The sequence below is a fragment of the Canis lupus genome, chromosome 18, assembly GCF_003254725.2.
Source record: "Canis lupus dingo isolate Sandy chromosome 18, ASM325472v2, whole genome shotgun sequence".
In the NCBI taxonomy this organism is placed as follows: domain Eukaryota; kingdom Metazoa; phylum Chordata; class Mammalia; order Carnivora; family Canidae; genus Canis; species Canis lupus.
The window spans coordinates 39248630-39302569 of NC_064260.1; the positions used below are offsets into that span (position 1 = coordinate 39248630).

Below are 53940 nucleotides of genomic sequence, written 5' to 3' on the forward strand. Positions count from 1 at the left end.
TGGTACCTGTGGTGGCCAGGAATGTGAGCCTTTCAAAGCTCCAGGTACAGTGAGTATAATTGTGCACAGGTCTTAGCTGCTGAGCTTTGAAACACATTTCCCCATTTGTATCAAGGCCATGCTGCTCAGAGATGCTGCTACCTAATGACTGAGCACAGCAAGGATAGCAATGCAGGACTATCCCTCTGAGGCACTGGCTTGATGGCTAATTTTGGCTCAAGTACCTACCTTGCTGAGCTTACCATAAACTGGACAATGGTCTAGGATGCTTTTGCCCATCTTCCTTCCCTCTCTTCTTCACGTGTACCTATGCTTGCCTATGGTGTAGTGGCATTTGTTGTTCTTCTGGCTGCCTCTCTCTTTTCTCTTACACAGACACAACTGTTTCCCCTAACGAAATCCTTGAAGTTCTAAGTCCACCTTAGTGTCTTCCTTTTGTAGAACTCTGACCTCTGTGGCACCTCTTACAATTACATGAAATGGCCCACTCGAATTTAATTTCCCTACACATCACAATATTCTCAGTATGTTTGGAGTGTATGTGCACAAGGGTAGAATGTCTTAAAGGAGCACCCTCAATGCTCTGATTATTTGGAAACAGGGACTGTACTCTGGCCATGTAGGCCTCCTCATGCATTGATCCAAGAGGTCTCTCACTGGGCATGGTGATTGATCTCAATCACCTGGGAAAAATTAGTGGTCCAGGTTGAGATCAAGAATTGTTTGGAACCCATGGGATTGAGCACCACATTTCATAGTATCCTCTTGGCCTCCTCTTTGAGATGAAAAGTACTGCAACCAAATAAAAACAAGGTAATGAAAGATCAGACCTTGTAATAAGAAATTATGGACAGCTTATCAAGCAATTCTGATCCAACTGAAGTGTTGAGAAAGAGTGAATTATCCAGAGTAAGACAAGAAGCAAGATAGGGAGTGGACTTAAAAAGTGTTTAATTTGGTAAAACTTGTATATCTAACTAATGCAACTGAGAAACTACTTTTTTTATAAATTTAATTTTTGTTGGTGTTCAATTTGCCAACATATATAATAACACCCAGTGTTCATCCCATCAAGTGCCCACCTCAGTGCCCATCACCCAGTCACTCCCACCCCCCGCCCATCTCCCTTTACATCACCCCTAGTTTGTTTCCCAGAGTTAGGAGTCTCTCATGTTCTGTCTCCCTTTCTGATATTTCCCATTCATTTTTCTCCTTTCCCCTTTATTCCCTTTCACTATTTTTTATATTCCTCAGATGAATGAGACCATATAATGTCCGCATCACTTGCCATCAGGGAAATACAAAAAAAAACCACAATGAAAAAAAAAAACCACAATGAGATACCACCTCACACCAGTGAGAATGGGGAAAATTAGCAAGGCAGGAAACAACAAATATTACAGAGGATGTGGAGAAAGGGGAACCCTCTTGCACTGTTGGTGGGAATGTGAACTGGTGCAGCCACTCTGGAAAACTGTGTGGAGGTTCCTCAAAGAGTTAAAAATAGACCTGCCCTATGACCCAGCAATTGCACTGCTGGGGATTTACCCCAAAGATACAGATGCAGTGAAATGCCAGAACACCTGCACCCCGGTGTTTCTAGCAGCAATGTCCACAATAGCCAAACTGTGGAAGAAGCCTCGGTGTCCATCGAAAGATGAATGGATAAAGAAGATGTGGATATGTATACAGTGGAATATTCCTCAGCCATTAGAAACGACAAATACCCACCATTTGCTTCGACGTGGATGGAACTGGAGGGTATTATGCTGAGTGAAGTAAGTCAATCGGAGAAGGACAAACATTATATGGTCTCATTCATTTGGGGAATATAAATAATAGCGAAAGGGAATAGAAGGGAAGGGAGAAGAAATGGGTAGGAAATATCAGAAAGGGAGACAGAACATAAAGACTCAACTCTGGGAAACGAACTAGGGGTGGTGGAAGGGGAGGAGGGCGGGGGGTGGGGGTGAATGGGCTACGGGCACTGAGGGGGACACTTGACAGGATGAGCACTGGGTGTTATTCTGTATGTTGGCAAATTGAACACCAATAAAAAATAAATTTATTATTTAAAAAAAATAAACCTATTCTAAAACATTAGAACCACGTGTTACTGCAGGCGGCTAGAGAGCCACAGGAGGGCGTCCCAGGGCAGGGGCTTGGGGTGGGCCCCTCCAGGACTGCAGGCTCACCCCGAGGCTCTGTCTCTGGCTGTCCCTTCCAGGAAAGCCTCAGGCCCCACCTCTCCCTCTTACTGAGGTCTCCATCTCTCTACTGCTTCACACCCCCCCCCCCCCCCCCACAGAGCATGGTCCAGGGGCCCGGGCCCCCACCCCGACTCCGCAGCTGGCGGGCTGTACAGACTGCTTTCCAAACCAGCTGTTTTGTGACCATTTGTGCTTAGAGGTCGTGCCAGGCCGTGGCAAAAACACTGTGTACCGTATTTATTCATTCTGTTATTTGAAAAAAATCAAGACTCAGATTCCCCCCTCCTTGCCCTGCCTCCTGCGTAGTGCAGCATGAGACTCTGTCCTGTGATCCGTCTGTCCGTCTGACTTCCTGTGATGTTGTGACCTGTTCTTTGTCCTTCTTGGCTAATAAAAGAATACAACAGCATAAATAATAATAATAATAATAATAATAATAATAATAATAATAATTTGGAAAGTAGGACTTGATTGCTTCTCTAAAAAAATTAAGATAATAGCTCTTGATTAGTACTTTGAACATCTTAATAGTAGTAAAAGTAATGATTTGTGATATTAGGGTATAATTTTACCAGTTTTGCCTTTTGTAATGATGTTTCCCTATGCAATGATTGGTTTTCTAGTTTCATTACCAACATTAAATATCTGATTAGATCTGTTGACACTACTTACAAAGGATATATTTTATATGAATTTTACTCTTATTATTTAGAAAAAGTTTTTAGAAAATGAGAATCTGAATTAGCATGAATAGCTCTCCAGTTTAGAGCACTGTATGAATCAAACATCTAGGAGTTACACTGTTGTGCTCTGTCTCTACTGGGGTATATGTGTTAAGACTCATACTGATTACATACCTTGGATTTGCTTTACACTTTAATATGTATTATTGCTGATGGTGATTAGTCTTTCTTGCTCTGTGTGGAGCTCCTACTGTTTGGGGGACTACTTGCTTTACTTTCACTTTCTTGTGGTGTTTGTTAGTTTACAACTTATTTTTCCACTAGAACAAGAACATATTCATGTTGTATCAACGCAAATGATATCTTCATTGTCGTACCTTTAAAAACCAAAATTAAATGTACGTTACCATATTTTTAATTTATCACGTGTGTATAACATATAAGAATTTTTCTCTGTTGAGTAATGGGAAGTCATAGACTTTTATTTCTCAAATTGTTTTAGCTCACTGTAGTTATCATTCTTTATCATCATAATATTGCTTTGATGCTCAGAATGTCACCATTTGGATGTGGAAGACCTTGCAAGTTCACTCTTGTAAAATAAAAAAGGAACTCTGGTACTTACACTGTGATATACAAAAATCATATCTATAGAAACGCGACAGATTTTTCCTTGAGGGACATATGTGAGAAATATAGATTGGAGAGATGATGCTTGGTGAGTCTAATTGTACCAAATTATTTCATGGGTTCCTCTGGGTGTTCATGCTAATGTTTCTGGGGGCAAAAGGTAGATAAAAATGCTTAAGAAATCCTGGTGAGGCAATAGAAAGGGATAATTTCAACCAATTAACTTTCATAGGAAAATATTTAAAATTAACTCAGCATATTTGTTCCTATTTTCAGGACATAACCGGATAGATCCTATTCTGTGTATATCAATCAGTCATAAATATTCTCACGATAAACTGAGGTGTTCTGTTATATTTTGAATGTAAAGGAGAACTTAAAATTTTTCATTTAGTTTTAGTCTAGAATAACATGAAATTCAATAAAAATTCTTAAATTTTGCATTTAAATTCTATCTCCTAAACTGCTCTGATTTTGTCTTATTTCTCTTAAATTGTCATGGATCAAGGGTGCAAAGTCTTTAACTTGCATTGTAAGAATTCTTAATCATGATGGAACACAATGGCAGCTCTTCTTGAAATATAGTAAGTAACCTGATCAAAAATTGTCATTGCATCTCCTGAGAAGGAGAGAATCTTGATTTATTTAATGAGTTTATTCAGAGCCTCTTTCACATCCTTATTCCTCAGGCTATAGATCATAGGATTCAGCATGGGGAACACCACAGTATAAAATGTGGAAACTATTTTGTCTGTGTCCAAAGAATAGCTAGATCGGGGACGAGAGTAGATGTAGAGAATGGAGCCATAGTACAAGGTGACAGAGACCAGGTGTGAGGAACACGTAGAGAAGGCTTTGAGGCGGCCCTGGGTGGAGCGGATCCTCAAGATGGCGCCAATGATGAACAGGTAGGAGGCTAGGATGAGCACTGTAGGGGTGATGACATTGGAGGCCAGAAGGAAGTACAGTATAGCCTGGTAGCCATCTTTTCTGCCACAAGCCAACTTCACCAGGGGCAGCAAATCACAAAAAAAGTCATCAATAACATTGCCACTACAGAAGTCTAAGGCAAAAGTTCTTTTGGTGATGATAGAAGAGTTAATAAAAGCACCAAGATATGAGGATGCTACCAAAAATGCACACAGCTTTATAGACATGGCCTGAGCATAGCGCAGTGGCTTTGAGATGGCCATATAGCGGTCATAAGCCATGGCAGCCAACAGGTAACACTCAGTATATGCCAGCCCTGCAGAGAAGAAGAACTGACATACACAGCCAGCAAAGGAGATGCTTTTGTCTTCAGAGATGCAGGTCATGAGGATTTTCGGAGTGTAGACAGAGGAATACCAGAGATCCAGAAAAGATAGATTCCCAATGAAAAAATACATGGGTGTGTGCAGCCGGGAGTCATTACAGATCAAAACTATGAGGGTGGCATTTGCTACCACAGTCAGAGAGTACACGCCAAGGAATACCACAAACAGGACCAGCTGCATCACTGGGTCTGTCGTGAAGCCCACCAGGATGAACTCAGTCACTGTATGATTGCCTCTCTCCATGGCTTAAAGAGATCTCACCTAGAAGTGAAAGAGTGAAGAGTTTAATTGCCTGAGCCAATACTACAGAACATTCTCTGTGTTAGGCCTGTGACATGTGGTCAAGACCATGGATGTCAGGGCAAGGGAGATCAGAGCAGGAATTTTGCTTAAGTAGGGCAGATGAAAGGAGCTTTCTGAGTGTCAACATATTCATTTCAATGAAATGCATTTAAAACAGGAAAGCTTTAATGTTATTGGGGTTTATCAATATTTTATGAAAAAATATATTTTAAAGATTTATTTATTCATGAGAGACCAGAAAGGCAGAGACATAAGCTGAGGGTTAAGCAGGCTCCCTGCAAGAAGCCTGATCAGAGACTCCACAGGACTCCGCCATCACCCCCTGAGTCAAAGGCAGATGCTCAACTGCTGAGACATCCAAGCATCCCATGAAACTATTTATTGAGTGCCAGGTATCCTCTAGGCTTTGGGATACAGCAGTGAGGACAGAGGGCTGACCCCCTTTCTATGGAGACTTTATTTAGAAGGTGTACTACATAATAAACAAATACATGTAGAAATATTTTCAGTTAATGTCAGAGATATTAAGAAAATGAAACTGGATGACTGTGTGAAAATGTACTAGGGGAAAGGCTAATTAAACTTAGACACTGAGAAAGACTCCTGGGGCTCAGTGCTTGAGCATCTTTCTTCAGCTCAGGTCGCAAGGGTTCTGGGACTGTGTCCTTCATCAGGCTTCCTGCGAGTATCCTGCTTCTCCCTCTGCCTGTGTCTCTGTCTCTCTCTCCCTGTGTCTCTCATGAATAAATAAACAAAATCTTAAAAAAAAAGTTGACAGGACTGTGTTCCTTTCTGGAGGCTCTAGGGAGGATTCATTTCCTTGCCTCTTCCAGCTTCTACAGGTTGCCCACATTCTTTGGTTCATGGTCCGTCTTCTCCATCTTCAAAGTCAGCATCATTGTATCTCTATGGCGACACCTTTTTTTGACTCTTAAGTCTTTTGTATCTCTTTTCACTTTTAAGGACTCTTGTCATTATATTCTGCATAGGTGGTAATCCAAGACAATCCATTTTTTAAATTAATTAATTTATAATAAGCCGTAAGTGTTCATTTATCCCTAAGATGTGGATCATAAAAGGATTTTATTGCATGTTCTACTGACTGAGCCATCCAGGACAATCTATTTTAAAGTCAGGTAATTGGCAACTTTAACTTCCATTTCCTTTGTATTCTAACATATTCATGGATTTCAGGGGTTAGAACTTAGGCATTTTTGGTAAACATTATCCTACCTACCCAAACCATAAGTGTAAGGATTTATTTCAGGGTTCTCCATTCTATTCCACTGATCATTATGTCCATCTTTATGCTAATACCTCAATGTCTGAATTACTGTCCCTTGGAGTAAGGTTTGAAATTGCTTTTGGCTCTTCTCTTTAAAATAATTCTCTTCCTTTAGCCTCCCCATATTTTAGTAAGTCTTCCAAAGTTGCCCCTCTTTGTTCAACCTTGCAAAAGAACATTTAGGTTTTTGTCACATTTTGGGGTCTTCATTTCCTTGTGAAGGTTTTATCCCATGTAACATTTATGTTACATACATTTGTGTGCTTTTCTCCTGTCAATCTGTCTCCTGCCAATTTAATTCTCAAGCCAAGCTCCAAACCCTAAGGTAAAATTGTATGTCTCCAATACAGTTTCACTCCACAATCACCAAACAACCTCTCCCCTCACTTATTGTGAAGAAGCCTCTAGCACATATATCAAATTCTCAGGGAGAGAAATAAACTGAGAATCAGAGAAACTTCAGAGTGGAGACCAAAAAATTAATCCATCTGGTTATGTCAAGTAACAAAATATGTGATGTCATTGTAAATCTTTTGGGTCTAAAGCCTGGGACTTAATATTATTCTTCAGGTTATAGCTGGTCATATACAATCTTTAAAAAGACACTTATCCCAACTGGATATTGTTTAGTCCTCAATTTTATCACATTCAAAATTTCCACTTTATAACAAACATTTAAGATACTTCCTTTATCAAGCTGAAATGGTTTTATGGTGAATACAACCTACTTACAAACATGTTTGTATATATATGTAAAACATCTAATTCTAATTGCAAAGATGATAAAAAAAAGAAAAGTAGCTCATAATGTAACTGTTCCATGGTAATAATTACAGGATGTATTCTAAAATAACATGAATTTTCATATGTAAATCCTGCAACATTTGGTCAAATGATTATACATATATGTAGAGTCATCACAAATGTATTAGTGATTCCAATATCAGGAGTGGCATTTCCATCGGTGATAGGATTTTTCCGACAAGGTGAATAATTCTTCATAAAGTTGCAAAAAAAAATAAATGAGTCTCTTCCTTCCATTTTGAATTCCTACGTGAGTTGATTTATAGTAAAATCTTGCAAAATGTAGTGTTTATTTGTAAAGCAGAGTAGACTCCAAACTCACACAACTACAAAGATCTTTTTCAATGCACAAATGTCCATTAAGACACTGGCTGTGCAGGGTGGGGCATTTTTTTCTTTGGATGAGAGTATCCCCCAGGTGTAAAACCTTTTCATCCTTGTGTATTGCTTATGAAATGGGCCCTTGATCCATGTGGCAGGCAAAAATTCAAGGACACATTTAAAAATGTTCCTTGAAGGATGTTATCAGTCTGTGAATAAACTCCACTCCACAGCTTTGTATTTTACTTTGGACTTATGATAAGGTTCTTCTGGGAATTATGGGAAGAAATAGAAAAATACCTGAAGAATATCTTTGAGTGGAAACTTCTACTTTTCATGGGCCTACAGGGTCACTGGGGCCAAGGGGAGATAGGAGCCCACTAGGATGTAAATTCCACGAGAGCAGGAAGTTTTGTCTGTTTCATTCATTATTATATGCTTAGTGCCTAGAATAATATCTGGCATATAGTAGACACATGATAAATATTGAATGACTATATGAATGAAGCAATGAGCATCCCTATTTGGAAAAGAAACAAAGCAATAGAATCGATTTTCTGGGTGGCTTCTAATATTGTCATTTTACTCTTAAACAAACAGCACAATCCCGCTTGCATTTTCTGTCACTAGTAATCCTTGCCTTGACTTTGCACACAGAAATAGGAAGAAGCCTATTAGAAATAGGAAGAAGCTCATCCAATAAAAAGGAATCTGCCTATGCAAAAGGCTTACCCAATATTTCTTAGCCTATATGGAGTCTGTGAAGATTCTTTTTTTCACGTCAACAACAGATTTTTCCATCCTCAGATGTTGTGATGCATTGGGAGCATGACTCTAAAATCAGAGCTGACTGCTCCTAACCAGAGATACCTAGGATATCATGGAAAAAGCATTTGACTTTCAGGAGATTAGCAAGGATTCAGGTTGGCCATCACTAGTCAACAGCGTAACGCCTTAATTTCTTCATGTGTCAGGCAGGGATAACGTATCTCTGTAGGCTTTTGTAAAGAAGATAACTCGAGTAAGGAGTGGGCATAGTGGCCTGGCACATTGTAAACACTCAGGTGCTTCTCACATTCTGTGCCTGTAAGAGTCATGTGGCCACGCTCCAGAATTTCTAGTTTAGCAGGCTGTGAATAGGGCCTAGGAACCTATTTTCAGTAAAGCAGCCCAAGGGCTTGTATACAGATTATCCATAGATCAAGTCTGACAAATGCTGAAAGAAGTATCATTCATATTCTTTTTTTTTTTCTTTTAAGTAGACTTCATCCCCAGTGTGAGGCCTAACATGGGGCTTGAACTCCCAGCTTTGAGATCAAGACCTGAGCGGAGATCCAGTTGGGTGTTTAACTGACTAAGCCACAAGGGCGCCCCTCAGTTATATTATTCTTATTCTTTATCACAGAAGTCTGCCTGCCATTACAATGTTGTAAAGCCTGGAGGAGTTAAAGAGGAGTTGCCTAAGGTTTTACCTTTAACGAGATGAGCTATGAACAGATCTACTTTGAATGCTATGCAGGCACAGAAACAAGTAGGGCATATGTTTCCTTGGATAGAGAGTGGCTTAAAGAATTGACTTCTGTTTGTTTAATCTGGCTGGGGTAGTCTGGCCCTGTTTGCTACCCAGGGACCATATGATATGATACTCTCTTACGGTGTATCAAACTGAAAGGGATTTTAGCTTTTTGGGATGTCTTTGGCCTTTAATAATCTCTGGTAATCTCAGTTACTTCATCCTGTTGCCCAGATGCTCTCTAGATTTTAAGAACGTTGTTTTTGTTGTAAATGGTTCCTGTATTGCTTGATTGTCTGTGTACCTAGTTGTTTTTTTCTCCCTTGTCTTTTTTTGTGATATTAACTGCCTTTTTTGGAATCTAAGAGTAAGATGTGCTCTTTCTCCTTGTGAACTTGACAGTTTCAGAAATTGTAGTAGGAGGGTGGTGAAGATATTTCAAAAGAAGTCCTTTGTTTAGCACTTAAGATATCATAGCATGTACATGACCTTCATCCTGGTTGTGAGGAACAAGTAAAAATTTCCATTTACCTCTAATATCTGGATCAGAAAACTTACCTAAAGTTCTCAGCAATGCCATCACCTGAACAGAATTCAAATCTGCTTCCATCACATATCTTTATAGCAGCTTCTGGATCCCCAGAGTGGTAGATTCCTGCAACCCCTCGGGATTTCATAAGCTTAGGAAATGCCTAACCAGACAATTAAAGAAAATTGTATGTATTGTTTAATAATGGAGAGTTTTTTTGAGACTCTGATTTCCTGGTGATAATATAGTCATTCATAATTTGTATTCTCTTTTCCCTTGACTTGTGTAGAAGCTAAGCTAAGCATTTATGTGCAAGTATATAAATATATATTCTTATATATCTCCGTATTAAAGTACTTCTGTTCAACAACACTGATACTTGTGTTAAATGTCGAATACCTTTCTTTGGCCTTCAAAATCCATTCTTCATCTTTTGAACCTCCTCTGTGCTCCATGATACTCAGCTGTATTAACTACATGAGTGGGCTCCATTGGCCTCTGTGTCCTTAATGGGTTTAGCCAGTAGTTGTCATTGGTGGGAAGAGATGGAGGTCTGAGTGGTTTTCTCCATTTTCCTTTCTTGCAAAGTTGACTGGCTTCATCCTTGGACCTAGGTCATAGCTCCTTCCAGATGACCCATTTCAAAGCTCTCCTCCATTTCTCATGACCTCTATGTCTTCATTCACCTTCAAAAATAGATAGAGCTCTCAGAAACTATTTGTTCTAGAGTTACTACACTATTCCTTAGGACTCCTCTATACCACACACAATTCTTTGTAATAACCCTTTTTTAAACCCCCTCAAATTAATCAGTTTAATTGGCTATCTGATCGTTATCAGAAACCAATCCTAGATGTATTGCCAGGAGATGATCCAGATGGGATTGGATTCTTCATATATTTTAAGGTTAAATATATAAATCCGTCATGGTGGGAAATAGAACAATGATAATGTATTGCATCCAGTAACATCAAACTTACTTAAACGATCACCAGTGGCTTCATGGAATGAAGGACAGGTAGACAGCAAGACATTGTTTTTTGTGGCACAGAGGCATGCCATAAATATCATGTGGTGATTTGGTTTCTGCATCAGTTTATTTTTTTAAAGATTTTATTTATTTATTATGAGACAGAGAGAGAGAAAGAGAGAGAGAGAGGCAGAGACACAGGCAGAAGGAGGAGCAAGTGCCATGCAGGGGCCTGAGGTGGGATTGGATCCTGAGTCTCCAGGATCACGCCATGGGCTGAAGGTGGCCCCAAACCACTGAGCCACCAAGGCTGCCCTTCTGGTGCATTTTACACCTGGACTATTGACTTAAACAACCAGGCAGCTAGAAAGCCATATGGAAGTGAGTAACTCTCAGAGACAAGATGGAAGGAATTGCCCAGTAGACCATAGGTGGGTAGTAACCAAGTGTTTTGTTCAGGAACTAGTTGTAATATCTCATGGATTAAGTGCTTTTTTTAAAAGAAAAAATTATTTGTTTATTTGTGTGTGTGTGTGTGAGAGAGAGAGAGAGAAAGAGAGAGAGGGAGAGAGGGAGGCAGAGATGCAGGCAGATGGAGATCCAGACGCCATGTAGGGAGCCCGACGTGGGACTTGATCCGGGTTCCCAGGATCAGGCCCTGGGCTAAAGGCAGTGCTAAACTGCTGAGCCACCCAGGCTGCCTGGATTAGGTACTTCTTAAGGAGTGACGTCACTGGGAAACCAACCAAAGTGATATTTTTCTTCTAAAGAAAAGAATTTCATTTTTACTTGGATAAATGAGCTCAGGATGTTCTAGTAGGTAAGTACTACATTTTATTTAATTTTCTGACCTAAGCCTGTTTATAGCCATTTTTCAATGACCTCTATGTCTTTATGCACCTTCAAAAATAGAGAAAGTTAGAGCTTTCAGAAGTATTTGTTCTAGAGTTACTACACTTACGGTGTAGTACACTAAACTTTATTACACGTAAACTTATGGTGAGGCAAGGTCCCTTTGAAGAGGGATCCTGAAACTTAGCCTGGATATACATTGTACATCTTCCCTGAAGCCTTTTTGGGGATGGCTGGCTACCCTTCATGAGGGTAATCCCATTAGGCAAGCAGAAGTGCCCAGATCTTCTGTGGTTATTAGTCACTGTCCTGAACTGACTCTAATTTACAGAGATGGAAAACACTAGAGGTATATATTGCCAATGAGGGTAATGGAAACAATGTAAAAGATAACTTTGGCCTGAGTGCATCTTTCAATAGGTCTAATGGGACCAGGATATAGTGGTTCATTATTTACCCAGACCCAGAAATAATATTGTTATAGGTATATAGAAAGATATACAAAGTGAAATGGAATCCTCAGTTTAGTTCCATCTGTGACGCTTGAAATTAGAGTTATTAGTTTCAAAGTTCAAGGTTCAAGTAGATGTTAAAATTGCTCTGCTCAGACAGTAAAACAAAACAAAAAACAAAACCTCAACCTGAGAGGAAGGGTGAAGATTAGTGTTTCTATCAAAGATGTGGAAGATATGAGGGTGTGGATCCCAATTTATCACCTTTAACTCCTTTCTTTGGGGGTAAAGTGACTGAGGATCTGCAAGGTTGCAGATCACAAGAGAACACATTTTACAGATATATTAAAGAAAGGATTCAGGAATAATAACTTCTATCTTGAGGAATAAAATTGAGTGGGTCAGTTTGTGTTGGAAACAGTATTGTATCCTCAAAATCCATGCTGTTCAACAGACATACACTGGTATGAAGCAGTTGTACATTTTGAGGAACAAACAAAGTGTTTTAAGGTCACTGTGGAGGAGGCTGAGGGACGAGTATATTTTATCGTATGTGCAGAGTCATATACTTTGTTTAGAAGATATCCTAAATCATTTGTGTTCACCCATATGTGCCCGATTCTTTCCACACATGCATATACTGGGAGGTTGTCACTAATCAGGTAGTTGAAGTGACATGCTCTGTGAATGTCAGTCGGTCTCTTTCTCCACACACACAGCCTCTTTCTCCTGTTTATGCTCAACATGCCCTTGTACAAACGGCTATTGCAGCTGGAATGGGCTCAACATCATGGTTTTCTTCACCAAGCCTAATTTCACTTCTTCCACTGTTAGGTATCCCAAATGCCAACAACAGAGGTCACAACTGTGCCCCTGATATGCCATCATTTTCTGGGAGGATTGGTGAACCCCTTGGCTAGCAGGGTGATTAGATTGCACAACTTCTTACTAATTCAAGATTACAGAGCTAATGACTTTCTTTCCACAATAATCACATTTTAGGAGATTTATTTGAGTTACATTTCCCACTTTCCTACCAGTTGTTTTCCTGCTGGCACCTGCAGATGTAGACTTACATAATGTCTTTTTTTGCGAACGTGGTATCCCATCAAACATTGTCTCTACTGAGAAATACATTAGATAGCAAAGAGTAGTACAAATCTCTTCCAATCCACAGAAATAATTGGTTTTACTTTTTGTCTTATCATTCAGAACTGATTATCCTGGTCAGATCGGGGAACGGTATCTGAAAGCTCAGTCGTGCTTGTTGAGATATCCCCTAAGTATGCTGCATGCTTTAATTGGCAGCCAATCTATGGCTCCGTATTCCCTTATGAAGAAAGTACATGTCTATGAACTGAGAGGATAAGGCTGGCATGGTACCTGTGGTGGCCAGGAATGTGAGCCCTTCAAAGCTCCAGGTACAGCGAGTATAATTGTGCACAAGTCTTAGCTGCTGAGCTTTGAAACACATTTCCACATTTGTATCAATGTCATGCTGCCCAGAGACTGCTGCTACCTAGTGACTGAACTCAGCAAGGATAGCAATGCAGGACTATCCCTCTGAGGCACTGGCTTGATGGATAATTTTGGCTCAAGTACCTACCTTGCTGAGCTTACCATAAACTGGACAATGGTCTAGGATGCTTTTGCCCATCTTCCTCCCCTCTCTTCTTCACGTGTGCCTATGCTTGCCTATGGTGTAGTGGCATTTGTTGTTCTTCTGGCTGCCTCTCTCTTTTCTCTTACACAGACACAACTGTTTCCCATAACGAAATCCTTGCAGTTTTAGGTCCACCTTAGTGTCTTCCTCTTGTAGGACTCTCACTACTGTGGCCTCTTTTACTATTACATGAAATGGTCCATTCAAATTTATTTTCCCTACCCATAACCATATCCTCAGTATGTTTGGAGTCTATGTGCACAAGGGTAGAATGTCCTAAAGGACACCCTCCATGCTCTGATTATTTGGAATCAGGGACTGTACTCTAGCCATGTAGGCCTCCTCATGCATTGATCTAAGAGGTGTCTCTCCACTGGGCAGGGTGATTGATCTCAATCACCTGGGAAAAATTAGTTAATGGTCCAGATTGAGATCAAGAAGAATTGTTTGGGTCCAAGTCCCTGCTCCGCTGTGTCGGGTATACTTGGACCCAAGCTCGAGCTTGTAAATAAACCCTTGTGTGTTTGCATCGGTGTCAACTCCTTGGTGGTTTCCCGGATTCGTGATCTTGGGCACAACATTTGGGGGCTCGTCCGGGATCCAAGAAACCCCCAGGACCCCATCCGGAGGGTTTCACGAGTGGTGAGTGCACTCAACTTTTTCCACCTTTTGTGCGCATATTTTCTGAGAGCTCTAAACTGTACTTTTACCTGTAGGAATTCCAATCTGTAATTGGGTTGACATTGGCTTAGGTGGACGTGCTGGTGGGCCGTTGACCCGGGGTCTTGAGGAGATGTCCCTTGCCCTCACCTGGAGGACGGGGTCCTCATCTGTAAGGGGGAATGGAGGTCCTCATCTGTAGAAGGACAGGAGTCCTCGTCTGTAAGGAGGACGGGGGTCCTCATCTGTAAGGAGGACCAGCTGCCAGCCCTTCGGGTTACTTTCTGTTTTGTCTCTGCGGTCACAATGGAACGTTGGTCTGTGTTACTATGTCCTTGTTAACTGTTTGTGCATTTGTCTGTGTTGTTGGGTCCTTGTTAATCATCTTTACTGTCTGTGTCTTGGTGTAGATTGGGGACATAATGGGGGAGACAGAAACCACTCCCCTGTCTCTTATGCTCTCCTACTTCTTGGATGTTAGGGAAAGAGCTTGTATTCTGAGCATAGACATACGGAGAGAGAGAGATTCCAAATTTATTGCATATCAGAATGGCCAACCTTTGATGTGGGATGGCCCCGAGAAGGAACTTTTCACCTACCTATTATCTTACAGGTTAAGGCCGTGATCTTCAGGGACAAACTGGACAACCACTCTGACCAGGTGCCCTACATCCTGATCTGGCAGGATATGATCAAGAATCCCCCTCCTTGGCTAAAACCATTTTTACCCCCCAAAGCAGGACCCACCGAGATTCTAGCCCTGCGGAAAGCTGAGGAGACAGACTCTATGTTCCAAGCGCCCCTATATCGGGTCTTCCAGGATTCCTCCCCAGAGGACCTGATTCTCCTGCCGCCCTACTGGGCACCCCCTCCCCCTTCCGCCCCTCCATTGGAGGCACCGGGGGCTGCAGAAGGGGTGCCACCCCTCCCTGATGAGGGACTCCCTGTGCGCGGTCCAGTAGCGGGGACACGCGGTCGACCCACCGGTCTGCCCCACCTCTGAATGCAGGCCGGCTGACTCCACTGCCCTTCCTCTCCACGCCATGGGGCCCCCTGACGAGACTGGCAAAGAGCTAATGTTATATTGGCCATTCTCCACCAGTGATTTATATAATTGGAAAACCCAAAATGCAAAGTTCTCTGATAATCCGAGAGATCTAATCGGGCTTTTAGATACTGTTCTCTTTACCCACCAGCCTACTTGGGATGACTGCCAACAGCTCTTGCAGGTTCTCTTCACCACCAAGGAGAGAGAACGGATTCAGGTGGAAGCCCGGAAGTCTGTCCTGGGAGAGGACAGACAGCCAACTCAAAACCCAGACCTCATAAATGCTGCCTTCCCTTTATCCCGCCCCACCTGGGACTACAACTCTGCTGAAGGTAAGGAGAGGCTTCGGGTCCACCGCCAGACTCTAATGGCAGGTCTCAAGGCTGCCGAGCGCAAGCCTACCAATCTGGCCAAGGTCTATGATGTGAGACAGGGTAAGGATGAGAGTCCAGCAGCCTTCTTAGAGAGAATCTTAGAGGCTTTTAGGCAGTACACCCCTATGAACCCAGAAGCCCCGGAAACAAAAGCCACAGTTTTCATGGCTTTTGTTAACCAGGCCAAGCCAGACATTAAAAAGAAATTGCAAAGAGTAGAGAGACTGGGAGAGAAGAGTTTGCAGGACTTAGTGATAGTGGCAGAACAAGTCTATAATAATAGAGAAAGTCTGGAAGAACAATAAACCAAACTAAGTGACCGGCAGACCTGAAACCTGGCCAAGATCCTGCTGGCCACAACCATGAATGACCCACAGGAAAGATGGAAGCACCTCAAGAAGCTGGCTTCAGGGACAGGTAAGGAGGATGGCCCTAGTCCCCATCGGGAGAGCCCTAAGCTGAACAAAAACCAATGCGCTTATTGCAAAGAAGAGGGCCACTGGGTAAAAAGCTGCCCTAACAAAAGATCTAAGGCCCCTGCCAAGATCTTGGAAATGGAGGACCTGGATGATTAGGGGAGTTGGGGTTTGGCACCCCTCCCCAAGCCCAGGGTAACAATTAGAGTGGAGGGGCAACCTGTTGAATTCCTAGTGGACACTGGAGCACAACATTCGGTTTTATTACAACCCCAAGGGAAATTGGCAAGCAAGACTTTATGCAAGGGGCCACGGGCACCAAACAGTACTCATGGACTACCCAAAGAACTGTGGATCTCATCATGGGCCAGGTATCCCACTCCTTCATGGTCATCCCTGAGTGTCCCTATTAGAATACCCATTGTTAGGTCGGGATTTGCTCACCAAGATTGGGGCACAAATTTGCTTCCACCCCAAAGGGGCAAAAATCCTAAACAAAGAGGGGCACCCGATTCAGGTGCTTGTCCTGAGTTCAGAAGACAAATATTGTCTCCACCAAACGCCCTCAGCCCCAGTGACTGACATTGACTGTTGGCTGCAGGAATTTCCCCAAGCATGGGCAGAACCTGGGGGAATTGGGCTGGCCTGGCACCAACCGGCCATAACTAAAACCAGGTGCCGACCCTGTCAGGGTCTGCCAATACCCCATGCCTCTCGTCTCCCTAACCCAGACTGGGACGCCCCTCTGCATGACTGTCAAGAAATTTTGGCACAGGTGCATGGAATCAGGGCTGATCTCCAGGACCAGCCGCTGCCGAATGCGGACGTCACCTGGTACTCCGAAGGCAGCAGTTTCCTCTGAGATGGAATCGGATGCCTGGGGGGTTTCCTGTAACCATGGAAACAGAGACCCGATCTGGGGGCACCGACCCTGCCCGACACCCCCAACTATATTGGTGCTGATTTCCCCTGGATCAAACGCTTGCCTATGACCTGTGCTTGCGTGGCTGGTGGAGGGCTGCAGATTCCAGCATCATCCTGCCAGAGGAACTAGGACGGAGAGTCCTATCCAGAATACATCGGAGCACTCACATGGGAACAAGGAAGATGGAAGACCTCATATGACATGCAAATATCACTATTAAAGACTCTCGAGCAAAGATCGAGCAGATTGTGGCGAGCTGCCACCCAAGCCAGTTAACTAATGCCACCGCCCATGGATCTAACCCGGGCACCCGGCTCCGGGGGCACCACCCAGGAGCCTACTGGGAAGTGGACTTCACTGAGGTAAAACCTGGAAAATACGGATACAGGTTTGTAGATACTTTTTTGGATGGACAGAGGCATTTCTCACCAAACATAAAACAGCACAGACTGTGACCAAGAAACTGCTAGAAGACATCTTACCGAGGTATGGTTTTCCTGTTAAAATTGGGTCAGACAATGGCCCAGGATTCATCTCTAAGGTAACACAGAGAGTGGCACTAGTACTTGGGGCAGATTGGAAATTACATTGTGTGTATAGGCCCCAAAGCTCAAGACAGGTAGAGAGGATGAACAGAACATTAAAGGAGACCTTAACTAAATTAGCCCTGGAGACTGGTGGGGACTGGGTGACTCTCCTCCCCTTCGCCCTATATAGGGTGAGGAACTCCCCATATAAGATGGTACTGACTCCCTACGAGATCATGTTCAGTCTTCCTTCACCTATTATCCCCAATTTAAAATTTAAAACCTGAGGTGCTTGCTGAATTTGATGATCACCAACTTCTTTTCTCCCTCCAAATGTTACAACAAACCCATGAGCAGGTGTGGCCTAGCTGAGGGCCCTCTATGAGACTGGGCCACCCCCGGATCCCCATCGATATCGGCCGGGTGCCTGGGTGTACGTGTGGAGATACCAACACTGGACACTTCAACCTCGCTGGAAGGGACCTTACATCATGATCCTGACCACTCCCACCGCTCTCAAGGTCCACGGGATTACTCCCTGGGTCCACTACACCCACGTCCGGCCAGCTGACCCACACGCCGTTCTCAAGGACTTTGCTCCAGAATGGAAAAGCCAACCGGACAAGGACAATCCCCTAAAGCTAGGACTGCACCGTTCTCACTTATTTCCCACCTCCAAGACCCCCTAGTCTGAGGTTGTCTTTCAAAATAGAAGGAGATTAGACTTAGTCTTCTTACAACAAAGGGTGGGAGGAGGGTTATGTGCTGCCTTAACTTCAGCAACATTTGAACAGACTTTTATTTGTATCTTTGACGGGATCTGTGTCATATGGCCATTCTTAGCTGCAAAGGAGCTGGGCAGTGGAATATTTAGTTTTCTCAGTCTCTGTAGTAAAACACGACAAGTGAATAGTAGGATGTTGCTTCTTCACTGAAATGTAAATGGGAACGAGAACAGCAACAAGGTTGTTTTGAATCCTGGTTTAATCATTCCTCCTGGCTCACTCTGAGAGCAACCTGGACCCATGATTGGGTCCTTCCTTAGGTTCCTCTGAGAGGGGGAAATGTGAAGGCCGAGAAAATTAAGGCCATTCCACCTTAACTTCAGTGTTATCACAAGTACAGCCATCCCAGGCCCCTGTGAATAAGAGCTGAACTTTACCTTACTTTAGTTACAGGAAGAAAACAGCTCCCTTTCTGGTATTTCCCACAATATCAGAAAGGGAGACAGAACGTAAAGACTGCTAACTCTGGGAAACGAACTAGGGGTGGTAGAAGGGGAGGAGGGCGGGGGGTGGGAGTGAATGGGTGAGGGGCACTGGGGGTTATTCTGTATGTTAGTAAATTGAACACCAATAAAAAATAAATTAAAAAAAGAAAAAAGGAAGAAAACAGCTTACAGCTTAACGTCCTAGAAAGCCCCATATTCAAAAGCCCAAGCCAGTGACAGGAAGCCCCTATTAGAATAAGAACAGAGCTCAATGCCCTTGAAGGCCCCATATCAAAATGTAAGCAGAACTTGAGGAATTGCTCCACCCTTTCTGGAGGTCCCCTAGAGCAGCCCTTAAAACTAGTCTGAAACCTGGGATCCCTGGGTGGCGCAGTGGTTTGGCGCCTGCCTTTGGCCCGGGGCGTGATCCTGGAGACCCGGGATCGAATCCCACGTCAGGCTCCCGGTGCATGGAGCCTGCTTCTCCCTCTGCCTGTGTCTCTGCCTCTCTCTCTCTCTCTGTGACTATCATAAATGAATGAAAATTTAAAAAAAAAAAAATTAAAAAAAAAAATTAAAAAATTAAAACTAGTCTGAAACCCACCTCGGGGTCCAAGTCCCTGCTCCGTTGTGTTGGGTATTCTAGGACCCAAGCTCGAGCTTGTAAATAAACCCTCATGTGTTTGGATCGAAAAAAAAAAAAAGAATTGTTTGGAACCCAAGGGATTGAGCACCACATTTCATAGTATCCTCCTGGCTTCCTTTTTGAGATGAAAAGTGTTGCAATCAAATAAAAACAAGATGATGAAAGATCAGACCTTGTAATAAGAAATTATGGACAGCTTATCAGGCATTCTGATCCAACTGGAGTGTTGAGAAAGAGTGAATGACCCAGAGTAATACAAGAAGCAAGGTAGGACGTGGACTTTTGAAAAGTGTTTAATTTGGTAAAACTTGTATATCTAAATAATGCAACTGAGAAACTACTTTCTTTAAGCTTCAGGTTTCATTTGGTACTTGAGTAATAAAATTCCCTTAGGAATCCGTGGTGTAATTAATTATAAGTTAATATGGGAGATTCTTTTGAATGCTTCCCAACCATAAACTGCAGGTGAAGCAAGCATTCCCAAGTGTTCTTAACGACCTACTGCCAAACTTACACTTAACATATTCTAAAACATTAGAAACACATTTTTAATTACATTCATGTTATGTACTTATTTATTTTTATGTCTTCTAAGAGTATTCTTAGCTCACTTGATCTTCTCTTCTTAGTAATGTTATTTAGACTTGACTTTGGAGTTGAGATAACTTTTCCCTACACAAACTCATGTGACTATACTTGGCCCAACCAAATGTTGGGTAGATAATAATAATAATTTGGAAAATAGGACTTGATTGCTTCTCTAAAAGGATTAAGATAATAGCTCTTGATAAGTACTTTGAACATCTTTATTGTAGTAAAAGGTATGATTTATGATATTAGGGTATTATCACACCAGTTTTGCCTTTTGTAACTGATGTTTCCCTATGCAATGACTGATTTTCTAGTTTCATTACCAACATTAAACACCTGATTAGATCTGTTCACACTACTTAAAAAGAATATATTTTATATGAATTTTATCATTATTATTTAGAAAAAGTTTTTAGAAAATATGAGAATCTGAATTAGCATGAATAGCTTTCCATTTTAGAGCACCGTGTAACTCAAACATCTTGGAGTTGCACTGTTGTGCTCTGTCTCTACTGGGGTGCTATGTGTTACGACTCGTACTTCTTACATACCTGGATTTGCAGTACATGTTAATACTTATTATTGTTGATGCTGATTAGTCTTTCTTGCTCTGTGTGGAGCTCCTACTTTTGGGGGACTACTTGCTTTACTTTCACTTTCTTGTGGCATTTGTTAGTTTACTACTACTTTTACCAGAAACAACTATATATTCCTGTTGTATCAACACAAACGATATTTTCATTGCCCTACTTTAAAACCAAAGTTAAATGTATGTTACCATATTTTTAATTTGTTTTATCGCCACCTATGTGTATCATGTATAAGAATTTTTCCTCTGTTGAGTAATGGGAAGTCATAGACTTTTATTTCTCAAATTGCTTCAGCTCACTGTATTTATTATTGTTTATCATCATAATATTGCTTTGATGCTCAGAATGTCACCATTTGGATGTGGAAGACCTTGCAAGTTCACCCTTGTAAAATAAAAGAGGAAATCTGGTACTTACACTGTGATTTACAAAAATCATATCTATAGAAACACGACAGATTTTTCCTTGAGGGACATATGTAAGAAATATAGATTGGAGAGATGATGCTTGGTGAGTCTAATTGTACCAAATTATTTCATGGGTACCTCTGGGTGTTCATGCTAATGCTTCTGTGGGCAAAAGGTAGATAAAAACGCTTAAGAAATCCTGGTGAGGCAATAGAAAGGTATAATTTCAACCAATTAATTTTCATAGGAAAATATTTAAAATTGACTCAGCATATTTGTCCCTATTTTCAAGGACATAACCAGATAGATCCGATCCTGTGTATATCAATAAGTCATAAATATTTTCACGCTAAAGATGTGAGGTGTTCTGTTACATTTTGAATGTAAAGGAAAATTTTTAGTTTTTCTTTCTTTTTTAGTCTAGAGTAACATGAAATTCAATAAAAATTCTTAAATTTTGTATTTAAATTCTATCACTTAAACTGCTCTGATTTTGTCTTATTTCTCTTAAATTGTCATGGAACAAGGGTGCAAAGTCTTTAACTTGCATTGTAAGAATTCTTTACTCCTTACTCCTGAGATAACTGTATGGTCTGATTGCTGTATGAAAATTAAATGAAGTAATATTTTGATAGATTTGTTACAATGCAGGGCTATTTGCAAAGGGGTCAAAATTGGTCTCAACCACAAAATAGATGCAGAGCTTGTTTCCTTGTAAACTACAAAATTAAGACAGATGTGAAATGTTACATCCAGAAACCTTTATCTGAAGTTCTTTATTTGAGTTAAAAATTCAGAATGTTTCTCTATATGAAGATGCTTTACATCCTCCAGAGAGTAATAAGATATTTCGCCTTAGTCATAATTTCAAGCATTAATTTCAGATAGTCTATGATTTTAGAGAACCAAGATTTCTCAGGGAGTAAGAAAATAGTCATGCAATGAAGGGAATTGTTTTGACACACTAAAGCCGTCATTTGTCTTTGGGGCAGATATGTTTCCTGCTGAGTTTGCAGCTAGATTTATGTGTCCTTATGAATAGCAAGAGAAACATTGACTGTCCAAGGTCTTATTTATTGTCTCACTTAATATTCAGAAGTCAATTATCTTAGACTAACAGCTTTAGGGTCCCATTAAGACCCCTCATGTCCTCCGTTTTGCAATAGCTCTCCTTAAAGCGCCTTTCACATCCTGGTTCCTTAGGCTGTAGATCAAGGGGTTGAGCATGGGTGTGATCACAGTGTAGAACACTGCAATGATCTTGCCCCCAGCCCTGGAGGACTTCGACTGGGGTCTCATGTACATAAAGATGGCAGTTCCATAGAATAAGGCCACCACTGTCAGATGGGAGGCACAAGTGGATAGTGCTTTGTGCCTCCCGGAGGCTGACCGTATCCTGAGAACTGATAGAAGGATTCGGGCATAGGAAACAACAATGAGGAGAAAAGGGATGAAGACAATGATGATACTGAAGATAAAGACAACCAGCTCTGTAAATGAGGTGTCAGTGCAAGCTAACCTCAAGACAGAAGGAACCTCACAAAAAAAGTGATTCAGGACATTGGGCCCACAGTAGGGCAAACTCAAGGTGAGGACATTGATAACCATGGAACTCAGGAAGCTACTGGACCAAGAAATGGCTGCCAATTGGACACAGATGCTTTGGTTCATAATGACAGTATAATGGAGAGGATGACAAATGGCTACATATCTGTCATAAGCCATGACCCCAAGGAGAACACATTCAATCATTCCAAAGGAGAGGGAGAAGTACATCTGAGTAGCACAGCTAGAGAAGGGGATGGTCTTTTTTCCCATCATGTTGGACAGCATTTGTGGGACATTGGTGGATGTGTAGCAGATGTCCAGAAAGGATAAATTAGTAAGGAAGAAGTACATGGGGGTTTGGAGACGAGGTTCTATCTGGATAATAGTGATAATTATAATATTCCCCACAACTGTTAATAAATAGAAGAACAAGAACATAATAAAAAGAATGAGCTGCATCTTTGGCTGAGATGACAGCCCCAAGAACACAAACTCAGTCACAGTGAAGTTTGTTTTTATCATATCCATTTTTCAGGCCACCTCCTTCTCACAGAACCATCCACCTGAAGACAAACATCAAATGTCCTGTATCTATAAGCACAGTGTCAGAAAGTCAAGACATAAGTAAGAAAGCAAAGAGAAATCTTGATCTGAAATTGCATCTTGAGTATCTGAGGTATACTACAAATGGAAAGCCTTTCTTCTACTTTTGGAGATCTCTTAATGAGATTAAGAATTTCACATTCAGGGATGCCTGGCTGGCTCAGCAGTTGAGTGTCTGCCTTCGGCTCAGGGCGTGATCCTGGGGTTCTGGGATCGAATCCTTCATGGGGCTCCCTGAGAGGAGCCTGCTTCTCCCTGTGCCTATGTCTCTGCCTCTCTCTTGGTACCTCGGATGAATAAATAAATAAAAACTTTTTTAAAAAAAGTAATTTCACATTCAAATTGAGTTAAGCAGATATTCTTAACTTTTCTCCAAGAGTATGCTCTTTTGGCTATTCATAATCTTTCCAAAACCTATTTATTCTTCATTCTTCAAAGCTCTACTCATGGCTCATCTCTTTAAAAAGATCAGATTATATCTTTGCTCCACACCTAAGAACTGAGCAGCATGATGTAGAAATTAATTAAAAAATAATGAAAGGCATTACTTCACGTGCTAACCTAAGAATAAAGGTAGGAACAGCAGCCTGTGCTTGTTTTCTATCACTCTGATGCAATCTTCCCATGCTTGGACATCCTGATACCCTAAAGAACAAAGACTGCATACACCACCAACAAAACCAGTCGCAGGTCACACTAATGGCCAGTTCCACCAGCTTCACCATTTCCATACTGTGGGGTCTTGGAGAGTTTCATCATACATAAAATGGGAATAATTGTTTGATTATTAGGAATAATTTTTTTGCAGATTAAATAAATAATGTATATAAAGAATTTAGGACTGTCTACATGGAGGAAATAATGCACATAAAACATCTATTATTAATAGTTCTATTAATGTACAGTGAGGCTACATTTATCTAGAATTTTCTTCTCTAATAAAAACTATTTCAGAGAAATATTAATAAAAAGAATCCAGACAAGTTAAAGTTACCAGGTCTATTCATCGAGAACTCCTTAGCCCCCACCCTGTGCCTACTTACTATAATAAATTTATTTATGCACCGAGTTAGCATGTTCAGTTAACTGACTTGCAGCCATGAGCAGATTAAAAGCAGTGACTGAAGACTGATGTGGGGTAAGGAAGAGTCCTAGAGGTAGGCACCATTACAGCAGCCAGAGGAAGCTGCCAATCATTCATTTGCCCATTTGTTCATCCTTTTTTATTTTTTGTCTTTCTTTTTTATTCTTTTTTACAAAAATCTCTTTATGATAATCTAGTATGTACCAGATGCTGGGTATATACTAGTAAACACAACAGGCATTTTCAATAGTCTCAGAGCTTATAATCCAGTGGAAAGTTGTGATGAAGGTAACAGTTCCATTCCTTGACAGCATGGGGGATGTTATCAGGAAGACATTTAAGAACCAAATAGTTGCAGGTCATGAAAAAGACTACTTTATGTAACACATTCTTTCTCAAATAACATCAATTTGCATATAATATCTTTTAGAGGGCTTTCCTATGGGGTACCTGGGTGACTTAGTTAGTGAAGTATCCGCCTTTGGCTCAGGTCATGATCCCAGGGCTGTGGGATGGAGCCTCTTGTGGGACTCCCTACTCAGTGGGGAGTCTGCTTCTCCTTCTTCCCCTGCCCCTTCCAACCCCAACTCTTAAAAAAATAAATAAAATATTTTTTAAAAATAAGGTGTTATCTTATATTTTGATTTAATCAGGGTTTTTCAAATCTAATAATGCAGTGAAATGATACAATTAAATTATTGACAATCTACAGTCCAGGGATAAAGAAGTGATGGGTCTGGAAAGAGAGGGGAGAGGTTAGGTCACAGCCCTATTTTCTCTAGGAGCATCAGGAAAGGGAGTGAACAGAAGGATATAGAGCTCCCGTCAAGCCCTTCAAACAGCACTAACCAAGTTCTGCTGCAAATAAGAAATGTTTTGGTGATTTTAGCAGTGATTATAATGACAATAAATGATATCCACAATGAGTTTTTCAGTTGACAAGGTGGCATATAATCAGGAGATCACACCATTGGTAGTGAAATACACAGAATCCACCACCGGAGAGCAAGAGGACATGTCTGGTTCCACTACGTGCCAGCAGGGCATACTTTGCACAATTCACAACACCAACCTGTGCCCAACCATCCTCATCTGTACAGGGCAGGCAGAGTGGCTTCATCAGAAGTGATACACAGGATAAATGAGATAATGCACGAAAAGTACCTAAAACAGAGTCAGACATTTACAGTAAAGGCTCAATATATGTTAACTATTATCATTATGATCCATGTGATATGAAGTGAACAGATCATAAATTATTAGCATTCCCCACCCACTCCCCTATAGGCCAGGGAGACTAGGTCTTTGAGACAGTAAACAACTTGTCCTAAATCACTGAATTACTGAATCTATATGCAAGCACCTGCAACATGTGTGTGTATATAGCTATTTCTACAGTAATAAAACCACAAATGCAATAGTCTTGGTCCTCTAGGCATGAATGTATGTGTAGAATTGTGTTCACATAAAGGAACGTAAATATATTGATTCAACATTTAAACATTCTCTATATTTCGAAGCCTCAATAAAGGAGGATATTCCCTTAGTTCCTGTAAATAAAAAGGTTGCCTCAAAGAACATTTTTAGTAACCTGATGGCTGCTGCTGCTGAAAGTGAGTTAGAACCCATTCTGTTGTCAGTTTCCAGGTTACAAATTTGTTTCTGTTCCTATCAGAACACAGAGTTGTAAATCCATTATAAGGATAAGAGGAATAAAGACACTTTTGTAGATAAATGTATCTCCCAAAATAGGAAGCAAATTCACCAAATTAAATGCAAGTTGAAAAAGCCCTTAATGGTTTATAATTACCTGTAAATTCTATACAGCCATTTCAATCAAGCAACCAACACCTAGTTAGCTGCACACTCTCCATCTTACCTCACAAGGCAAAAGCTACCATTGCCATATGCCTCTTCCAACCTGTCTGCCTGGAAAACTCATATTTGATTATTTAAATGTTCGAATTGTTTAATGTAAGCATACAAGCATCCTCTTGGAAGCTCTCCCTAATCTAATTCATCCAGACAGAATTAATCAGAATCCCTTCTGCTGAATCATTTCCATCCTTTGAACATACTCGATTACTGTACTTATATATGTGTGTGTGTGTGTGTGTGTGTGTGTGTGTGTGTGAATGAAAAGTTATGAGTCTATCTCTCCAATTGACTTTGGCTTTCTAAGGATCCTTTCATGTTTATTTATGTTGTCCCATTCCTTAGAACATAATAAGCACTGTTAAACATTGATAAAAACTCAGATAAGCTGATTCTATGTCCTATTTTTCTGAAGTTTTAAACTCAGATTAAAAATAATTTCAACCTCATGGTAGCCATAATTTCAGTCAAAGAATATGGTCCTGCAAAATCATTTACTCTCTAATTGCTTCTTTTTCTAAAGAGCACTGTCTATGGCTCAAAAAGTCATCTAATTCAGTATTGGCGGGGAGGTGGGTGGCAGGGAAGAGGGGAAATGATTAATGTCACTTCATGCCAAGAAGGTACTACGTGTGCTAACAAATTTTACACAAGCTCAGGTTACTCTGGCATCATATAGACACAGTATATCAGGCATCTTATGTATTCACAGAAAAATGACTCTTTTTTCTGTCTGCAAGTCACAGGAAACAATCTAATATATATTTTATACAAAACTAAAGAGTTCTAATGTTCCTTCATAAATTCAGGATGTTAAAAAGCTAAACCTTTAATCTTTGTAATCTAGATAATTTATAAACAACTGAATATGCTGTTTTCTCCAACTTGTAGTTAAATTGTTTATTAAGTTTGGTAAATAGATTTGATATATAGCAACGATATTTCTGGTCTTTGGTAATACCTCCTTTTTCCAGGAAAGTTTGCAAGGCACCCTCATGTAGGCATAAAAATCAACCTGAATATGAATTATATCTCCACCAGCTCTCTGCTGGGTCAGTTGGGTAAGTTTCTAAACTTTTCCAAGACTCTTTATCGCCTAGATTAAGTGGGAACTATATTAGTACCTAAGATTAAAGATTATTTAATTGGTTACATCAGAAAGTCCATGTAGCAGTTTTGGCAGAGTGAGAACTTAGGAAATTATAGCTCACAATGTTATATAAACGTCCGGTTTATTCAGTTTGCTCTAAATATACTTGTAGTCTGAGAGCAGAAAGACATAATTATATTGGAAGTTACTTACAACATCACTGTAGAAACTTTTAGAGCCTACACAAACTCATACAATCCCTACGTGTGTGTCATAATGCCATAATTTGTGATGTCTTTTCATTCATTATCAGTTCATCAATTAACAAGATTTATTGTTAAAAATTAATTTAAGGACTAAGAATCTTAAAAATTAAGAAGACTAAAGATAGCATCCTAATCCTGTTTCCTACCTCGTTAAGGAAAAACATTAGGAAAAGCTACCAGGAAGACTTTAAATATTTTTCCTATGAATCCATTACTGACTTTTGAAAATTATCCTAGAAAAGGAGTGATTGTTTTTTTTATAAAAGCAGAACTTGCAGTGTTTACAAATTGCACTATAGTTGATAATTTACCACTTACTGTGAATTAGTTTCACAAAGCCTTTTAAACAAACAGGGGGATTTACTTTTGATGCAGCATGGAAGAGAAGGAGGAAAATATGAAAGCAGGGGCTCCTGGGAGGCCATGCTCTGAGAGGAGGCCAACTCCACACATGGGTAAGAATGCCATGATGGCAAATATCATAACACAGGTTAACAAATTGGTATATTCAGCACAGGCAATCAGAAAACCCCTCCACCCCAGCGGCAAAATAAGCTTTTTCTATCAGAAAGAAAAAAATCCACAAAAAACAAAAAAAACAAAAACAAAAACAAAAACACTAACTGCTATATATTAAAATTCTCTATTATATGACTTTCTTAGATCCTTTGCTAATAATAAATAACATTTTTACAACTCCAAAATATATTTTAAAGATCAGAGAAGCTATACAGCTTTCTCAGAGTATTTAACAGAACCATGATTGCACTTTAGTCTACTTAATTCTAAATTATTTTATTTAAATAACTGGTAGTTTTATTTTACTATTTCTTTTACATCTCAGTAGACAATTGCAATCATAAGCACAGCAGATAAAACATACCCTAAGGTGAAAGCAATGTATGGAAATAATACCTGTCCTCACCACATACTCATGTACACAAAAACCCATAAAAGGCAGCAGACGTAATATCCATGAGCAAAAAATCTAATTCCATGGAGATAAAAATAAATCTCTTTTTATTATAACCACAAATGAGATAGTACTATGATCCAACTCAGCCCTTTTATAGACAAAAAATAAAGATAATGAATACATACACAGTGCAATCCCTAAGTCATCTGAGTTTTCTCACTTTAGGAGCTTCGGCTGAACTTTGTAGATTCTTGAGGGATAATGTCCCAGATCAGTAATTAAAACTTAATTATTTGTTCTGAGGGATTCCTGGTTGAGGCATTTGTTGGTTGCACTCCCTCTTCTTCCTCCCCTGCATATGACCTTGTACCATGGTTAAAGTGACCCTTCCAAGTGACCTGAGTGTCCTCATCCTTCAGAATTGCCTAATACTGGTAATCATGAATATGAGTGTATTCATCACAAGAAGAGAAAAACCTAAGAAGCAGAGTTCAGAGACCAAACGCAGAGTCATTTCCCTGGAATCTATTGGAACTTAGAGATGATAATGATGCTAGTATGCTCTCTACTATGCACATAGCAAATTTTGAACCCTACATTCCTTTCTCCCAGATCATAGCAAACTCTGGAAGCATCTCCTATTGCATAGTAACAATACACAAACTATTTATAAGGGCACAGTAGAGCCAGCATGGGAACTTCCTAGATGTGACCTCAAACATACCACTTCATTTTCCTGCACCTCAGCTTATTTATCTTTAAAATGGACATAAAAAGATCAGGTGCCTGGGTGGCTGGCTCAATAACTTGACTCTTGATTTTAGCTCAGGGTCATGATCTCAGGGTCAGGAGATCAGGCCCCATGTGGGGCACTGAGCATGGAGTGTGCTTAAGATTCTTTCTGTCCCTCTCCCTCCCCTCCTCTCACACTGTGCTCTCCCTCTCTCAAACAAACAAACAAACAAACAAACAACAAACATTAAAATATCTAGATCACTATATCACTCCCTTTTTATGGAATTACAGGGAGGAAATGAAGAAAAAGAGGAAGAAAACAAAGAAAGAAGACAGAAAAGGAAGGAAGTAAAAAGTTAACATTAATTCAGTCCTCCCGGTGTATAAAGAGCCAGTTGAGCCAAAATCATGCTTCTACATAATGATATCGCTTCATCTGATAATTCTCAAATCTTGAACGGTTGTTGTAGTTTGTTTGGTTTTAATATCAATGCCCAGACCTATCCTGAATCAATTAAATCATAATCCTTGCCAATAGGATTCTGGTATAGGTATTTTTAAAAGTTATCCAGGTGAACTCTTAAAGCCTGATTTTCCACTATTTTTGCTGGAAAAAAAAAGATATGCTTGTGGATTCACACAAAACTAAACCCAAAATATTCAACCTTTTAGGGAGTTCCATATTTTTACTTCTAATTTTTTCCCTACTATATTCAACTTTTAAGAACTGTTGGGTAAAAATAATGTAAAAAGTACTACATCCAAGACTTTTTGGAATGTCCAGTTCTACTTTGCTTTGATTAAACTGGAGACTCCCAGATTAGACCCTTACCGGGTGTCATCCCCTCAGAGTGCATTGACTCTGGAATTGTAATGGAAGCTACCCAGCACGTGAAGGAAAAACAACACATGGAACATATCTGTTACCATATATTTTCTTATTTGAGCCTCACAACTCCAGGAAACAGAGAGGACTCTGCTAGAATGAAATTCAGAAAAAGAAACCACTTTCCTAGGTTTGTGTAGTTCATAAGTGACAAGAAAAACACTTAAAGTTTTCTCACATTAATATGTACATTGTCTAGGGCCATGGTCAGCACAAAGACCTAATAAAAATTCTGGAGGTTTTTTGAAACCATATGGGATCCTATTGATGATATGATGACTGTCTATCTCGGGTCTCTATAGGACCCAAAGACTCCATCAAAAACTTGTTAGAACTAATAAGAAAATTTTTCAGTAAAGCTCCAAGTTAAAAAATCAATATACAAAAATCAGTTACATTTCTATACACTAACAATGAACTATCTGAAAGGGAAATTAAGAAAGCAAAGCAATCCCATTTACCATAGAATCAAAAAGAGTAAGATACTTAGGAATAAATTTAACAAGGACGTGAAAGCTCTCTACTCCAAAATCTAAAAGACATTGATGAAAGAAATTGAAGAAGACACAAATAAATGAAAAGATAGCCACTGTTTATGGATCAGAAAGAATTAGATCGTTAAAATGGTTAAAATGGTCCATATTACTGAAAGCAATCTTTAGGGATGCCTGGATGGCTCAGTAGTTAAGCATCTGTCTGTCTTTGGCTCAGGGCATGATCCCGGGGTCCTGGGATTGAGTCCCTAGCAGGCTCCCCAGAGGGAGCCTGCTTCTACCTCTGCCTATGTCTCTGCCTCTATCTCTGTGTCTCTCATGAATGAATAAATAAAATCTTTTTAAAAAAAGCAATCTATAGATTCAGTGTAACATCTATCAAAACACTAATGGCATTTTCCCCAGAATTGTTTTTTAAAAATGTTTTTTAATGCATATGGAGCCATGAAAGACCATAAATAGCCAAAAAATAAACAAACAAACGAAAAACTTGAGCAAGAAGAACAATGTTGGTGGCATCGTACTTTCTGACTTTACAACATATTACAGAATACAATAATTGAAGAGTATGGTACTGGAATAAAAACAGACATATACACCAATAGAATAGAATACAGAGCCCAGAAATAAACCCACGCATATATGGTCAACTCATTATCAACAAAGGTACAAAAAAACACACAACAGGGAAAGACAATCTCTTCAAAGGATGTTGAGAAAACTAAATATACACAGGCAGAGGAGTGAAATTAGACTTTTATCACAAACCTTATACAAAAAATCAGCTCAAAATGGATTAAAAACTTAAATGTAAGACCGGAAACTGTAAAGCTCTAGAAGAAAACATAGGGAAAGAGGCTTACCAACATTCTCCTTGCAGATTGGTTTCTGCAATCAGTGCCCTCCAGTGGACATCTGTGATAGATAGAGCATGAGTATCTTCACGCTGTCCTTTCCAAGAATTGCATCCATATACCTCTCTCAGACTTCCTTCTCACTAAATTTCCAGTCTTATTCTAAATCTCTGCTCAGTCAATCCACTAGTGACCATTCAAACAGTATAGTACCATCAAACAGATGCACTTCACTCCACCACTCTTTCTATGTTCAGAGGAGTCAACCCATCGTATCCTATTGTTCCCACGCTTGAGAACTTAATTTGTATCCTTAATACTACTACCCACCGAAGTATTTCTTAGAGGATAGCTCAGTCTATGTTTAGACTGAGAAAATAAATAGTACCTGCCTGAAATATTCTGGAATATTCTAGAATACACAGATATGTCTGCAAATAATAAAGACAGGAAAAAAAGGAACCAACTTAAAGGGTCCTGTGAAGTTGAAGTTGTGGAATTCTGAGCATCAAAGAAAAATTATGAAATAGCCAAAATAGTATAGTTTTTATTGCAATATGGTGAACCAATGAAAACCAAGGAGTTCAAGATACTCGAGAGAGAGAGAGAGAGAGAGAGAGAGAGAAGTGCATGTAGAGAATATAAGATAGCAATAAAGCAAAAGAAGGGGAAATATAACAGCTTATTTCATTTTGACTGGATTTTCAAGGGAAGCAATTTGATTAAATATTTAGCATAGAGAAATACATGAAGATTCAAATAAATACTGATATGTCCATGTTTTATTGGTTTAAACAGCAAATAATAATAAGTATAAAGAACTGTGTTTTCCAGACAATTCCAGTAAAATTAGGAGTTAAACAAGGATCAGAAAGGAATAATCAGTGCTGATGAATATGAATAATAATAATCAGTAGCAGATATCATACAAAATAAGCAAGTTGAGACAAAGGAGTTCTGATATTCTGAATTAGATAACAGATTTTATGTTTCTTTTAATGATTTATTTTTTATTGGTGTTCAATTTGCCAACATATAGAATAACACCCAGTGCTCATCTCATCAAGTGCCCACCTCAGTGCCCGTCACTCAGTCACCCCCACCCCCCGCACACCTCTCCTTCCACCACCCCTAGTCCGTTTCCCAGAGTTAGGAGTCTTTCATGTTCTGTCTCTCTTAGTGATATTTCCCACTTTTTTTTTCTTCTTAGATAACAGATTTTAAATGAATAGTTAACTATGCCTACTCAATCTCTGATTTAACAGATGAATATTGAGTACACTTACTAATTAAAGCTATTATAAGGCTAAATTATTCCTAAATAATTCTCATGTATTAAATTAATATTATAATAATAACATAAAAGGAGTTATTTAATGTTGGCTGAAGATTTGAAAAAAATATTTTATTTTTTTTATAAATTTATTTCTTATTGGTGTTCAATTTGTCAACATATAGAATAACACCCATTGCTCATCCCATCAAGTGCCTCCCTCAGTGCCCATCACCCAGTCACCCCCACTCCCCACCCACCTCCCCTTTCACCACCCCTAGTTCATTTCCCAGAGTTAGGAGTCTTTCATGTTCTGTCTCCCTTAGTGATATTTCCCACTTTTTTTTTCTTCTTAGATAACAGATTTTAAATGAATAGTTAACTATGCCTACTCAATCTCTGATTTAACAGATGAATATTGAGTACACTTACTAATTAAAGCTATTATAAGGCTAAATTATTCTTAAATAATTCTCATGTATTAAATTAATATTATAATAATAACATAAAAGGAGTTATTTAATGTTGGCTGAAGATTTGAAAAAAATATTTTTTTAAATTTTTTTTATAAATTTATTTTTTATTGGTGTTCAGTTTGTCAACATATAGAATAACACCCAGTGCTCATCCCATCAAGTGCCCCCCTCAGTGCCCATCACCCAGTCACCCCTACCCCACCCACCTCCCCTTCCACCACCCCTAGTTCGTCTCCCAGAGTTAGGAGTCTCTCATGTTCTGTCTCCTTTTCTGATATTTTCCACTCATGAAAAAATTATTTTAGAAGATACCATTTGGCAAAAATCCCACAAAATTTCTGTTTGAAAAGTCATATTAAAAGTTAAACAATTAAAAAGGAAACTTGATCATGTGACACGTTGCTCCTGTTTTATTGACTTTAGGAAATCCTCTATTTTCCAATTAAGAAACCACTGCCATCCTGAGAAGATATTTTTATTCATTTTTATCTTGTAAAGTTAATTCAACTCGAGGAAGGTCCAAATAACATGACTGAAACATGGGAAGATTATAAATAAACAAGTAATGCTCAGAAGTTAGCACACTAAATATAGACATCATGAAGAAATTAACTATGCCTATGGTATTGATGTTAACCACATATTTTGTCATCACTGCATTGGGAATATTTTCTTTTCAGTAAGTAAACCGTTCAAAAAATCAATCCTATTGAGTATGTATAGCATAAATTCCTAGAGTTCTTGAGGAAACAGTGAATTCCTGAATTTTTCATGGATGCACCTGGGATGATAAATTTGGCTTAATTAATCCTTACATTTCATTCTCCTTGGCTTTTCACTTTTAGAACCCATTCTCATACATGCTTCCCAGATTCATGATAAACAGATTGGTAAGATCCTATAAATTTCTTAGTATATAATTGTTCTAAGAGAAAGTCTTTGATTTCTTCATCTGTGTTAGATATTTAACTTTCACTACAGAGTTGGTGAGTGTGGTGAGGTTGGGTGTTGAGAATTACATGAGCTCATAAGGCAACTTCTTAAGTGCAGTCATTGGAAAAGTCCAGAGAAAAGCTATTTTCTTCAAGTAGGAGAAGTTAGGGATTACCTCTTCAAGCAGGGATTTTTATTTTTGGCTCTGTCCTTGTCTACCCAGTATCCCTATCCCATTGCTTTATGGTCCCAATTCTTCCCTCCATCAATTATTTTAGAGTGCCATAAAATCTCTGGCAATGTTTAGCATTTATGGCTGACCCTTGAACAACATGGGGGTTAGGGGCACTGACCCACACATAATTCAAAAGTCAGCATATAATTCCGGACTCCCCCAAAACTTACCTACTAATGGCCTACTGTTGACCAGAGCCTTAGTGATAGCATAAATAATAGATTCATACATATTTTATATGTTCTATGTATTCAATATTGTATTCTTATAATTAAGCTAGAGAAAAAAAGGTTATAAAGAAAGTCACAAGAAAAATACATTTCATTTATAGCACTTTTCTATATTTATTGAAAAAAATCTACATGTAAGTGGACCCACACAGTTGAACCCCATGTTATTCAAGGGCCAATGTTAGTAGTATTGCTTCTCTGCAATCCTCACAATCAGGCCCCAGCTTGGACCTCAACCATATCTTTCCTAAAGGATTGACGGAGAAGGGAAACTCCTTCAAACCTACAGTTGAGGCTTTCCAAATGCCCTTCCTGTTCACAGTCTGATAATATCATTTTCAGTTCAAAAGATCTCATGATTTTTCCAAACAATATTATTGTGATCACGATCAATGCTACAACCAATTGATTGTTCAGTGCTTTGCTCCTCAACTGCACTTCAAGCTGTGTCATTACTGGTGATGATTTAAATTATCATGATGCCATTACATTCCATGGCTTACCACTTCCCATTCCGGAGATTGTGATATATCTGCACATTTTTTTAATATGTGAGCAAATTAACCCCAGTGAGCCAGTTTAAAGATTTCATTCTAGGCTACTCCTAATATTAATTACTGTATCAGTCAGAATCCTGTCAGGAAACAGATGGCCCACTCAAATTGAAGAGAACTTAATAAAGGGACTATTTACAAAGATGTGAACAGAGCATTGAAAAGCCACAAAGGACAAACCAGTCCTCTGACAGAGCATCTTACTATACATGTAGATCTGAAGGGAGAAGAGGAGAGAGCAGTTATCAGAACCCAGAAAGAGAGGGAAAGGGAGAAATTTTGTGGTGAGGAAAACGGGATAAATGCTGTGGCATTAATCTAGGGGTTAATGTGGCCTTGGTTGGCTGTGCAGGAACAGAGTCTAGGAATACATATTCTATATCACTTTTTTCCTCCTTTTAGTTTCCTCCCCCAATGGCCAAGTTAACTGATACAATCTGTGCAGGATGTTTTCCTGGAGCAGAAAGCAAGGTGGCAAAGGATGTAGAAGGGCTAATGGAAGGTATCTTAGTACCCTACAGAAATATTATTACCCGTCTTGGTGGGTGTGAAGCCAAAAGACACAAGCAAGCTGAAGAGTAGCAAAAGGAAGGGTTTTACTTACACCAAGTAAAGGAGAACTGGGATCTTTCACAGAGCATTGTCTCCTGGAACACTAAAATGGAGTTTTAAGCTAAGGATGTGTGCATATTCACAAAGAGGCTTGTCCAGTGGGCAATTCAACACAACATTGGGTGTTGGTGACTTAAGGTGACTGAGTCCAGGTCAAAGTCACAAGAGCCAGCAAGGATCAGCATCATCAATTTTCTGGCTCCAGTTGCTTCAGTATCTGAGTGCTTAGAGGGATTTAGATCCTGCAAAGACAATTCAAAATATATATCAGGGCAATCTTCACTTTTGAATCAGCACTGGGAGTTTTACCACTGATTTATCGTCCTGGACATGATTAGATTATCTCCTGGCCTGATGACTGTTTGTTCTTACAATCTTCCACAAGATGGCCAGGGGCCTAAAATGACTTTTCTTAAGTTAAGGGAGCTACGTCTGACTTTCAGTTTCTGGGGACCTAACTCTTGCTGCTTACAAAGTCAGTACTTATGTGTTTACCAGTAGTCAAATGTATATATGTGAACTGTAAATATATGAATTTATGTATATAAGTCAATATAGAATGTGAAGGAAAATTATAGTTAAATACATCTATCATTGGGGAATCACAGTGTCTAAACAAAACCTTTCTGAGTCTTTATTAAATAAGGTTGGCCTGACTTTGTCAATGCATAGTGTTGTTTAATTGCCTTGTTTGCCATTCCCCAAAGCTACAAAACCATGAGGAATTCCATGGATATAAAGCCCTTGGGATTGTTAAATAACAAAAAATTGAACTGAGTAATTTAAAAGATCAAATTGGCTTTATTAAGTGATTCATAAATTGGGTAGCATCCACCTAGCAAGCAGAAAGGAGCTCTGTCAAGCTGTAGAAAAGGAAGAGTGTTTAAAGGGTAGAAAGGGGGTGGCAAAAGGAAGTTATTAGCAAAGAATACATTGTTCTGGGCCAGGTGATGTTCCTCAGGGGAATGGAAGGAATCTCTCTGGAGGAATATCTCACGAGGTAATTCCATGTTGACTAGTTAAAGGTTACCTTCTGGGGTGGAAGAGTGCAGTTGAAACTTCAGTTAGGTTAGCTGACATGGGCCTTAATTAACATAAGTGACTCCCATTATTTTGAGCCTGTGGTTTTCTTTTTAACAGGATCTACAAACAATTATAGAAGATTCTGGAATGAGCTGACTTGAATTTTAGAATGTTGGAATGAGATCTTGCACTGAATTTAAGTAAGTTATGGGATTTGGATATTACTGATGGCATAGAAATTAGGTTTTTTTCCCAGGACAGCTCAATAGCCGTTTACATTCTGTATATAGCAGGATGTAAACAGAAAGATCAAGCTTCTGAATCCCTGTCCTCAGCCCCAAGGCCCAGTGCTGTGTCTGGATGGACTACCCTGCAGTTGTGGCCACTTTCATTTCAAAGATATGGCTCCTCATAGCTCTTCAACATGAAAGAATTTGCTGCTCACGTGGAAACAACCTCCCTCGCAAATATACTCTATTTCAAATGCAATTATTATGCCTATAACAGTGGTCAGGCTGTTTATTCTTTAACTATTTGTCTCTGGTTTCTCGTGCACAGGCCTGTGACTAGCACAGAATACTCAGAGATTTCTGTTATTGCAAAGAATATAGAATAGCAAAGACGTCTTTGAAGGGTTAAATGCCATCATTGGCGCAGACAAGTATGTGGATTTGATTGAAACACTTCTCGAGAATTAGGGCCGTCCATCTATTCATCTATTCAGCAAATACTATTCATGCCTACTCTATGGCAGATACTGTTTTAAGCCCTGGCATCCAGCAGTGAACAAAACAAGCAACAGAACATGCCCTTCTTGCATTCACATCCTACTGGGAGGAGACAGGAAATAACATAGTCAATTATATGGTAACCCAGATGGTAAGTGCTCTGGAAAATAAAGCAAGGTAGGAGATAGAGAGTGCTAGGGGATGTGGAAGGGACACAACTTTGAAGAGGGTTATAAAGGAAGACCTTCCTGAGAAGGTGATATATTTCGGACAACTAAAGGAGATAAAATAATATTCTAAGCAGAATGAATAGCAAGTCCAAATACCTCACAAGTGAACATCCTCTGGTATACAAATGAAGTGTGTGTGTGTGTGTGTGTGTGTGTGTGTGTGTGTGTGTATACAGGAGAGTTCAGAGTTCCTGTGGAGACACATAGGCATCCCTAGGCAAAAGGTCCCCTGGGGTACAAATATTCCACTGCACTGTGAAGCTTTCCATTTTCCACCTATGCTGCCTCTCCCTAGGTTACCAATCATCTTTATGGGAGGATGGGTGAGTTAGGGCATGAGGTTTGGGAAGGTATGAGTCATTTGCCCCTTCTCTTCAAGATATCACTAGCAGCAAAAAAAAAAAAAAAAAAAAAAAAGCCTAAAAAGATGAAGGATCTTTGTCATGGCAGGAAAATGTTTAGGAGGAATTTGCTGTTGTAGAAAAGAGCTCAAAAGGTAGAGTCAGAGTCACTGAGTTTAGACTCAGCCATACACACTGATTTGCTTTACAATCCCCAGTCACCACTTTCATCTTTAGGAGGCCTGCTCTCTTCCTATTTTTCTGATCTTGAATCAGGCGTGGAGTGGAGTGTCTATCATTCATTATTCAGACTTGGAGCACATATTGATTTGAGGAGTGCTAACTGCCTCCCTAATACCATCAAAGTTTTGCCAAAGCCATTCACATTTCAAGCATTTTTTTAAGACTTATCTATTTTAGGGATCCCTAGGTGGCGCAGCGGTTTGGCGCCTGCCTTTGGCCCAGGGCGCAATCCTGGAGACCCGGGATCGAGTCCCACGTGGGGCTCCCAGTGCATGGAGCCTGCTTCTCCCTCTGCCTGTGTCTCTGCCTCTCTCTCTCTCTCTCTCTCTGTGACTATCATAAATAAATAAATAAATAAATAAATAAATAAATAAATAAATAAATAAATTTAAAAAGACTTATCTATTTTATAGAGAGAGAACAAGAACAGAGGGGGACAGCCGAGAGAGAGGGAGTTTTCAGCAGACTCCACGTTGAGCACAGAGCCCACTCGGGGCTTGATTTCAGGACCCTGAGATCATGACCTGAGCTGAAACCGAGTCAGAAGCCTAATGGACTGCACCACCCAGGCACCCTTAAAGTATTTTAATGTTGGTCAAGGTTAAACCATAGTCTTCAAAAACATTCTGAGTATGGCATTAAAGGCCCTGCACAATCTCATCTAACATCATTCCAACAAAAACACACTATATTCCAGATGCATCTGACAAACTTTGGACAGTTTTCTCACCCTCAATCCCATGTCTTGCCTCTATGCCTTGATGGTTCTAGTTTCTTTTTTCTTTGCCATAAATGTCTCTTCAAGCAAGATATGTATCTCTTCCTCCCGTGTAAAATCTCCCATGGCACACATACAATGCTTCCCTCATTGCCCTTGGCAAGCTCTCCACTCTGGCCCGCTTCCCACCATCAGGGATGATAGACAATTTTATCATAACCTGTGGTGCTTATTTGTTTATAAAGATTCTGTTTCCCCAAATAAACTACACCTTTCTTGAGATCAGATCTCATGCCTTAGTTCTCTCTCTTGTCTATAGTGCCTGGAAAAGCATCGAGAATATAGTAAATGCTAGATAGATATGTAGGTTTGGGAATAGATGATACACTATGGGAGAACTGGTTTTGAATTTTGGCTCTAGAAGCCTCAAATTTTGTGACCCTGAACAACATATGTACAATTGTTTCTCTCAAATAGCTCATCTGTAAAATGGGACTAATAATCATACTTACTTCACAAGATTATTATGAAGGTTAAAATAAGGACTCTTTTAAAGCATTCAGCAGAGTGCCTGGGACATACTAAGAATTCAGTAAATGTTATTAGGATAATCAAGCTGCCTTGAGTTTAAATTCTGACTGCATTTACTTCTTTCTGAGCTTGACTTAGGAAAGTTAACTAAGTAGTCTGGATTTATTCTCTTATCTGTGATAGGAATTGCAATACCTATTCCACAGAGTTGTTTGACAATCAAATATAGTTTCCAGGAAAGTCTTTGGCAAAGAGTAGTTTCTCAAAATATCACAATAATTATTACTTTTAAAATCATTCTCTCTCTCTTTTTTTTTTTTTGTTTTTGCTTTGAGCAAGAAGAATCTCTCAAAGTTAATATGCTTTTTGGTTAATTGCCTTTTAGGCACTTTAAAAGCGATGAACCCCTGAGGTACTTGAGGAATCAAATACACTGGGGATCCTGAACAAGTATAAGGTACTTGGATCTACAGTGTGGTCCTTTGTTGGCTGTGACTGTGAGTTTCAGGCAAGTGTCTTGGCCCTGGATGAGGTGAGTAGACCATTTCTGTGTTCATAATCAGGGTTGCCTGTAAATGTGAGACACAGGACTCTGCTAGATGATTTGAGTACTACTTAGAAGCATTTATCAGACCCCATATGTATAAGGTACTTATCTATGACAGCATCTGAATCTGTCAGCATTATTCTATTGGTTTTGAGTTAAGTTGTTATAACCAAAAAGAGAGAGACCCATGTATGGAGCCTATAAGCAACTCTTAACCTAATATCAAATATGAAAGGACATGACTTAGTGGTTAAATACCAGATCTCTGGAGTAAGACAGCACCACTGCTAATTGTATACTTACTAACTACTTATTAACACTGAATTTTGTCATCTGTAAAATTACTGCTATCAATCTTTCAGTATACCTGTCATGGAAGTTGTCCAGTGTTTCCCGCGGGAAACCCTTCATAGTTCTCATTGATCTGTGTTTTCAAAGATTTTGCTCAGTTGCACAATTGTTGTTATTGACTCATTTAAAACAAACAGCCCACAAAATCTCATAATAACCTACACATTAACATGAGATAAACATTGAAATGATATGTGTTTTCCATCAAAAACAGGTAGGGAAGGGTATATTGCTGAGACACAAAATTCAGTCCAGTCAAGTTGAAGATCCAATTGGCTTTATCTAGTGATTCATGAATCAAGCAAAAATCCATCAGGCAAATAGGATTGGGAGCTGCACTGAATGGAATATTTTTTAGGATGGACAGTGGAGCAAGGAAGTTATTAGCAAAAGAAAAGAGGGGATCCCTGAGTGGCTCAGAGGTTTGGTGCCTGCCTTTGGCCCAGGGTGTGATCCTAGAGGCCCAGGATCAAGTCTCACATGGGGCTCCCTGCGTGGGGCCTGCTTTTCCCTCTGCCTGTGTCTCTGACTCTCTCTCTCTCTCTCCCTGTGTCTCTCATGAATAAATAAATAAAATCTTTGGGGAAAAGAAGAAAGAAAAAAAGAAGAAAAGTAAAGAAAAAGAAAAGAAAAGAAGTGATTGTTTCAAGCCAGAACATATTTTGAGGGAAAAGGAGGAAACAGTTTTTATAATGCAAATGACTTCACTAGTGCTGATCAGGAAATTTCAGATGGCTACTAATCAATTGTTGTCCCAGGAATCAAAGGACTCTGTAGGGGCAGAGTCCTTTGATTTTATTTATTTTATTTTAGCAATATTCTAGTGAAAAGAAAAGAAAATAAGTTAAATTAATGGGATGTTCATAGTATTAGATACTGAGTAGCCCTCAGGAGAATTATAAAGTAGAAAAAGGATATAAGAAATGCCAGGAAAGTAAATTACAAATGGTGATCAGGAACACCTGAAAATAAGTTAAATTAATGGGATGTTCATAGTATTAGATCCTGAGTAGCCCTTAGGAGAATTATAAAGTAGAAAAAGGATATAAGAAATGCCAGGAAAGTAAATTACAAATGGTGATCAGGAACACCTGAAAATAAGTTAAATTAATGGGATGTTCATAGTATTAGATACTGAGTAGCCCTCAGGAGAATAATAAAGTAGAAAAAGGATATAAGAAATGCCAGGAAAGTAAATTACAAATGGTGATCAGGAACACCTGAAAAGGGGTAATATGTGGCAATTAAGACTTTAAAAAATGTCAGAGAGTTTGCTATAAAGATACGTGAGGGGGCAGCCCAGGTGGCTCAGCGGTTTAGCCAGGGCGTGATCCTGGAGACCCGGGATCGAGTCCCATGTCAGGCTCCCTGCATGGAGCCTCTTCTCCCTCTGCCTGTGTCTCTGGCTCTTTCTCTCTCCTCTCTGTCTGTGTCTCATGAATAAATAAATAAAATCTTAAAAAAAAAAAAAAGATACGTGAGGAAGAGCATCCTGGTCATACGGAGAAGCAACTTCAAAGGTTCAGAGCATCCTCTATTTATTCCAAGAATTGAAAGGAGGATGTCATGGATAGAATGGACAGTAGGAGTCAGAAGCAGAGAGGCAAAAAGCTTGCTCATCTTTGCGATGACTTTATTATGAATAAGTTGAGAAGTCACTGGAGCGTTTGAAGCAGAAGAGTAACATAATCTAACCGGTCTTTTAACAGAATCGCTCTGCCTGCCTTGTTCAGAGAACTGGTCTGGGTAAAGGATAGAAGGAGAGAGGTTGTGGGCAGACCATTAGAAGCTCTCTGATAACACACACTGGAGATCTCAAGGGTTTCAGTCTAGGGCAGAACCACCCACCAGAGCTGGAAAACACTGGTCAGTCTCTGGATATATTGTGAGGGTAGAATCAAGATGTTTCTGATCAGTCAGTTAAAATGTAAAAGTCAGAGAGGAGTCAAGAATAGTAAATGGTTTCCCCTAAACTAGAATACTGCCAGTTACTCCACTGAGAGAAAAGCAGGGTAAGGAGGAATTGTTGGAAATCAGGTTTTTTTAAAATGCCTGTAGATGTCCTATAAGAGATGCTAAGAAGAGATTTGGTTTCATGAGTTAGAGTCCAGAGGAAAGAAAATGATCAGGAAACAAAAAATGAAAATAAAACTACTGTATATATAATTTTTAATTTAGCATACTATCTATTTATTCAGCACAATGAGGCAAGCTGAAATCACATTTTCTCTCCTCTTAGGAAAGCCATGGAAAGAAGCAACAATACAGTGACTGAGTTCATCCTGGTGGGCTTCACGACAGACCCAGTGATGCAGCTGGTCCTGTTTGTGGTATTCCTTGGTGTGTACTCTCTGACTGTGGTAGCAAATGCCACCCTCATAGTGTTGATCTGTAATGACTCCCGGCTGCACACACCCATGTATTTTTTCATTGGGAATCTATCTTTTCTGGATCTCTGGTATTCCTCTGTCTATACCCCAAAGATTCTCTTGACCTGCATCTCTGAAGACAAAAGCATCTCCTTTGCTGGCTGTGTATGTCAGTTCTTCTTCTCTGCTGGACTGGCATACAGTGAGTGTTACCTGTTGGCTGCCATGGCTTATGACCGCTATATGGCCATCTCAAAGCCACTGCGCTATGCTCAGGCCATGTCTATAAAGCTGTGTGCATTTTTGGTAGCATCCTCATATCTTGGTGGTTTTATTAACTCTTCTATCATCACCAAAAGAACTTTTGACCTGAACTTCTGTAGTGGCAATATCATTGATGACTTTTTTTGTGATTTGTATCCCCTGGTGAAGTTGGCTTGTGGCAGGAAAGATGGCTACCAGACTGTGCTGTATTTGATCCTGTGCTCCAATGTCATCACCCCCACAGTGCTCATCCTAGCCTCCTACCAGTTTATTATTGCCACCATCTTGAGGATCCGCTCCACCCAGGGCCGCCTCAAAGCCTTCTCTACGTGTTCCTCACACCTGGTCTCTGTCACCTTGTACTATGGCTCCATTCTCTACATCTACTCTCGTCCCCGATCTAGCTATTCTTTGGACACAGACAAAATAGTTTCTACATTTTATACTGTGGTGTTCCCCATGTTGAATCCCATGATCTATAGCCTGAGGAATAAGGATGTGAAAGAGGCTCTGAATAAACTCATTAAATAAATCAAGATTCTCTCCTTCTCAGGAGATGCAATGACAATTTTTGATCAGGTTACTTACTATATTTCAAGAAGAGCTGCCATTGTGTTCCATCATGATTAAGAATTCTGACAATGTGGGCAGCCTGGGTGGCTCAGCTGTTTAGCGCCACCTTCAGCCCAGGGCCTGATCCTGGAGACCTGGGATCAAGTCCCATGTTGGGTTCCCTGCCTGGAGCCTGCTTCTCCCTTTGCCTGTGTCTCTGCCTCTCTCTCTCTCTCTCTCTGTGTGTGTCTCATGAAAAAATAAAACCTTAAAAAAAAGAAATCTGACAATGCAAGTTAAAGACTTTGCACCCTTGTTCCATGACAATTTAAGAGAAGACAAAATTAGAGCATTTTAGGAGATAGAATTTAGATACAAAATTTAAGAATTTTTATTGAATTTCATGCTACTCTAGATTAAAAATGAATGAAAACTTAAAATTCTCCTTTACATTCAAAATATAGCAGAACACTTCACATCTTTAGTGTAAGAATATTTATGACTGATTGATATACACAGAATAAGTTCTATCCTGTTAGGTTCTTGAAAATAAGAACAAATATGCTGAGTTCATTTTAAATATTTTCCTATGAAAGTTAATTGGTTGAAATTATCCCTTTCTATTGCCTCACCAGGATTTCTTAAGTGTTTTTATCTACCTTTTGCCCCCAGAAGCATTAGCACGAAGACCCAGAGGTACCCATGAAATAATCTGGTACGATTAAACTCACCAAGCATCATCTCTCCAATCTATATTTCTTCCATATGTCCCTCAATTAAGGAAAAATCTGTCAAGTTTCTATAGATATGACTTTTGTAAATCACTGTGTGATCACTGTGAGTTCCTCTTTTATTTTACAAGGGTGAACTTGCAAGGTCTTCCACATCCAAATGATGATATTCTGATCATCAAAGCACAATTATGATGATAAAGAATAATAACTACAGTGAGCTAAAACAGTTTGAGAAATAAAAGTCTATGACTACCCATTACTCAACAGAGAAAAATTCGTATAGGTGATACAAACAGGTGGTGATAAAACAAAGTGAAAATAGGATAAGTTACATTTAATTTTGGTTTTTAAAAGTAGGGCAATGAAGATATTGTTTGTGTTCATACAACATGAATATGTTCTTGTTTCTAGTGGTAAAATTAGTAGTAAACTAACAAACACCACAAGAAAGTGAACGTAAAGCAAGTAGTCCCCCAAACTGTAGGAGCTCCATACAGAGCAGGAAAGCCTGATCAGACCAGCAATAATACACATTACCTGTAAAGTAAATCCAAGGTGTGTAATCAGTATGAGTCTTAACACATAGTACCCCAGTAGAGACAGAGCGCAATAGTGTAACTCCAAGATGTTTGAATTACACAGAACTCTAAAATGGAGAGCTATTCATGCTAATTCAGATTCTCATTTTCTTTCTTTTTTTTTATTTTTAAAGACTTCATTTATTTATTCATGAGACACATAGAGAGAGAGAGAGGCAGAGACATAGACAGAGGGAGATGCAGGCTCCTCACAAGGAGCCCGATGTGGGACTCCATCCTGGGACCGGGATCATGCCCTGAGCCGAGACAGATGCTCAACCATCCAGCCACCCAGCATCCCAGATTCCCATTTTCTTGAAGCTCTCTATGGCCCAACCAATAATATTAAAATTCATATAAATTATATTACTTTTAAGTCCTGTGAACAGATCTCAGTGTAGAGATCTGTTTAATGTTGGTGGTGAAACAAGAAAATCATTGCACAGGGAAAAAGGAGCTACAAAGGTAAAACTGGTGTAATACCATCCCAATATTATAAATCCTGACTTTTACTACAATAAAGATGTTCAAAGTACTTATCAAGAACTATTATTTTAATCCTTTTAAGAGAAGTATTCAAGTCCTATTCTCCAAATAATTATTAATCTACCAAATATTGTAACTTTCATTGGCCCAAGTGTAGAGTCATATTATTTTGTGTATGGAAAAGTTATCTCAAGGCCAAAATCAAGCCTACATAACATTACTAAAACCCCACTGAAAAGATAAAGTACAGCTATGAATACTCTTTGAAGATGTAAATATATGTAAGTATATAACACGAATGAAATTAAATATGTCGTACTAAAGTTTTAGAAAAAGTTTTAGAATATGTTTAAGTATATGTTTGGCAGTAAGGTTGTTAAGCACACTTGGGAATGCTTCACCTGCAGTTATGGTTGTGAAGGATTCAAAAGAATCTTCCATATTAACTTATAATTAACTACACCGTATATTCCTAAGGGAATTTTGCTACTCAGATCACAAGTGAAATTTGAAGCTTAAAAAAAAGTAGTTTCTTAGTTGTATTATTTATATATACGAGTTTTACCAAATTAAACATTTTTTTAAAGTCCACTCTCTACCTTGCTTCTTGTATTACTCTGGTTCATTCATTCTTTCTCAACACCTTGGTTGGATCAGAATTATCTGACAAGCTGTCCTTAATTTCTTATTATAAGGTCTGTGTCTTTGATCACCTTGTTTTTATTTAGTTGTAGTACTTTTCATCTCAAAGAGAAGGCCAAGAGCATACTATGAAATATGGTGCTTGAGATGTCTGATTGGCTCAGCAGCTAAACACCTGCCTTCGACTCAGGGTGTGATCCCCAACTCCCAAGATGGAGTCCTACATCAGGCTCCCTGCATGGAGTCTGCTTCTCACTCTGCCTGTGTCTCTACCTCTCTCTCTCTCTCTCTCTCTCTCTCTCTCACAAATAAATAAATAAGATCCTTTTTTAAAAAAGAAATATGATGCCCTATCCCAATGGTCCAAACAATTCTTCTTCATCTCATTCTGTACCACTAACTAATTTTTCCCAGGTCATTGAGATCAATCACCATACTCAGTGGAGTGACACCTCTTAGATCAATGCATGAGGAGTCGAACAGGGCCAGAGTACAGTCCCAAATTCCAAATAATCAGAGTGCTGAGGGTTTTCCTTTGGGACATTAGGGACATTATACTCTTATACATACAGACTCCAAATATACTGACTATATGGTTATGGGTAAGGAAATTAAATTCGAGTGGGCCATTTTATGCAATAATAAAGAGGCCACAGTAGTCAGAGTTCTACAAGAGGAAGACACTAAGGTTGACTTAAAATTGCAAGGACTTTGTTAGGGGAAATAGTTGTGTCTGTGTAAGAGAAAAGAGAGAGGCAGCCAGAAGAACAACAAATGCAACTACACCATAGGCAAGTATAGGCACACGTGAAGAAGAGAGGGAAGGAAGATGGGCAAAAGCATCCTAGACCATTGTCCAGTTTATGGTAAGCTCAGCAAGGTAGGTACTTGAGCCAAAATTAGCCATCAAGCCAGTGCCTAAGAGGGATAGTTCTGCATTGCTATCCTTGCTGAGTTCAGTCACTAGGTAGCAGCAGTCTCTGGGCAGCATGACATTGATACAAATGTGGAAATGTGTTTCAAAGCTCAGCAGCTAAGACCTGTGCCAATTATACTCGGTGTAACTGGAGCTTTCAAAGGCTCACATTCCTGGTCACCACAGGTACCATGCCAGCCTTATCCCCTCAGTTCATAGACATGTACTTTCTTCAAACAGAAGATGGAGCCATATATTGGCTACCATTTTAGAGCATGCAGCATACTTAGGGGATATCTCAACAACCATGACTGAGCATTCATATACCTTTCCACGATTTGTCCAGGCCAATCAGTTCTGAACGATAAGACATAAAGTAAAATCAAATATTTCTGTGGATTGGGGGTGGGGGGTTGTTACTATTCTTTTCCATCTAATGTATTTCTCAGTAGAGACAATGTTTGATGGGATACCACGTTCGCAAAAATAGGCATTATGTAAGTCTACATCTGCAGGTGCCAGCAGGAAAACAACTGGTAGGAAAGTGGGTACTGTAACCCAAATAAATCTCCTAAAAATGTGATTATTGTGGAAAGAAAGTCATTAGCTCTGTAATCTTGAATTAGTAAGAAGTTGTGCAATCTAATAACCCTGCTAGCCAATAGGTTCACCAATCCTCCCAGAAAATGATGGCATATCAGGGCACAGTTGTGACCTCTGTTGTTGGCATTTGGGATACCTAACAGTGGAAGAAGTGAAATTAGGCTTGGTGAAGAAAACCATTATGTTGAGCCCATTCCAGCTGCAATAGCCATTTGTATAAGGGCATGTTGAGCATGAAAGGGGAAAGAGGAGAAGGAGGCTGTGTGTGTGGAGAAAGAGACTGACCGACATTCACAGAGCATGTCATTTCAATGACCTGATAAGTGACAACCTCCCAGTATATGCATGTGTGGAAGAATCCGGCACATATCGATGAACACGAACGGTTTAGGATATCTTCTAAACCAAGTATATGACTCTGCAAATAAAATGAAATATACTTGTCTCTCCGCCTCCCCCACAAAGTGACCTTAAAACACATTGTTTATTCCTCAAAAGCTACAGTTGCTTCATGCCGTGTATGTCTGTTGAACAGTATGGACTTTGAAGATACAATATGGCTTCCAACACAAACTAACCCACTCCATTTATTTCTCAAGATAAAAGTTATTATTCCTGACACCCTTCCTTAATCTATCTGTAAAAACGTTTCTCTCATGACCACCACCTTGCAGATCCGAAATTCTTTTGCCCCCAAAGAAAGGATTAAAGGTGATGAATTGGAATCCCCACTCTTGTATCCTCCATGTTTTTGAAGGAAATGCTAACCTTTGCCCTTACCTCAGGTTGAGTTTTGTTTGCTTTTTTACTGTCTTTTCAGAGCAATTCAATTTCTACTTGAATCATAAACCTTGAAACTAATAACCCTCATTCCAAGGGTCAGAAATGGAATTAATATGAGGATCCCATTTCACTCTGTGTTTATGTCCACATATCAATAACTATATTATATCTGGGTCTGGGTATATAGTGATCTGCTCAATACCTTGTCCCATTAGACCCATTGAAAGATGCACTCAGGCTAAAGTTATCTTTTACATTGTTTCCATTACCCTCACTGACGAGTATATACATCTAGTGTCTTCCATCTCTGTAAATTAGAGTCAGTTCAGGACCAATGACTAATAACCCAGAGAAGATCAGGGCACTTCTGCTTTCCTAATGAGATTACCCTCATTAAGGGCAGCCAGACATTCCCAAGAAGGCTTCAAGGAAGATGTACAGTGTATATCTTGGCTAAGTTTCAGGATCCCTCTTCAAAGGGATCCTACCTCACCATAAGTTTATGTTTCCTATAACTGTTAAAAGGCCATTGAAATAGGTCAGAGAATTGTATAAGAGGTCGTAATTCCTTACTAGAACATCCTGAGCTATTTTTTATCCAAGTAAAAATGAAATTCTTTACTTTATAAGAAAAATATCACTTTGGTTGGTTTCCCATTGACATCACTCCTTAAGAAGCACCTAATCCGTGAGACGTTACCACAAATTCCTGAACAAAATATTCGGTTACCACCCACCTGTGATCTCCTGGGCAACTCTTTCCATCCTGTCTCTGAAAGTTTTCAGTGCCATATGGTGCTCTAGCTGCCTGGTGGTATAAGCCAAAAGTCCAGCTTTAAACTGCTGCAGAAGCCAAATCACCACGTGATATTTATGGCATGCCTCTGTGCAACAGAAAAATAATGCCTTGCTGTCGACCTGATCTTGATTCCATGAAGCCACTGGTGATAATTTAAGTAATTTTGATGCTACTGGATGCAATACATTACCATTGTTCTATTTCCCACCATGACGGATTTAAATGTTTAACCTTCGAATATATGAAGGATCTAATCCCATTTGGATTATCTCCTGGCAATACTTCTAGGATTGGTATCTGGTAAGGATCAGATAGCCAGTTAAACTGATTAATTTGAAGAGGGTTTAAAAGGATTATTGCAAAAAGAATTGTGTGTGGTATAGAGAACTCCTAAGGAATAATGTAGTAACTCTAGAACAAATAACTTCTGAGAGCTCCAACTTTCTCTATTTTTGAAGGTGCATCAAGTCATAGAGGTCATGAGCAATGGAGGAGAGCTTTGAATGGGTCAAAAGCTGGTAGGAGCTATGATCTAGGTCCTGGATGAGCCAGCTGTGGCATTTCTTTGCAAGAAAGGAAAATGGAAAAAACCACTCAGACCTCCATCCTTTCCCCACCGATGACAACTACTGGCTAAACCCATTAAGGACACAGAGACCAATGGAGCCCACTCATGCAATTAATACAGCTGAGTATCATGGAGCACAAAGGAGGTTCAAAAAGTGGAGAATGGATTTTGGACAAAAGAAAGGTACTCGACATTTAACACAAGTATCAGTATTGTTGAACAAACAATACTTTAATATGTACATAATATATGAATATATTTCTATACATGATATACGTGCACATATATGGCTTAGTTTAGCTTCTACACAAGTCAAGAAAAAGAGAATACAAATTATAAATGACTATACTGTCACCGGGAAATCATAGTCTCAAAAAAAGAATTCTCCATTATTAAACAATACACACAATTTTCTTTAATTGTCTGGTTAGGCATTTCCTAAGCTTATGAAATCCCGAGGGTGTTGCAGGAATCTGTCACTCTGGGGATCCGGAAGCTACTATAAAGATATGTGATGGAAGCGGATTTGAATTCTGTTGAGGTGATGGCATTGCTGAGAACTTTAGGTAAGTTTTCTGATCCAGATGTTAGAGGTAGATGGAAATTTTTACTTGTTCCTCACAACCAGGATGAAGGTCATGTATATACTATGATATCTTAAGTGCTAAACAAAGGACTTCTTTTGAAATATCTTCACCACCCTCCGACGACAATTTCTGAAACTGTCGAGTTTACAAGGAGAAAGAGCACATCTTACTCTTAGATTCCAAAAAAGGCAGTTAATATCACAGAAAAAGACAAAGGAGGGGATCCCTGGGTGGCACAGTGGTTTGGCGCCTGCCTTTGGCCCAGGGCGCGATCCTGGAGACCCGGGATCGAGTCCCACATCGGGCTCCCGGTACATGGAGCCTGCTTCTCCCTCGGCCTATGTCTCTGCCTCTCTCTCTCTCTCTCTCTCTCTCTGACTATCATAAATGAATTAAAAAAAATTAAAAAAAAAAAGACAAGGGAGAAAAAAACAACTAGGTACACAGACAAGCAATACAGGAACCATTTACAACAAAAACAGTGTCCTTAGAATCTAGACAGCATCTGGGCAACAGGATGAAGTAGCTGAGATTACCAGAGATTATTAAAGGCCAAAGACATCGTGAAAAGCTAAAATCCCTTTCAGTTTGATACACTATAAGAGAGTATCATATCATATCATATGGTCCCCGGGTAGCAAACAGGGCCAGACTACTCCAGCCAGATTAACCAAACAGAAGTCAATTATTTAAGCCACTCTATCCAAGGAAATGTATGCCCTACTTGTTTCTGTGCCTGCATAGCATTCAAAGTAGATCTGTTCATAGCTCATCTCGTTAAAGGTAAAACCTTAGGCAACTCCTCTTTAACTCCTCCAGGCTTTACAACATTGTAATGGCAGGCAGACATCCGTGACAAAGAATAAGAATAATATAACTAAGGGGCGCCGTTGTGGCTTAGTCAGTTAAACACCCAATTAACAACCACCCAGAAAATCGATTCTATTGCTTTGTTTCTTTTCCAAATAGGGATGCTCATTGCTTCATTCATGTATTCATTCAATATTTATCATGTGTCTACTATATGCCAGACATTATTCTAGGCACTAAGCATATAATAATGAATGAAACAGACAAAACTTCCTGCTCTCGTGGAATTTACATCCTAGTGGGCTCCTATCTCCTCTTGGCCTCAGTGACCCCGAAGGCCCATGAAAAGTAGAAGTTTCCACTCAAAGATATTCTCCAGGTATTTTCTATTTCTTCACATATTTCCCAGAAGAACCCGATCGTAAGTCCAAGGTAAAATACAAACCTGTGGAGTGGAGTTTCTTCACAGACTGATAACATCCTTTAAGGAACATTTTTGAAATGTGTCGTTGGATCTTTGCCTGCCACATAGATCAAGGGCCCATTTAGTAAGCAGCACACAAGGATGAAAAGGTTTTACACTTAGGGGCTACTCTCATCCAAAGAAAAAAATGCCCCACCCTGCACAGCCAGTGTCTTAATGGACATTTGTGCATTGAAAAAGATCTTTGTAATTGTGTGAGTTTGAAGTCTACTCTGCTTTACAAATAAACACTACATTTTGCAAGATTTTACTATAAATCAACTCACGTAGGAATTCAAAAGGGAAAGAAGAGGCTCATTTATTTTGTTTGGAACTTTATCAAAAACTATTCACCTTGTCGGAAATATCCTATCACCGATGGAAATGCCACTCCTGATATTGGAATCACTAATACATTTGTGATGACTCTACATATATGTATAACCATTTCATCAAGTGTTGCAGGATTTACATATGAAAATTCAGGATATTTTAGAATACATCCTGTAATTATTACCATGGAATAGTTACATTATGAGCTACTTTTCTTTTTTATCATCTTTGCAATTAGAATTAGATGTTTTGGGGGCAGCCCCGGTGGCGCAGCGGTTTAGCGCCGCCTGCAGCCCGGGGCGTGATCCTGGAGCCCTGGGATCGAGTCCCACATCAGGCTCTCTGCATGGAGCCTGCTTCTCCCTCTGCCTGTGTGACACACTCTGCCTCTCTCTCTCTGTATCTCAATAAATAAATAAAATCTTAAAAAAAAAAAAGAATTAGATGTTTTACCCATATCTACAAATATGTTTGTAAGTAGGTTGTATTAACCATAGAAGCATTTCAGCTCGATAAACTAAGTTTCTTAAATGTTTGTTATAAAGTGGACTTTTTTCAATGTGATAAAACTGGGGACTATTACAACAAGCACTATCCAGTTGGGATAAGGGTCTTTTTAAAGATAATACGTGATGAGCTATAAAACCTGAAGAATAATATTAAGTCCCAGGCTTTAGACCCAAAAGATTTACAATGACATCACATATTTTGTTACTTGGCATAACCAGATGGATTATATTTTTGGTCTCCACTCTGAAGTTTCTCTGATTCTCTATTTCTCTCCCTGAGACTTTGATAAATATGCCAGAGGGCTTCTTCACAATAAGTGAGGGGAGAGGTTGTTTGGTGATTGTGGAGTGAAACTGTATTGGAGACATAAAATTTACCTTAGTGTTCAGGGCTGGGCTTGAGAATTTAATTAGCAGGAGAGAGATTGACAGGAGAAAAGCACGCAAATGTATGTAACATAAGTGTTACATGGTATGGAACATTCACAAGGAAATGAAGACCACAAAATGTGACAAAACCTAAATGTCCTTTTGCAAGGTTGAACAAAGAGGGGCAACCTTGGAAGGGTTACTAAAATATATGGAGAGGCTAAAGGAAAAGAATTACTTTAAAGAGAAAAACCAAAAAAAAAATTTTTTTTTAAAAAGTGAAGAGCCAAAAGCAATTTCAAACCTTACTCCAAGGGACAGTAATTCAGACCTTGGGGTATTAGCATAAACATGGACATAACGATCAGTGGAATAGACTGGAGAATCCTGAAACAAATACTTACACTTATGGTTTGGATAGGTAGGATAATGTCTGCCAAAACTGCCTATGTTCTAACCCCTGGAAGTCATGAATATGTTAGAATATAAAGGAAGTAGAAGTTAAAGTTGCCAATTACCTGACTTTAAAATAGATTGTCCTGGATTAGAAGTGACAAATACCCACCATTTGTTTCGACGTGGATGGAACTGGAGGGTATTATGCTGAGTGAAGTAAGTCAATCGGAGAAGGACAAACAGTATATGTTCTCATTCATTTAGGGAATATAAATAATAGTGAAAGGGAATAGAAGGGAAGGGAGAAGAAATGGGTAGAAAAAATCAGAAAGTGAGACAGAACATAAGGACTCCTAACTCTGGGAAACGAACTAGGGGTGGTGGAAGGGGAGGAGGGCAGGGGGTGAGGGTGAATGGGTGACAGGCACTGAGGGGGGCACTTGACAGAATGAGCACTGGGTGTTATTCTGTATGTTGGCAAACTGAACACCAATAAAAAATAAATTTATTATTAAAAAAAATCAAAGATTGTCCTGGATGGCTCACTCAGTAGAATATGCAACTCTTGATCTCAGGGTCATGAGTTCAAGCCCCACGTTAGGGGGTAGAGTTCACTTCAAGATGAAATAAGATAAAGCCACTTACAAAATAAATGGTCCTGAGGATCTCACCGCTACCGTCATGTCTGCTGTCTCATTTGACCTTCCAAGTGACAGTTCTTCACAATTCCTATAATCAATGAAAATAAATTTTTATTGCTTATTCACTATGAGGTGTATTGAAGTTGTACATTAAACACCCTCAGTTTTTTTCTTTCCTTTTTCCTTTTCTTTTTTTGTACAAAAGTTTTAGTTTCTTTTTTATGTTGTGGTAACGAC

The 53940-nt window shown here is 39.5% G+C and overlaps 2 protein-coding genes across 2 annotated transcripts; one reads left to right on the top strand and one right to left on the bottom strand.

Moving 5' to 3' along the window:
* Positions 1–3354: 3354 nt before the first annotated feature.
* Positions 3355–28653, bottom strand: LOC112663692 (olfactory receptor 9G1-like). Its single transcript, XM_049096432.1, has 4 exons — positions 28493–28653; positions 25233–25324; positions 9994–10280; positions 3355–5100 (listed from the first exon to the last, which is right to left on the bottom strand). Exon 4 carries the CDS (start codon positions 5080–5082, stop codon positions 4165–4167), a length of 918 nt encoding a protein of 305 aa, XP_048952389.1. The 5' UTR covers positions 5083–5100; positions 9994–10280; positions 25233–25324; positions 28493–28653; the 3' UTR covers positions 3355–4164.
* Positions 28654–42547: 13894 nt separating this feature from the next.
* Positions 42548–43465, top strand: LOC112663690 (olfactory receptor 9G1-like). Its single transcript, XM_025452765.3, has one exon. It carries the CDS (start codon positions 42548–42550, stop codon positions 43463–43465), a length of 918 nt encoding a protein of 305 aa, XP_025308550.3.
* The last annotated feature ends 10475 nt before the right edge of the window (positions 43466–53940 follow it).

Excerpts from the sequence above, each read along its gene's own strand:
- LOC112663692 (XM_049096432.1), bottom strand. The coding sequence starts at position 5,082 with ATGGAGAGAGGCAATCATACAGTGACTGAGTTCATCCTGGTGGGCTTC.
- LOC112663690 (XM_025452765.3), top strand. The coding sequence starts at position 42,548 with ATGGAAAGAAGCAACAATACAGTGACTGAGTTCATCCTGGTGGGCTTC.